Source organism: Brienomyrus brachyistius, chromosome 19, assembly GCF_023856365.1.
Source record: "Brienomyrus brachyistius isolate T26 chromosome 19, BBRACH_0.4, whole genome shotgun sequence".
Taxonomy (NCBI): Eukaryota; Metazoa; Chordata; class Actinopteri; order Osteoglossiformes; family Mormyridae; genus Brienomyrus; species Brienomyrus brachyistius.
The window spans coordinates 15,486,149-15,558,237 of record NC_064551.1 but is presented as its reverse complement, the minus strand read 5'-3'; the positions used below and the strand labels follow the sequence as shown (position 1 = coordinate 15,558,237).

The 72,089-nt window shown below is 42.0% G+C and overlaps 1 protein-coding gene across 1 annotated transcript; it reads left to right on the top strand.

The window, feature by feature from the left end:
* The first annotated feature begins 19,123 nt into the window (after positions 1–19,123).
* LOC125715240 (leucine-rich repeat and fibronectin type-III domain-containing protein 5-like) lies at positions 19,124–57,269 on the top strand. The gene is made up of 3 exons (XM_048986558.1): positions 19,124–19,965; positions 47,074–48,478; positions 54,737–57,269. Exons 2-3 carry the CDS (start codon positions 47,094–47,096, stop codon positions 55,680–55,682), a joined length of 2,331 nt encoding a protein of 776 aa, XP_048842515.1. The 5' UTR covers positions 19,124–19,965; positions 47,074–47,093; the 3' UTR covers positions 55,683–57,269.
* The last annotated feature ends 14,820 nt before the right edge of the window (positions 57,270–72,089 follow it).

Sequence of the window (72,089 nt, the reverse complement as noted above, 5' to 3'; positions counted from 1 at the left end):
AGATTTCTAGCATTTCTAAAACATTAACATGTAGCCAAATAATGTACGTCTACCTCGTCCAACAGATGAGGCCCTTGAGGTAGCTCATGGGAGTTTTACTGAGACAAAAATGTTGAAGTCGAACTCCCATGAGTATAGTTGGCCAGTTACAACAGCGAGTCCTGAAGAACATGCTCAGTTCTGGCATGTGAAAAATAAATCCTTCAGGTTAGTTTGTCAAACGCTAAAGTTCTCTAAATAGTTGCAGGAAGCCAAATGCAATTGACATCGAACCAACTGTTGGCTCTGTAGGTATCGTATACATGATGAGGTGTTGCGATTGGTGGGTGAATGGGGCGTTGCGTTAGTTAGTAGGGTTCCACTGCAGCAGTGCGAGGCTGTAAATGGTGCCTAGGAAAAAGAATTTGCGAGCTCAGGACCTTTTGTTGCATCAAAGTTGCAGATCAAGAGTTCACAAATGCACACAGGAACACAACATTATAGAAATGGATGGAGGATGAGGATGGAGAAAAACAACCCTAAGTACTTGTTTCCAGTTGGCTGGTGAAAGACAATGGAAATCAGAACGGGGGCCGGTCCTCTTTGGAGCCTGAATGCGGGGTCATGGATAAAACAGGACAAAAAACACACAGGGGACAAGTGTAAAAACATCTGATAAAAATCTATAAACCACAGATTAAAAATATTGCAAAACACAGCTGTATTGGATTACAATATTTTGTTAAGACAGAGAGATGTGGAACAGGATAACTCGTACCAGACAACATAAGAAAGCTGCCCAGAGTGTTTTTCACTTGCAGGAAAGCATCTCACAGCTGGATAACTGAGTCTTGAAGATGGCTGCAATATTAAAACTCAGAGCCCTGGCAAGGAAGGCCTCTGTTTTACTCCACATGTACAGTCTGAGGTGATATTTGCCCTGAACCTTTTTAACCCAGCATGAGACACCCTGCATCTAAGCAAAAAAAAAGAGGAAAGAAACAGAACAGAGAAATAACAAAGGACAGGGGCGGTTCTGATCTGGAAGTACGGAGTAAGTGCTTACAGAACCACGCCCTTAAGCAACACAGGATGCATCTCTCCCATCATCCGTCTTATCAGCGTTCATAGCATCTCCGGAGGTTCATGGCGTCCCAGCAGACAGGTGCCGGTGCTTACCAGCCAGCGGTAATGTTTGTGGCGGGTCCCCTGCGGCAGACGGGACAGTTCATCCTTGTTTTGTGTGAGAGTGCAGGGGCTGTTAAGAAGCCGGGAGGCTTTTGCAGCTTCCTGTCAGCACCCCGGCTGTGGGTCTGACAGTTCCCCCCTCCCCCCGATTGCAGTGCCTGCCTCATTCCAGCTCTTATTAATGTCCTTTTATTTTCCCAAGTCAGCCACCGATGGGGCCAACGTTGCGAGTCTTCCTGTGATCGCCACCCCCCTCTGGCTGAAGTTGGTTTGCTCCACTCACACCCCCAAGTGAGTACCTGATTCACAGCTATGGAAGAGTATGCCGTTTAACCTACTTAATAAATAATTCCACGACCTTCACCCAGAGTACTAGTTTTGAAAGTGGCAGCACTTTAGATGCATAAATAAAATGCAATCACTGCATTTTGGATGATTATAGTGACAAGATATCCCATGGTGCAGTGCTTCAGGTTGCCTTGTCACTCGAAGGAATCACCTCCATTTGGCGTGTCCTGTTTATACTATAGTTATATAGTCTACCCCACTCTGTGTTTCCAGAAATCCGTTTGTGTTGCACTTCGTCTGTTGATTTGAACAGTTGACTTACAGTAGGTTCTCGCTTTGTTTAGAAGATGTTCTGTAGCTCCTGCTCCTTTACTGATTACACTGGTACCTGGACCCTCAGCCCAGCTGCACTTACCGACACCTCGACAGCCATCTGTTTGTCATGTGCCATTTTCCTCACTTTTATGTCTCTTTGGACATAAGCGTCTGCTAAATTACAAAAAAGTAAATATAATCAGGTATGTAAATCAGACAAGCAGAGTGAACTGTCTTTCCTCATCAACTTCTAGCCCCAAACTGCCAGCCGTTTGGCCTTTTTGATGTCAGTGGCCATATTACAGACCAGAGGAGCAGCTTGACATGGGCAAAGGCGGCCATGTGAGAAAGAAAATATTACTGCAACAAAGCTCTGTATTCATTCTCTATGTGATGCTAATAAAGCCAGTGGTAACACTTTATATGAAGCCCATATTCATAAAGTCTAATAACTGCTCTTATAATTCATTGTAACACTCGTAAAGTATTATAAACAGGGCTATACATATTTATAAAAAGGCATAACACAGTATAGCCATGTTTCATGCATTGTGAAATCCCTATGAAGCTCTCATCTACGCACTATAAATACCTTCACAATGCAATATAATGTTTTCTGCAGCATTATGCTTGGACTTATAGTGCATTATAGATGAGACCTTCCTAAAGAATTTGCAATGCATAATACACATGACTATAATGCGTTATGCCTATTTATAAATAGTTAAAATCATGTTTATAATACTTTATGAATGCATTATAATGCATTATGAAGGCATGTGTAATGCAGTGTGATGGCTGCTTTAAGTAAAGTGTTACCTCAGGTTTTAGTTAAAATGCTGTCATTCTCTTTTGTTCATATACTATGCAGCCTTCCATTGAGTTTGGAGCTGGACTGGCCATGGTCTTTTATCAAGAATAGGTGAAGTCAGATGGCATGTGCTCTCCCAATCAATGCCTAGCCTCTCTGTCACGCCACCAATCAGCTCGCTCTCCGTTCATGCGACATGCTGCCACTTGACAGACTGACAGAGTTACTTTGCAACCAGTGGCCAAATTGATACACCCTGACTGATACATTCTCTCTGCACAAAATGAAATTACCTAGATCAGAACCACAATCAGAACCATGACGTCTGCCAATAACCTTCGGCTAATTGTACAACAGGGGGACTGAGTTTTGCTTATATCACTGTGTAAGTGAAGACCTTGACATAATGTCCTTTGCTGATAGTCGAAACTCTTGTCATAGAACTGTGTGCATACAGGACCAAATACTTGGATAAAGCCGTATTCATTAACCCAAAGAAATAGCAAAAAGTCAAACCGAAAAATCAGTACCTCCTTTACAGTATCCACACATCTCCAGAGGGATTCTGGGATATTGTGATGGATTATTCCTATCTTCTCTTAAATTATTAAATCTGCAGCTAACTCTTACTTCCAAATCCCAGAATCCCAAGTCTCAGCTCTAGATATCCTGCTACTGTAGCTGTTTCATGTGTGATTACACAGCGGCAAAGGGGTAGGTTACCTGAAACCAAAGGGAGGCACCTTAATTCTCAAGTTGTGTTGGTGCTTTACTGCATTTGTGGGAAATCCTGGCAGAACAGAACCACATAACAGTGCCGTCTTGGATAAGATTAGAGCTTTACTCAGCTGTTCTTGGTGAACAAGACAGCGAAACTCCCGACTGAATAAAAAAAAAACTCAGTTTTAGCAGGAAAAAAAAAACATTGCATACATAAGCACCTGATGAGAATGGTGTTTGGTTCCAGTAAATATTTATTGCTGATCGGGTGGCATACAGCTCAGTAGGGAACACTGTAACCTCACACATGCAGGGTTGGGCGCTGGAACCTCATCCTCTGCTCTGTGTGTGCAGGATCCATGTTTGCACAGGTATCCTCTGGATACTGGTATACACTAAAGCGACTTGCTGTCTCTGAATTGCCCTTAGTGTGTGACTGCACCCTACATTGGACCGCCGCCCTCTATATGGTATTCTCTGCCCTGGGCTTTCTGCGATAGATAGTCACCCGTACTGGATAAGCAATTATGGAAGATGGTTGAATAATAATATAACAACGTAAAACTTACATCTTATAATGAAATCAATAATACTAATATTTATCCAATTGGTAACGCTTTACATTAATTGCACCTTCACAAAGCATTCATTATGAATGTGCGGCGTTACTGAGGGAGGAAGTAGCGAGGGAATACGGAAATGGACAAGCCGACTACGCCACCCTGGGAATTTCACCCAGAGAATTAGAATACCAGAGTTCAAAACCCACTCCAATATAAAAGGACACAGATTCGTGATCACCATAGGGGAGACGCGAAGACCATAAACACTCATTCATAGAACATTTACTGCACTGACATAATACATTCATAATGCATTTATAGAACACTCATAGTCAGCATGTATCCTAAACCATCCTAAACCACCTTACCATCCTAAAATACCTTAACAGCTTTAATATACATTAATAGCAAACATTATCAGATTAAATTAGTTACGGTATTATTATTGTTCTGACTTACCTATAAAGACAGACTTAAGGAACAGATCTCATTTGTAACCTGGGGACTCCCTGTAGCTGATTCTAATGGTAATCAATGCTTGTCTTTGGAAGACACCAAAACAAACTATGACTGGCTAGCATTCTTTCATTTGCATTTTTAAATGCAATTAACATTGATACAATGTGATTACTAAGCAGAATGTCAGCTATCCCTGCTAAGGTAATCTATGATCCATGTCAAAAGTACTTCATTTCACTGGCAGTGATTAAAGTAATTTCAGGCCAAGTCAGGAGGACTTCTGTTCTGTCGCTGGTGCTCAAGTAAAAGAGCGTAATATTACAGCTGAAAGTCTAATGTCACGCCTCATGCTTGAATTACCAGTGTGTCTTTCTTTCGCCTATGGAATGCAGCCAACGTCATAAAAAGCTGCCCATGTGTAAGAAAGGAAATAAATAAATGGGTCTGTACGTTCATAGTGTAAAGATTTGATTCTGTCTCGCTGTCATTTGGATGTTAAACTTCCTGTCTGGTGTATCCCAAACTGGGACTGACCGCACCAGCCAGAGTTAAAACGTATCAACTGTATATACTGATATACTACAGTGTACTTTGGCCTCCTAAAAACCTAGAAGTTCAATAAAAAGATTTTATCTCAGCCTTAAGGTCTTCGGGATATTCCTCTCCTGAACTTGTGGTGGTGTTTACACCATCCATAAAATGCCGGTTATCGCAGGGTATCAAGCAATAAGGCTCAAATAAGTCTCCATGATGTAATCTACCTGCCTGTGTCTGGAATTTAGTAGAATCTAGTATGTCTGAGAATAGACTATACTAGAGAGCTGACACAGCAGGAGCAATTTAGAGTCAACAATTTACCTAATCACTTATTTTTAGGAAGAAACCAGAATACCTAGAGGAAACCCACTCAAACTTTGGGAGAGCATGCAAAGTCCTCCCACACAGAGCCAGGGGAGGCACTAAAACCCCAAACCTTGCTGCTGTGAGGCAATAGTGCTACCCACTGTGCCACTGTGTTGTACAAACAGACTTATTTAATCTACCTTACAGCAAAGCTTAGTATAGGATGCTTTTTAACCTTTAACTGAGATATGATGCTTCGGTTTTTGCTGTCACCCTGCTGTCCTAAGTGATCTGCTTCTTGAAATGAGCTGTCGTTCAGTGTTGATTGCCACAGATTTCTGCTTGAATATGCCATCTAAGACCCCCCTCAGGCCATCTGAGACCTCCAGATAACGGCGCTATATCTAGGTCCTTCAGGGCCACGCATTACATTTGGTTAAATTTAAATTTTTAGCACTCAAGCACATTAAAAGTTAACCATTTTTTTTTTGCTGTTGACTCCTGTTCTTGACCATCTGCTTTCGAGCTGATAGACCATGGAGGTACCTGAACATCTGTTGAGACTTAAAAAAAAAATATATATATATATATATATATATATATATTTTTATATATATATACACACAATCCCGATCCAGTCTTTTGTCTGTGGTTACCAGCTCCTAAACAGTGGGACGAACACACTTTCATATGTACTATAAACGTCAACTAGATACTGTTCTATTATTGCAAAGAATGTACAATAAATAAAATGAGCGTGTGAAGAATACTGCTTCCTTTCAATGACACGGGGTATCATGTTCAGGTTTCACATTCCGTTATTATTATTATTATTATTATTATTATTATTATTGCGATGAATGTCTGTAGGTTGCCACAATCCCATCCAGGGAACCTAAATGAAGGATGGGTGGATAGATGAATAGTGATAGGATTGATTGTAGAGCTCATTAAAAATTTGCAGAAATGGCTGTGCTTGTTTGTTTCAAGGGTAAACACAAACACATCAGCCCGATGCCAAGATCTGTGTCCCCACATCCTGCCTCTCGGGGCCCGAGAGCCTGATGGCTTCGGTTGAGTGCGCGGAGAACATACAGCATGATACATACAGAATGATACATTGGTTGACCCTGTACCGGGGCTGACTGCCCCTCTGCCATGGTTAGTCCAATGCCCCCTTCTGAGATATCACCCTGCCTTCCCCTGTTGGCACCTGTGATGCCGTCCATTTGGAATACTACTGCTGATATGCTTGACATGTCTGTCACCCGGGTAACCTGTATCCAGCATCCCTTCCTCCTCAAGAGGTCAGGTCAGGATTTCCCAGGTGTGCGTTTTAACAGGGTTTATTTTCACATTGATCTTTCTGGAGAAATCACCATTCTTTCTGGTCCCATACTGAAGGTAAATTTGCTCTCATGCCTGTTTGAGATGATGGCCTTCTTCATTCTCATGATGCTATCTGCTATAGGGGAGGTATTCCCATAAATAATCACCGGGCACTGTCATTCGCCAGCCTCAATGAGCACCAGCTGCGTAATTAAATCAAAGTGTGAGGCGACATTAGTTTTCATATGGTTACACATCATATTTGGAAATGTATCATCAAGTCATTGCAGTGGAGGCCACTGAACATTGATTAATATAATAAACCAACATTCGCCCTTTAAAGTTGCATCTGACATTATTTATTTTTGGTGGTCCATCACCTACTTCTAAAGTTGCTTAGACCTGGTCCAGCTAAATCCCTGTAGAGCTATCAGCACTTTCCCCAAGGTCTGGCCATTCAGAGGACATGCTACATAATCCATAAATAGTGGAGGTGGAGTACTTCCTGCTCCTCTTCAAACATGAGCTAGCTAATCATTTGCTTGAGATACTGCTTAGGCGGGCAGAATCAGCTAAATGTTTACGTTTCCCACCCAGTCTAATTAATTCCTAATTTATACCTAATGCTTATCAACAGAAAGTAGATAAATTATGTATCTAATCATAAATTTTGAATGTAATGTATGTTTTAGTAGTAGCAGATTCTTAAAAATAGGTTTGTGATAGTCCATATTTTTTCACGTTTTTTTCCCGATAAAACACATTTTCCTTGCCAAACAAAGCCAGTTCTATACATTGATTAAGCTCGTTAGGTAAACTTGCTGTTTTATTTGCTTTAAAATACACTGTACAGTGTGTCCCGGGATGCGGTTCTAACATAAAGCAGAAGGATTTTTTTTTCATTTTTTCAAAGGTAGCAAAATGTGCTGACTGCTTCCTTTGAGGTTATGAATTCTTGACAATTACAGATGCTTTTCCGCGCGAGCACATTAAAGGATGCATGGAACACAACAAATACCAAGCTCCGTATTTTTACATAGTCGTGCACTTTTAAATGCCAAAATCTGGCAATTATGATGCAAAGATAACAGCGATAGAGAGTTAAAGCTACCAAGGATAATATCGGAGACTGGAGTTTGCTTGTCAGGTGCAGTTTGTCCTTGAGAACAGGTGACCATCGGTATTGACTCATTAAGTATCAGACAAACAACAGGCCACTGACATCACTGCATCCCAGTCAAAACACTTAACAATATTTCCCTTCAAGATTTCATGGACTCGGTCTTGCAATTAATGGATTATTTTAGAAAACCAAGAATAACAGGCATTACAGAACTATTTTAGTTACTTATTTCTGACTTTGTAGATACCCCATGTAGTCCTAGATGTACCAGATGTCAGGAAGTCTTGTTTTGTTCAATTTGTTATTTTATTTTTGGGCACAACTACTCTGGTGAAACAATTGGGCACCTAACTAATATTTTATAAAAATAAATAAATAAATAAATAAATAAATAAAATCTTGTTTATTTTCCATGTGTCTGTAGAGAGGTACCAGACATTTTTGTTAATTCTTCATACATTGTGTCATGCCCTGCTCGTCGGCTCCTCCTGTGTGCCACGCCCCCTGCCTACCCACGTGTGATTCCCGGATTGTACCCAGCTGTGTCTGATTATTTTCAATCAGTCCTGTGTATTTCAGTCCGTGTCTTACCCGAGTCCTGGGTCCGTCATTGATGTCTCCTGATGTTTGTTTGCGTGAGATCCCCGTGTTCACTAATAAACCCCGTTCGTCCCGTATCCTGCCTGCCTGCTTCCTCCTTCCGCACAATCGCCGCTCTCCGCCGCGCTCGCGCACCACGTCCCGTGACACATTGCACATATTCTCATATTTTCCACACATAACACTGTGATGCAAATATTATTAATTTAACTGGAAACACCAATAACCTTAGAAATGTACATCCATGACCAAAAGGTTGGAGAATGACACAAATATTAATTTTCACTGCTGCCTCAGTTTTTATGATGGAAATTTGCACGAACTCCAGAATGTTATGAAGAGTGATCAGATGAATTGCAATTAACTGCAAAGTCCCTGTTTGCCATGAAAATTAACTTCATACTTTATCCCAAAAACCCATTTCCACTGCATTTTAGCCCTGCCACAAAAGGACCTGCTGACATAATTTCAGTGATTCTCTCGTTAACACAGGTGAGAATCTTGATGAGGAGAAGGCTGGAGATCACTCTGTCATGCTGATTGAGTTAGAATAGCAGATTAGATGTTTTAAAAAGAGGATGGTGCTTCAAATTATTGTTCTTCCGCTGTTATCCATGGTTACCGGCAAGGAAGCACATGCAGTCATCATTGCTTTGCACCATTTGTTGGGTCATCGAGAACTTCAAGAAGAGAGGTTAAATTGTTGTGAAGGAGGCTGCAGAGCACCCAGGAAAGTCCAGCAACCGCTGGGACCCTCTCCTAAATTTGATTCAGCCGCAGGGTCGGGGCACCACCAGTGCAGAGCTTGCTCAGGAATGGCAGCAGGCAGATGTGAATGCATCTGCAGGCACAGTGAGGCAAGGACCTTTGGAGGATGACCTGGTGTCAAGAAGGGCAGCAAAGAAGCCACTTCTCTGCAAGAAAAACACCAGGGACAGACTGATATTCTGTTAAAGGTACAGGCATTGGACTGCTGAGGATTGGGGTCATTTTCTCTGATGAATCCCCTTTCCAGTTGTTTGGGGCATCTGCAAAAAAGGAATGTCCAGAGAAGAAAAGTGAGCACTACTATCAGTCCTGTGTCATGCCAACAGTAAAGCATCCTGAGACCATTCATGTGTGGAGTTGCTTCTCAGCCAAGGACGTGGGCTCACTCACAAATTTGCCTAAGACCACAGCCATGAATAAAGAATGGTACCAAAACATTCTCTGAGACAAACTTCTCCCAACCATCCAAGAACAGTATGGTGCCATAAGGCAAAAGTGATAACTAAGTGTCTCGGGGAACAAAACATCGACATTTTGGTTCCTTGACCAGGAAACTCCTCGGACCATAATCCCATTGAGAACTTGTGATCAATCCTCAAAAGGCGGGTGGATAAACAAAAACCCACAAATTCTGACAAACTCCAACCATGGATTATTCAAGAAGGGGCTGCCATCAGTCAGGATTTGGCCCAGACGTTGATTGACAGCATGTCAGGGCCAATAGCAGAGCTCTTGAAAAAGAAGGGCCAACACTGCAAATATTGAGTCTTTGCATCAACTTAATGTAATTGTCAATAAAAGCCTTTGACACTTATGAAATATAATTACTTCAGTATACCATAGAAACATCTGAAAAAAACGATGTACAAACAGTGAAGCAGCAAATTAATGAAAACCCATACTTGTGTCATTCTCAACACTTTTGGCCATGACTGTACGAAAAATAAACCTCACATTTAATTTCCATCATAGCCATAAAAAGTACTAAAGAGTCCTCCGTCAGTATTGATTCACTTGGTGTCAGTACTGATTCACTTGGTGCCAGATTTAAAAATGGAAGCAGATGGTTAGTGGTTTGTTAATGGTGAGTTATGGATATGTAGTACCAAAAAATACATTGTTAAGAAAATCATAGAGAATGCATCAATCCAACCATCCATCCATCCATCCATCCATCCATCCACCCATCCATTTTGCCTGTTCAGTGCAGAGTTACAGGGAGCTTCAGGCCAATCATATGGATCACTGGAACGAACGATTACGTACATTATAAAGCAAACACAATCACATGCAGCCGGTATGTTTGGCTCGAAGTAGGAAACCAAAACAACACGAGGAGCAAATTCCTCACAGAGTCTGGAGGTGGGGGCCTGATTCAAACTCCAATCCCCAACGGTATCATATTGCTTCAGACACAGAGCCCAGCTTCGGCTCAGCGTGATGTTTGAGCATAATTATGAACATGCCCCAGAATTTCCAAGGTATCCAAATATCTGAATGTCAGGCCACTTGGACAAAAAATACTGCTTAGACATTTTTGAACACCTCCCCCCCCCCTTCACCCCTGCAAAAAAATAAAGATCACCTCTTAAATGTGTAATTATCCATGTTTTGAAGCAGTGCCTTCTGACTGTGAGGGTACAAAGTGCTCACTGCACTCCATCATTCCTCTGGAGAAACTCAGGTGCCTTAAATATTTGTCACATTTCTTTGATTCATAATAAATCCCTCTTTTCTTTGATGTATTATACATGCTTGCACTCCTATTTCTGGCACAAAACAGAGAATTTTTGTACTGACTTTCCTTGAGCCAACCATAAACAATGGATTTTTAAATCAAATGAATTATAATGACTTATGGCGAGGCATATGTTCTCCATGACATGCGGTGATGCATCTGGACTGAGAGCTGGTAAAAGCTCATAGTCGTGTAGTGAGAAGATGATCATCTGTGTTCTTTAGTGTGTGAATTACATATATGTATTATTCATCTAACCCTTGCTTTCATTCATAGCAACTTATATATGATCACTGATCTCACTCTGTAAGTATAGTAGCAGACAGAAATGGTAAAATGTATCAGTTTACGTAAAGAGTTAAGGTTAGGTTTGGGGTCACAGAACAAATCAGAATTTTTTTAACTGTGAATGAGCAACACAAGAATACAGTGATTCCATGAATAATGTGCAGCTTGAATCTGGCCTCAGGTCTGTTGGATCTTTGCCCTCATGATCCTTTGAGTTTCCTGATTTTTCTCCTCAAAATCCTGAAACACGAAATATGACAGACCCAGTGAATTAGTATATTGAATACAGGACTTCACTTTGACTCCGATCTGAGGAAGCGGTAGGATGGATGGATGGATGGATGGACATTAAACTGCTACTGTATGTCTATGTGTTTGCTGAGAGGGTGCTTACATTTCCTGAGTACCCCATCCAGGGCATGTGGGATTCATCTAGAGCTCATAGTCACACCAAAGTTCTGAAACAGTTCCAGCATCAAATTATAATTCTAGGCATTGGCAAAAGAAAGCAAGAGATTCATCACTGGAAGGTGTCTTCCTACTCAACTGAGAAACTAGCGTGAGAGTAGAGAATTCTTTGAAAGATGTGTCAGGTACATTCTCCTAATTACATGTTCATGCAAGTTAAACATTACAGGCTCAATTGAGACTTCCTTAATGTACCTCTGGCTGTCATGGTATTTGCCCTGTCTCTTCAGCCCTTGTTTACTAGATCCCCTCATTATATGCATTTTAATGCGCTTCACAGAGTTTGGTCCATAACAAAAGGCACACGCGGCACGTCTCAGAACCGAATGGAGCTTAACAATTCGCAATATAATTGCGAATAGGCATTAATCCATAAGAAAACAAGGCTTATGCAGTCTATTTCAGCATGTGCGTCTTTGCATCCTTGCACTTGATTTGACTCCAACCATTTAATAAGCATTTCAAGCCTTTTTAACATTTTTCTTTCATTAGTGATAACCTTGGAAGATAATTGTGGATGCACCTTAATAAAAAACAAAGCAGAAAATGGACATAATGACAGTTATGGAATCTGCAGCAGTCTGACAGCTAATCTGTTAACAATTAAACATCACTATATTTTCGGCTTTGCCGCACTGGACTCTCTAAATCAACTTGCATGTGTTGTGTGATAGAAAGGCATATGTTCTGACTTTTTATTATGTTTTATTTTTTTTAATTCCCATCTGTTTGTGCAACCCGCATTACTTCGTGATGACTTGCAATGACTCCTCCGATCTGCTGTTTGTCAGAGAAGCATCCTCACCTTTAAGGACCGACTGGAGCTCCTTCCCTTTAAGAGCCGGGGCCTGTTTGTGTATCGGGGACAGCATACATGTGTGCATGTATGTCCACGTGTTTGTGCTTGCGCATGTTCCTCTGTGTGTATCCTTCCACGTTTTTTCCTCATTTTTTGTCATGACTTAAACAGGTTAGAGATGCCTCAGCAGAAAATGTTGCTGACACGAGCACATTGTTGTAAGACACCTAAATTTGTTTAAACCTCCCCTTAGCTTGCAGTGAATTCACACAGTATCACCAAGCCATGTAGTGGGATACTGGTTCAGAATCGAGGACCATCCTTCTTACTATGAGATGTATTTCCTGCTGCTTTAAAGAAGGATTGAGTTCATCAGTCATTTCCGGTTTGCCAGGAAGTGAAATGTGGATTGGGGGGAATGTGTTTTTGTGGCTGGTGGAGCACTGGAGATTGTTGTGGGGGGGTTGAGGGAGCAGATATAAGAAGGGCTACTTCGTTTCAGAGTTTGTGTGGGCTGCAGCCAGATAGCAGTCCATAATAACCTCTCACACTGCCAGGACACTGTCTGACCATCGGCAGGTTGTTTGGATGCCAGTCGGAAAAGAAGAGTATAAAGTATATATCAAAATATTTGACATTAAGGAGGACACTGGGCAATTTTATTTCTCTACACTTATTTACTTCTCTTCCTTTCTTTTCTCCAATTAAAATTCACTACCAGACAAAAGTTTTTGCGTACACTTTCTACATTTGCATGTTACTCACTTAACGTTTACTAAAAATGCACTCGATATTCTTTGTTGTGTGTTCACCATTTGAGTACCTTTATTAGCAAGGAAATGTCATATCTTTGATTTAAAGTAACCTCCTCTAGCAGTTATACCAGCAGAGAAAATTCAAGGCATTCTTACTACAAGGGATATTAAACACTACTCAGTTTCATGGGATGAAACAGTTGACTGTTGCATTGAAAGTTAAATGACAGCCTAGAATTTGACTATGACATCACCAGACAACCCGTTAATAGGGTGTCAGACACGCACTGTTACATCCTCTATCCATGTTATAAAGGAATCTTATTTTATTTGACTTATAGTTTCATTTATAGTTGTTCACTCAACTTTCCAGTGCTTAACAAGAATAAAAAATCCGCAGCTTGTGAAATAAATGGAAAAGTGATAAAACCTGTGGTGTGTAAAAACTTTTGACTGCTATTGTATCTCTGTTGTTTACTCACGTAAGAGGCAGGAAGTAGAATTTGGGTTAGCTTCCATCACTCAACACGCATGTTTGACTAGTGGGTCCCGGTATGGCGGGGCTGCTGGATAGGGCCCTTATCAAAAAGCACACTTCCGCCAGCGGTAACAGATTATCCTGCTGGTATTTTTGGCTCCTTCTCTCCAGACGTGTGACTCCGGCTAATTCATGAATTTGTTGATTCATTCTCGCTTCATTATCACAGGTCGCTTCTGTATGTCTCTCTCTCCCTCTCTCTGCCTTTGCCTTCATCCCGCCATGCGACATCACACCTACTTCTCTGTTTATCTCGATCCCTCAAACCAACAGAATTATAACACCGTCTCTGCTTTTCCCTTCCTTCCAGAGCCCTTGAACAAACTTTCACCTGCCCTGAGCCGAGCTTGATAACTTGATCCTCCGCCTGTGACTCTCGGCTGTTTTCCATCTTGCTCCTAATGTGTTACCATATCTGCACAGGTAAACCATGCCTATGTTCCTGATTTTCTGAGCAGACTCACTGCATTCACAATGCACTCCAGGGAGCCTGTTGAAAACTAACTCCTGGTGAATTCAATGTATTCCCAATAAATGTATCTGTTTGGCCCAAACCTGCCCACATCTCTCTCTCCTGTTCTTTTCGGTTTTCCATCGCCTTGCATTCCCATAAACACGGGCATTTTTTTTGTTTGTTTCAAATGTCCCCATTTTTCTTATTAATATACAAGCTCCCAATTTCACATTCTGTCAAATGGGTTTGGTTGTCTGACGCCAAATGGATCCTGCACTTATATCTTCTGGTTCTGAAACAGCTCCATCTGCTTACTGTACCTCCGAGTGTCAGTCATGGTCCTCCTTTCCTCAGATTGACTTTGCTGGAGAAGCAGAAACCCCAACCCCTGTCACATGATGTCCGATTCATCTCTCTGTAGGAGCATTTTAGACTTGACCTTTAACCTTTCATTCCTGTGGCTCCCCTAGAGGTGACGAAAACTTTTCTCCATGCAAAAAAACAGCCAATTTATTTCACATTCAAAGACACACTAAATGCTATTTAAAATGTCTGATAATATCTCAACTATCCAGGCAGCATGTAGTCAATTTGACTGTTATCTCTAATATAATATATATGTTTCATTTCTCCATCTTGATTTTACATAATGCCCCATCCTAGGGTTGTTCCCTGCATTGTGCCTGTAGCCTCGGAAATATGCTCCAGACCCCCCACAACCTAGAATAAGACAAGTGGTTACAGAAAATGGATGGATGGATGGACATAATAAATGTCAAAAACCTGTAACACATTCAATCTAATTAGGACTGCATCTAGCTTTATGGACATCATGGACTAGCCACCTTTGGGTGATGAGACAGAAGTCTGCAGCCAATCATATAGATTTTTTTAAATATTTTTTAATATATCTTGTTTTCAGCAGTATTAGTGTGTTCTGAGGTAACCTATTTACCATTTTCACACCACCCCATGCTATTGTTTCTCAGTCAGGTCCTCTGCATCAATCTCACACGTGTTTATCTTGTTTTTGGATGTTGACCCAGCTTCCTCTTTCTGTTTGTGTTGGAATAGCTCTAATTAATCATAATATGGAAAAAAAATTCAAATAATTGCCAAGTCCTGTATCACTCATTTGCATGAAACCACTGATGTCCCTTTTAAAAAAGGTAACCCTATAGAACTTGTTATACTTTCTTAAATGATGTATGAAATGCATTTAGGAAGTAAATATTAAAAGAATTCATGAATACTTTCCTGGTAAACAAATGCACTGCATCTCACTCATTTTTAAATTGTGAATCTGGATTTGTTACTGTTCCCATCCTAATTTTGTTTGCTTGAGAGAAAATCTCGTTCAGCTACTGATTCCGTTCTCTACTTGCTACAGATGTGAACCTTGTCCAAGCGATCATGTGACTACATCACTTGAATCTTCCCCTCTGAATGTTGTGGGATGTAATCATGTGGTTGAGGCCTGAAGTCTATGAATAAAATAATAGTGCAACGTCAACTGAATACATATGCCAAAGTAAATTTATAAAAAAAAAAAATACTAAAGCACTCTGCAACAACGTACTGTACTGTATACTTTACAACAAGAGTCGGTGGTAAACTGAAAAATGTCAAACGTAATATTGCAATATGAACAGGCTGTGCTGGGAAAATGGGCCCCTACAACTCAATTGCAAAGAAATGATGAGGGAAATTCAGAGCCGAAGCATTCGCTGCCTTGGAACCTGGACATAACCTATTATCATATTATAAGATAATGTTCTTTTGATCAATTACAAATTAAGGGTTATATGGGTATTATTCTTTAGCATGTAATACATAGGACCTGGGAATTGTGGAGGTATTTAGTAGGACTAACTACTGTAAAAATATTCTTCCTTGTTGACTTTGTGTGGAGTTTGCATGTTTTCTCCGGTTTCTCTTTTGCTCTGGATTCTTCTTATTGGTGAAAAATGTGCAATGAGGTTAAGTAAATTGCCCATAGTGTATGGATACATGTGTCCCACAGCGGACTGGCATCCAGTCTCTGGCTTCTTGGGTTTCCTGGGACTAGGTAAGTGCAAGTGGCTTCCCTATAACGTTAGCATCTGCATAGCATTGTAGAACAATGGAAATGCCAGAGTTGGTCTGACTTATACTTCATTATTCCTCTATGTAGTACTTACTCCTTTAAATATTTTACCTCTGCTTTTATTATTTACTAGCACGGACTTTTCTGGATCACACACATTATCTTGCTCATCTGACTTCCCTTGCTGCCCCCTGGAGGACGGGCTCCCCCTTTGGGTCTGGTTAGGGTTAGGGCTTCCTTTGCTGCCCCTGGAGGATGGGCTCCCCCTTTGGGTCTGGTTAGGGTTAGGGCTTCCTCTGCCGCCCCCTGGAGGATGGGCTCCCCCTTTGGGTCTGGTTAGGGTTAGGGCTTCCTCTGTTGCTCCCTGGAGGATGGGCTCCCCCTTTGGGTCTGGTTAGGGTTAGGGCTTCCTCTGCCGCCCCCTGGAGGACGGGCTCCCCCTTTGGGTCTGGTTAGGTTTAGGGCTTCCTCTGCCGCCCCCTGGAGGACGGGCTCCCCCTTTGGGTCTGGTTAAGGTTATGGCTTCCTCTGCTGCCCCCTGGAGGATGGGCTCCCCCTTTGAGTCTGGTTAGGGTTAGGGCTTCTCTGCTGCCCCCTGGAGGACGGGCTCCCCCTTTGGGTCTGGTTAGGGTTAGGGCTTCCTCTGCTGCCCCCTGGAGGATGGGCTCCCCCTTTGAGTCTGGTTAGGGTTAGGGCTTCCTCTGCCGCCCCCTGGAGGACGGGCTCCCCCTTTGGGTTTGGTTAGGTTTAGGGCTTCCTTGCCACTGTCACCTCTGGCTTGCTCACTGGAGGCTTTGGGTGGGGATGCTGTAAAACACTTTGAGACAATGTAATGTTGTGAAAATGTGCTACTGTATGAAAATAAAATTGAATTGAATATTTAATACCAGTTGTAAATACATTTCCCAAAGAAATAGTTAAGATCATGCACGTTGTAAAACACTGGAGAACATTACAAGTAGCTTACCTACCTCTGTTTAATGGTAAATGCATAACTAAAACATTAACATAAAAGCAAAAACATTTTAACAGCATTAGCCAGTACAGGCATGCATATGTTTAGATATACAATATGTCTGTTCCTAACTCTGTGTCAAAGTGTACATGCGTTCATTACAGACAGAGGTGCCTTATCATGGTCGTGGGCCCCTACATGGGCTATCTGAGCTGTCAGATGCCCCTCCCCTGCTATTTCCAATGATGGTGTATCAGTGGGGGTGTGGGGTTGTGAGATTTTTTAAAAAAACTGTTAGAGGAGGATTGCATATTATTTTTCAGTAGGCTACGGGGCGATCCTGTAAAACACTGGATGGGTGACTTTTAGCGGGGGGGGGCCTGGGTTTCAGCCTGGGAAACCCCGTGTATTAAAGGGCACCTGGACACTATGCATAATTGAGCAATGAAAGGGCCACTTGCTGCCAGCGTGATGCACAGCAAGGCCCACGCTGGGTATAAGGTGCAGGGAGGGCAATTAGATCTGGGAGCATGGTGCTTGAGATGCTCGCAAACGACCTGTCCCATCCAGCGCAGCAAAAGCTGCTAATGGGTCTAAGGGTGTCCGAGCGACGCTGCATACATCGCAACAGCAGGATCCGTATTTCAGCAGATGCAGCTCACAAGAGGAACCTGAACGTCGTTATAGGGGGGCTAATTAGGGCACGGCTGAAACACTGGCAACCGGGATTTTACCAAAATATGCCATTTAACTTAGGAGTAATAGTGACCGAAAAACTCATTAAAGTTGTTGAAACTGTATGTAAAATTTAAAGCTTGGCTAGCACCTGTTACATTACCGTGTAATTTATAACAAAGCTAATGATGCTGACTTAATTGCTTAACACCCCCCCCCAACTCATCCTTTTATTTTGTTCCTATAATATGCTAATGTTCTTGAACATTAATAAACTTGTTAATATTGATAAACATTTACCAAAAAATGTTATGCTGATGCCCCGTCCTCATGTAATATATACAACGGCAGCTCCATTTAGTATTCAGTCTGCTTTAAAGACAGAAAGCTCTAGAAATAGCCAACCCTTATCGCTCTGGCCAGAGACCTTTTAATCTGATTCCAACCCAGCTTGGAAGGGCTTGCACACGCCACCTGTGATTTACACTTTTTTTTTCCACGACAATTACCATTATGCAGATAATTAAAGCAATTAGATGGTTAGAAGATAATCTTCTGGTTGTTAATTTTGTTATTAGAATTGCCGAGCTGATTGTGCGCAATTAAAATAGCAAATTAATTAATGAAAACAAGGCCACGCCATAGGAGGTATAAACACTGAGCAAAACCATTCAGCTACATATTAAGATTTTTTGTCACTATTTACTGATGTAGAAAAGTCCACGTAAATAAACCAACTATTGTGTGTCAGACAGACCGGGTGACTCGGCGACCAGCATAATACTGATGGAAGGGATGTATATGAGTTACAAATTCAACTGCGTTTAGACTAAAAAGGGTCGGTCGGTTTAAACAACCTGGCATCTGCAAGAATAATTGTTTTTTTTTAGGTAACAAGATACGCATTTAAATGATGCTTTTGTATACGTATAATGAGACTAAGTTGTAGAGGATTATATAGGCCCACTAAATACATTTTGAAAACAAGCCAAAAATGAAAATGAGTTGGCAATAGTATAGGCTAATGTGGGTTACACCTGGAAGCTCAGTTTTCCGATTTGAAACACGACGAAATGCAAAACACACGGGATGCTTGAAGTCTGACTGCTCTTTTTTATTTTTCATTTTAATTTTTATTTTCGTAAAAGGCACAACTTTCTTATAAACGACGCGCCATCGTAGATCCTAGGACGAATGAAATGATAGATTCATCCCACACGGTCCCCTCCGAACAGCACTCATTTCTTCTTTTCTCCATGGGGTACGAACAGGGTGCAACTTACACGGGGTGTCAGCAGTGAAACGGGCCGAACCGACAAATGTGTTATTTGCGCCAGTCCGCAATGACGTGTGCCGCCTCGATACCAATCGTACAGAGAGAAAATAGATCCATCCCAGATCCTATACTTTCCATGATAAACGCCTTGTGTCGGCTTGTAAAGATTTGTCGGAGGCAGCATGTAGGGGGGTATCCGCGAGGTATTTACAACACTGCATCGGGATTTTTAAATAGTGCATAATAACCAACTTAAATTAATTTTGCTTCCCATTGTACGCCCTAAAAATTAAATAATTTATGAGCTGCGATCTGCAATCAAAGTGAACAGTCGGGATAAGAAGGCGAATCAGCAGCCACGGTTTTTCCCTTTTTGCGGACTTTGATGGAAGACTGGCAGCTTCTCCGAGGATTATTCTCTAGGTGCAGCTGCGCGAGCGGCTTGGGCTCCGTTCCGATCGCACTTTCCCGGCTGAGCTGCTCCATCACTGTTACAGCGTTTTCTATGCTAAACAGCGCTGGCTTGTTTAATGCGGATCACTCCTTCCTAGTTGCTCAGCTATAGCCGGGCGGCGATAATAGTATGGATCGCGCTTCTGCGGCTCTTCGATAGGGACCTATTCGCTTTCCGTGTGGATTTTTTTAAACCAGTATCGGAAATTATTTTTAATAGTTTTTTTTGTTTGTTTTTTAATTTTTTTTTCTGGATTTTACAACGCATTTCTTCTTTTTTTGCTGGATTCAAAGGCACCCTTTTTCTAAATATACGCGCATGGCATATAAAGAATGAGAGGATCTCGACTTTGTCGAGTCGTGGGGTAAGGGAGCAGTGTTCCCTGGAAGAATTTAGCCAGAATCCGATGGAGCAATATGGGAAAAAATGAGTGAGAAGACTCCATTTCCCTGACCCTCGATAGGCTGAGCGGGGCTGCTGTTCCTCGATCCAGGTAAACTCGCGTCCTCTCCGGCTGCCTCGCATACTTCTCCCACAGCCCGACTTGCCGCTTTTGTGTTCAGTTGGTGCGTCGTCATTGATTACAGTCTAATTCCGAAAGAAGCCCGTAGCCTTGACGCTCACTTGCGTCCCACCTGAGTCCCTGCTTTCATCGGGGGTATATCAGATGTAAAAACACCGGCATTCATATGCACCCACAAGGTCATATTATCTGTTTTAAGATGTGCTGGACAAAAGAAACAGGGCAAATGTTTAGTTTGATAATTTTCATAATTTTCCCAGGTATTTTTGGGGGGTGGGCGGTGGGGGTAAGGCATCTCCTTATTTTTTCGTGTGTGGTCGATTTCTGCGAGCCTTAAACTGGGATGTCATTTCAGCGCTTCGTGCGCATCTCGTGGTTTTGCCGTCTGGTTTATTACTGAGGAGGACGCGGCACCTTCTGTGTTGTATCTCGCCGCAAGGATCAGGACATACAAGAAGGGAGGGACCCGACAAAACATTTTACAAATTTCGCTTCTTTGTATTTTTTTGTATATTAGAATCTGCGAAAAGTAAAGTTAATTTGGATTAATATGCCCACAGACAGAATCGGCTCCTATGGCCCTAAATGGCATAATTATCGCCCTTCTGCAAGTTTGCAAATACAAAAATGACCCGCAGTTACAAAAACAGTTTCACTTAGTAGATATTGACCAGCAGCATCCCCGACAAAAACAGCAACTATGGCATTGAAAAAGATCCAGCATCGATGTTCCCCCGTTTGTACGATGTAGATGCGTTTTTTTTTCTTTTACAAACCAGGCAAGTCCTCCCAGAAAGGCTGAAATTTACGAGATAACATAAAGTTGCAAGCAAATTCATTTGAGCGTACATATGTCGGACTGAAATATGTTGTGCTGTCAGACAATAGGTAATGTGAGAACACGGCACGTAGGTGGTTGAAAGCAGGTAGGTGGATTCATTAAATCCTGTTAATTATCAACAAAATGTGTGCCAATTATTGCTATAATGAAGGAATCCCTGAGATAGATTACAATAGCATCATTATGTTAATGGTCCAAAAAGTGTGCAGATGAATGTGTCACATTAACATTTTGATTTTATGCAGGGAAATTCTGTTCATCAGACACATTCAGATACAAATAGATCACACTGACAATTATTAGTTTTGGTTTTCTGCACCAGCATCATGCATGTTTCAGTGTCCATCTTAAATCCTTTAATAATGCAATCTTACGATGACTTCTTCTTACTGGGAGAAGTGGAAAAATCGAGGAGGTCAGATTCCAAATAATTGTCATCATTGTTATTAATATTTTTAGCAAGCGCCCCCACCAAAGACAAACTCTGTACTGGTGCTGTAGTCATTTTAATGCTTTCCGAGAAAATGTGTGTGTGTGTGTAATATAATATTAACTAATATATATATATTTTATCTATATATATATATATATATATATATATATATATATATATATATATATATATATATATATATCATCAAGCATAGACACAGAGAGACATTTTCCAGATGAATGCATCATAATTGGCTGTGAGTTACTGTAATGAAGCTGAGTCTCCGGAGTTTTCTCTCTGGCCGGCATCGTGGACCGGAAAAGCAGCCTTTGCAGACACACTGCTGAGGAGCGGCGCCATTACAGCCCCAAGGCGCAGGGGTTGAGGGTCTGATCTGCTCCACTTGGCCAACAGGCCAGCACCTACTTCTGACCCAGAGTAATTGGGCCGGACTGGGCCGCCCCCCAGCTTAACGGTGCCCATTAAAGAATAAGCAAGAAAAACAAGCGACTTCATATTGTGAGAGCTGCTGTGCTGTTACGTGATCTCTTTGCGGGGGGGTGGGGGGAGGGGGTCTATGCATGCTGCGTGCGGAGGGTGTTTAATTACACTCGTCTCCCTGTTGTGCAGAGTCGGGGCTGAGGAATGAAAGAGGGCATTTTGAGATTCTCACTATGAGATCAAATGGTAGCTGCCTGCAGGTCACCCCTAGACTGTCAGGAGTAGGGGCAGAATACATCTATCTATCTATCTATCTATCTATCTATCTATCTATCTATCTATCTATCTATCTATCTATCTGTCTGTCTGTCTGTCTGTCTGTCTGTCTGTCTGTCTGTCTGTCTGTCTGTCTGTCTGTCTGTCTGTCTGCTTTGAGGTACATAATGTTATCAGTGATGATCTTGCTGCTTTGTTGTTGTCCCTCTGTCCTCTAAAATTGGAATGAATATTGATAAATGGATGGATGGGTTATCTTTGTTGTTTACTGTTGCTATTATTGTTGTCTAAATCTGTTGATAGAGACAATATGTCACTCGCACTGAATGATTTTTTTTTATTTAATAATTCTAAAGACTTTCCTGAAAGGCTTATCCATATAATTAGCATTGTGAAAGAGTGTGGCCATTTGCTTTCTGCTTGATTACCTGCTGTTTCAAAAGTATAGTTGCAGTGGGGACATTAAATGATTTTCTGTGCAAAAACTGGACAGGAGGACAGAACTATTGCATTTTACTGCAGTTCATAATATCAGATTTCAGATAAATACAGACTATTTTATAGACTTAAGAAAAAATATAAATTTGCAAAGAAATTAGCCAACAGTCCTTGTGCATGCAGAACATAGGCATGGATTACAAGGCAGAGGAGTATTAGACCATTACTGCTGTAGAGAAGGTGGGTGTCAGAGATCCTCATTGGTATTATATTACATCTATCCATCTTTCATAACCCTGGGTCACAGTGCGCTTGGAGCCTGGGCTGGGAGGCATAGAACCCCCACCGAAAGATCACCTATATATCACAGCATATACACTGACATTTTGTGAGCAGTTCAAAAATACCACTGTGCCTAATTGTACACTCAGTGACAAAAAAAGTGAAGCACCCAGGCGGAGGGGTGGAGATGAAATGAATCTGCACGTGGTGAAAGGTCATGTGACTGTATCACAATGATTATAATATCAGATCAAACGGACAACAGAGTTGTCAGTGGGCACACTGCTGGTCCCATGTCAGTAGGATGTGGCACCCCCCCCTCTCCCGGGTCTGGATAGATGTGGGGATACGGTGTGGAAAGGAGTCGTACAGCCGTTGTATCCTCTCCCTCGGTGAGTTTCTCCGTCACTGTTGTAACTGGCCCTCGAGATCCTGCAGATTGGCACTGGGTCTGAGTTGATGTCCAAGCTGATCCCACACGTGATTGATTGGGGAAAGATCGGGGGACCTCAACATGACACAGGCAGTCCATAGACACACCTGCCCTGTGGACGGGCATTGTCTTGTTGAAAGACTGTACCAGGGTGCTGTCTCAGCAGGGGTAAGACATGTGGATGCAGTATGTCACTGGTGTAGCACTGTGCTGTCAGGGTCCCCCGAATCACTGCCAGAGATGGCCTGAAGTCATACCCTATGGTTCCCCATACCATGATGCCATACCCTATGGCTCCCCACACCATGATGTCATACCCTATGGCTCCACACACCATGATGTCATACCCTATGGCTCCCCACACTATGAAGTCATACCCTATGGCTCCCCACACCATGATGTCATACCCTATGGCTCCCCACACCATGATGCCAGGAGTAATGCCGGTGTGTCTCTTCACAACATTGGCAGGATTGGTCCTCTCCCCTCGGCACTTCCGTATGTGCACACAACAGTTATCTTTGGTAATGCAGAACCGAGATCCATCGCTGAACATGGTACGATGCCACTCGTCATCAGTCCATGCCTCCCGGTTGCAAATCGAATCATTTACATACTCATCGTTGGTCTGCACGTGTACCAAATTACATCCAAATTGGGCCATTTCTTCTGGGTGCTTAACTTTTTTTGTCACTGAGGTATGCTTTTTGGCCAGTGCCAGGAAACTGGAGGACCTTGAGATAACTGGGACAAGCACAGAAAGCAAAGTACGCTAACCGTGGTATTTCCCACTGAGCCTCCATGCTGAACCTCATTTATCTTACATGTACATCACAGCCATTCAGCTGTACCAGCAGTGATGCAAATGCCCATTGGGCCAAAAATACCATTCCTTAAATGCAAAGAAGTATGTGTGCTGGAAGATGCTGTATGTGGCACTGACTTTAACCTGAACTGCAATAATCAGCCATACACGTCCCTTCATCAGGAGCGAGTCGTTTAATTATGAGAGGTGAGGTACAGTTCACGTGTAATGATGCGTCGCCCATTTTACCGCTGTACCGAAGATGCATGCCTTTGCTTCTCCGTTTTAATCACGAGAGCACCGAAGCAGTGGATTTTGATTTTAATAAGGCAAAGTATTTAATGCAAATGGAGGCATCACTGAGGATCCTGCAGCGATTGTTGATCTGCAAAGATGTAGCTCTGGTCTGTGGTGTTTGGATGAAAGAGAGATTCTTTTCCAAAGGTCATCTTCCGAGAAGCGTCTCAGACTTGTCAAATGTTCTCATTGCCCCGTCATTCCGGTCTTCATTGCTTATACTACACTCACCCACCTGTCTGCTAGACATTTTCCTACTTCTTATATGATATTGTTTTGTATTCTAATATGTAATTAATGTAATTTATTACTAATATAATTTACATTTTTAAAATAGTTTTAATAGTTTTGCATTCTAATATATTCCTTGTGGTTTTTACCACTTTTAAATGCAATTGACCGGTTCTGAACCTATGATGGCAGTTCCCCCCCCCACTCCTCCTACTATGCATGAGCATAGATTGTAACTTAAATTATATTGCTTGGGGGCTCAAAGCCTTACAAAACTGCCGAATTCGAATACATGCTCTGTTGACAGAACAGTTAACACACCTGATGGATATTAAAGGTCATTTCCAGAATCTAATTAGAAATATACTCATCTGAGGCCAAGTGACTTGTTTCTGTTAACTGCGCGCTGAATTACCATTATTATTAACAACTAATAGTGATTCACTCTCCAGTGCATTGTGAAATGAGTTAAGACTATTCCTGAGATTTTTGTTCATATCACATGAGGTTAAAACATTTCATATGGAAAATATATCAAAATGCTACTTGGAATCCTTGGGAGATTTTACTTGGTTGCAAGGCTGAACCATGGATACCCTGTACATTCAAAGATATAAAAGGTTGCATTTTCAAAATGCAGTGTTAATATCACTTTCTTCGTCTAGCTACATGCAAGCAGCTACCTGGCTTAAAGCAGTGTGACTTGTGAAGCTCTGTGATGCAGTGAGAAGTTGCAGCCGTCAATGCACAGCTGTTGGCTTGCTCCGGAGTTTGAGCTACGCTAATAGCGAAATGCTAATTGTGGACGCTTTTGATGAGCCATTATATCCGAATGTCGTCTTCCATACACCTGGGAGTGAGAAAGACTGGAGAAGCAAACTCAGGTGCCGTGGCTATATAAAGGCATTTTGAACATGAGCCAGGCTGACGCACACTGCTGCGGAGCAACTTCCACGTCTGGCTCTCAGCACAGCGCAGTATGCTGCAATTACAACCAAACAGCACGTTCAGCAACTGGAGTGATTTCCGACACTGCTTTCCATACTCAATAGAGTAGTTTGTTCCACAGTTAACTTGTAATATCAGACATTAATTGGCTAGCAGTCAGATGGATCAAGTGATGCAGAGTCACTGGGCTGCAAGTGGTCACCTGGCCTTTCATAAATTAAATAACCCCTGAAGAAAGTCTCCTTTATGCTGCAGCAGCAAAAAACTCCAGACATATACAAATGATGGTGACAGACTCTGAGGTTTGTACCAGGCTGGTTGGTGTGTGACTTGTGTGAGATTTAGTTAGGTGAGGCTAGATTTTCACATGTGTTTCCTGCTTTAGAGTTGCTCTTTCCAGTCTGGTTTCAAGGTGGCTGGAGAATAATCTCTTTCAGGATTTGGTTACACTACATGCAGATGGTCCATGGGGCTCTATTACACCATGCAGCTGGGTATACATCACATACCTGTAGTTCTGTATTAGATTATGTATTTGGGTATGGATCACTGTTCATTTGTTTGGTATTAGACTCTGCATTTGGGTATAGGTTTTTGTTTATGTATTAGACTCTGCAGATGGGTATAGATTACTGTCAGTTGGTTCTATATTAGACCATGCAGCTGGAAACAGATCCCTGTTCTTGGTGCTGTTTCAGACCATGCAGAAAGTTTTGTATTGCTGTCTGCTGCTCCTGTATTTGATTGCAAAGGGGGGATTAGATCGCTGTCCGTGGTTCTGAATCCTACCAAGTAACAGGTCTTGAATGGCTCTCTGTTGTATCTGTATTAGCTTATGCAGTTGGGTATAGATCACTTCTGTGGTGATGTTTCAGGCCACACAGAAGGTCTTAAATCCATAATGTATTCATCGTCTTCTTGTTATTATTATTATTATTATTTTTATTATTATTAATACTACTACTACTACTACTGCTAATAATAATAATAATAATAATAATAATAATAACATTGAATTTATACAGTGTTTTCCAAAACCAAATGATGCTAACAATATTGAATAACGCAAAACTCAGCGACTACACTGCCAACTGTATAACCCTATCTATGGCTGTGTACTCACTGTGAATGGCATTGAGTGTTGCGTACATAGTCAGATACAGCACCTTTCTCTCATCTGCTCCTCTGAGGAGCACCTCTCATGCCAGCACCACATTCTCTTTCTGAATTCAGAATCTTAATTAGCACTAATTGCCTGTTGGTTCATTTTCATTCACCAGAAGAATAAAAGAAAGAAGCAACTAGGCATTAGAAATGAATAGAGAATGTACAGAACCTAGAGCCCAGCTTTCAGACTGAAGAATGATTTTTCGTTAGTGATTTCCATTTTTCTTTTTCCTTACATTCTTCCAAAGCTATTGCAGGGGAACATGCTATTGTACCTTGGTTATTGTAGGATAAAAACTTAAATACTTTCTTTTCCGTAGAGAGTGACTTAGAACAGTTGCTTAAAATCCAGTCATATATAGTGCTTGATGGGTGATTGAGGTAAGAATGGTTTGAGAACAGCATTGTTGTCCTTGCCTCAGGTATGTGGAATTGCATATTTTTCCTGTGTTGCGCTAATTTATTCTTGGTACTTGCAGCTGGGTACAGATCATTGTCTGCTGTTATGTATCAGGCTGTGCATTTGGGTACAGATCAGTGTCCGTTATTATGTATCAGGCTGTGCAATTGGGTACAGATCACTGTCCGTTATTATGTATCAGGCTGTGCATTTGGGTACAGATCACTGTCCGTTATTATGTATCAGGCTGTGCATTTGGGTACAGATCACTGTCCGCTGTTATGTATCAGGCTGTGCATTTGGGTACAGATCAGTGTCCGCTGTTATGTATCAGGCTGTGCATTTGGGTACAGATCAGTGTCTGTTATTATTTATCAGGCTGGGCATTTGGGTACAGATCAGTGTCTGTTATTATGTATCAGGCTGTGCATTTGGGTACAGATCACTGTCTGTTATTATGTATCAGGCTGTGCATTTGGGTACAGATCACTGTCCGTTATTATGTATCAGGCTATGCATTTGGGTACAGATCATTGTCTGTTATTATGTATCAGGCTGTGCATTTGAGTACAGATCACTGTCCGCTGTTATGTATCAGGCTGTGCATTTGGGTACAGATCAGTGTCTGTTATTATTTATCAGGCTGTGCATTTGGGTACAGATCACTGTCTGTTATTATGTATCAGGCTGTGCATTTGGGTACAGATCAGTGTCTGTTATTATTTATCAGGCTGTGCATTTGGGTACAGATCAGTGTCCGTTATTATGTATCAGGCTATGCATTTGGGTACAGATCATTGTCTGTTATTATGTATCAGGCTGTGCATTTGGGTACAGATCACTGTCCGCTGTTATGTATCAGGCTGTGCATTTGGGTACAGATCAGTGTCTGTTATTATTTATCAGGCTGTGCATTTGGGTACAGATCAGTGTCCGTTATTATGTATCAGGCTGTGCATTTGGGTACAGATCAGTGTCCGTTATTATGTATCAGGCTGTGCATTTGGGTACAGATCAGTGTCTGTTATTATTTATCAGGCTGTGCATTTGGGTACAGATCAGTGTCCGTTATTATGTATCAGGCTGTGCATTTGGGTACAGATCAATGTCTGTTCTTTATGCTTTAGACTCTCTGTAAGTTAGCATCTTCTCTCTGTCTTGTCTCCATTTTCCTCCCATAGCCCAAATACGTGCAGTTTCTTATGAACTGGGGTGTGTAATTGGCCCATACTGTTTTAGTCCGTGTTATACGTGTGCCCACAGTAATTTATTAATACATTTATGCATTTTTACGTATTCAAAAAATGTATATATCTACGTATACGATCTCATGTTGAGCTACATCTGATCGATTCACGTCCGATCATATTTATGTCTAAGGTCCATAGTAAATAGCCTAATACTGATCAAGAGACGCCTGGAAGAGAATGTAGTACGATGTTCGCAGGTGTATCGCTTAGTGCAACCAGTGCAGGAGAATGGGCAGCACTGCCAGTTGTATAATGAGCCACTCTTCATATCCTGTAATACAGTATTCATGCAGTAATGTATATGTGACGGACAGCTACGATATCGAGATTTGTCGAAAATGACTTGCATCCGGTGGTGCTATTTCCAAACGCGAATGCAAGTCGACACAAGGCTGTATATAAAATATTTAATTAGCATTACATAGAACATCCATCAGTCAGCCAACTGCTCATTCAGGTCGGGGTCACTGGGGATTTTATTAGTGTGTATATAATATACAACATAGTGTTTATATAATATTGCCCTTTCCGCAATCAGATTTTCAGCTCTGATTTTCTAATAAACCTTTTTATTTCTTACCAGGTCCTACTACACACTTGTTTCCTACAAACAGCAATGAGAGATTAGACGTCTTGCCAATTTTACTGAACTCTCCATTGTTCAATGCTTATTAAATACATGAAAACACACTATTCTGAAAACAGAGGTCTCAAAATGACACCATGAGCAGACTTTTGCTTCTAATTGGCAATCTGTGAATTATTACACCACTCCTCCAATCATAAACGAGAATAAACTAAATCACAAATTGCACCCTAATGTCAAAAAAAGAAGAAACAAACACTTTGGCTAATACAGCATTTTCACCATCAATCAATGTGCTTCACTAAGAATGTGGAAGTAATTATGATACATGGGGAGGGAGGGGTGGGAGGATAGGTTCTACAGACCATTAATCTATCTGAATGAGATTTCTTTCCTGCTCGGTGCAGTTTATGGGTGGTGGTGGGGGGGGGGGACATCAAAGGCGGAATGAGTTCTCTTTGTGGCACACTTACCAGGCACATGTACCACCTGGTGTAACCATGAGGGAAGCTTCCCACCTCCCAGCGGGAATGAGATGCCTGATGAAACCTTTTCTAGTGACAGTTTTATCTGAATCGATTCTTGCTCCCATCTCAATGTGCCTTTCGTGGGTCAATATCATGGCCACTGACCCGAGTATTAACAAACCTAATGGGCTGATGAGCAGATCCTGTCTTGGAGGTGCTTAGGTAACATCACATCTGAAACAGAACAGCAGCCCAGCACTAGACGGTATAATAAGCAGACTGTGTAACATGACTGCGATCATGGCTGAAATTGCTTCGATCTCGACAAAAACACAGCACTGCACTAAGCTTGTAACTACATCAGAATTACGTCATTCAGTGACCAGCCTTTTTTTTTGGAAAAAGTTATATTTGCTTCAGAATTTTCTAACTCTTTACTTGAAACACCCATGTATAAGCATTGTCATAGCTTATACTAACTATTATAATGTATTATGAAGGTATCCATAGTACATTATAAATGAGATCTTCAAAGAGCATTAATAATGCATAATAATGCATAATAAACATGTATGTTATGCCTTTTTCATAAATAGATGTAGCTGAATATACTTGAATACATTTTAATGCATTATGAAGATATCTATAAAACATTATGATGACTGCTTTAAGTAAAGTCTTACCCTAAATTCTTCAAAGTGTGATCTTTGAGCAGCTTCAGCTGGGGCTCCGGGTGAATTATGGGTAATTCAAAGAGAAAACTGGGCCAGCAGGCAAAGCCAAGCATCAGGGAGCAGAACCCATGCGTCTGCTGCGTGCAACCTTAGGTTACGATGCATTCCCTGCACGGCCCTGTTTTCACAGTCTGGTGGCTGGATGTCCATGCCGGGTTTAGCATTGCAGTGCAGTGGCGTTATTGACCCCCCCCCCCCCCACATATTATTATTATTTCTTCTATCGCAGATTAAACTCCTGAGGCTGTGGCAGTAACGGGATTGCGTGTCACTGGCGCCGGGCGTCGCGAGTCTGGATTAAAAACGACTCCGACTCATGTTCGGATCGCTGCTGGCTGCCAGGTGCGCATGTTCTGGACTCTTAAGGTGGAGACGGGGAGTCGATTTCGGCAGAGTCTGCAGCAACTTGCAGAGGCGGTATGCAGAGAAAATAGGTGAACAACCAAGGCTAGAAAACATTTTTTTAAAAATCAGGGCTGTTATATTCTGAAAGTGCACAGATGAAAACGCGCGTTGTACAACATTCCTGACCCAAGACCCGAAGACAGCCATAAAATCAATCATAACCTTGTCCCCTTTACAACCTTCCCTTCAGATCCTTCCAAACAGCACTCTGTTCATTAAATTAGTCAAAAGATACTTCTGAGGTCCTGTGGAAAGAAGCACTTTTCAGTTTTGAGTTTGGATTAATGTGTTGCTCTTTGTATGGTAACAGATGGTCTATCTGTGCCAGTGTCTTTGTCTATGTTAATGGTCTGTCAGCATGGTTTTCTGAGGTTGTGTGCATTTCAGTGTTTTCACACATGACTGTGCATTACACTTTATTACCTGAAGATTACATACTAAGGTAAACATAAATGAGGGTGCAGTAAAATGTCGGTAACAGTAAAACTCAATTTTAACATGACGCAAGAGGTTCGTATGAGTTGAACTCGGCAGTCACACATCATGCAATAGAGGGCAGATGTGTACTGCACAGTCTGTGCTGTATAACTGTGTTATAGCCTCACGGTAATGTACTTTTCAGAATGTAATTAAGCGATATCATGGCATCAGTCTCTCAGCATTTTCTCGGTAAATCCGTCGTGCTACATCCGTGAGTGATGGGTTACCTTGTGGTCGTTCATATTATGGATGTTTTCAGGTTTCGGTATTTGAGCAAGTTGGCTTCTGTTTTGATCATAACCCTGTTGTCTCAGCGTGTGTTTTGCAATTTAAATTATCTTCACCTTTGACATATTTCAGACATTACCCAATGCACACTGAGTACAGTTTGGTTATTCACACTGTACTTCATTAATCTGTTTTTGGAGAAAGTTTTTAATTATAAGTAACATATTATAGCAGTGTTATAATAGTCACAAGCAGAAATTTATAATCAAAATCTAGATCTGCATGCAGGCTTAATGGATCATGGGATTGATAAATCTGTAGTCAAAGCTGGATGCTGTAGTCACGTACTGTAGTCACGTACTGTAGTCACGTACTCCATTATACTTAGTTTCAGAAAACCCATTATGTTACATTCGGCATTGGAAAGAGCTTGAATTGAAGCATCCCTGACCTCATAGGAGAGGAAATCTGGTACAGTGGGATGTATGCCAGTAATTAGATCTGTATAAATGAATTATGAAATGAATTCACTCCCAGTGCATTTTTTCCCTAACGCTTGTGTTTCACGTCTTTGCCTTTCCACGATTTTGGGCACTTCCACTGCACCCACCTGCTACTGCAAATAGAGAAAGTCTGCTTGTAAGGTGGAAGGTCTCTTGGCAGAAAGGTGGATCTGCTCCTCCCTTGCCTTGGGGTTCGCTGGAGGTGCTGCTCCTCACACCATCTCTGGACAAAAATTGTTGCAGCACCTTGCATAAGTAAGTGGCATCATAGGCGCTGATTCATCATTCTGTTAGCGATTGCCCTAAATAATTGACACTCCATCCCCCGGCCCCCTCCCCCCAGAACACACACACACACACACACACACACACACACACACACACACACACACACACACACACCGGATCCTATTCATTTTAATGTATACAAATTCAACCACTAGCACCTGGAAATAAACAGTGAAAAGAATTCCAGAGATCAGACTTATAATCAACGTTACACACCACGAAACAGAACATAACCGCATAACGGAACATAACCACATAACGGAACGTAATCACATAACGGAACATAGCTGCATAACGGAACATAACCACATAACGGAACATAACCGGAGCATAATTGCAAAAAGCTGATATTTAGTGTTTTCAAAATAATGCTTTCATTCTTGTAATACCTATAACTCACTTATAATTTGATAGAAATACAGGTAAGGCACCCCTGAAGAAGAACGCGGATTGAGTTCCACCCTCCGGCACTGAGGACAGCTGGCCAATTACATTAGAGCTTTTACAGCATCGGCATTTGTTCCTTCCTGTGGGTGCTATAGCCGTCCAGCCAGCCCTCAGGCACCCACGGGATTGGTGCCTATGGGTGCCATAGTGGCACAATGGGTAGCACTGTTGCCCTAAACTGCTACGGTTGGGGGTTTGAGTTCTGCCAAGCAATCTGTGGGTATACAGTTTGCATCTAACACAGTACCTGTGTTTCCTGCTGCAGTCCAAAAAAAATCTCGGAATTGCCATAGTTTTTGAGTATGTACCTTGCGATGGTCTGGCATCCTGTTCAAGGTTTTGTCGCTCCTGTGCTTTGTGCCCCAGCGTAGGCCTGCACTGAATAGACAGCATGGAAGATGGAGGGAAGGTTTGTTTTAAGCTGGGATGTTAAGAACAACTGAAGAGGTCTGCTTCAGCTTAGGAAAAACTGGCTTAATTTGACTGAGATAAACTGAGAAAAATTAAGTGTGAAAGTTCTCAGTACGGTTTGCTTTGATTAGGAGGATGAACTGGTCTATATGGGCGGGAAGTTGGGTGAGGGGTTGGGAAGGACAGCAGTTGGGATGAGGCATTAAATTCTGTTTTTTATATTACTGTTAAGTGGACAGGGGAGGGTGAAGCAGCTCGTCGCCCACCCTAAATGTACAACCCCCCCATCCCGCGCACTCTCTCCAGATCTCTCTTTTAAATGGTCCGATTCTTTGCAGAGTACTTGAATGGCCGGAGTTTATTTGCGGTTTTGCAAAAGCTGCTCTCTTTGGGGAGAAGTGGGTGAAGAAAACAGAAGGTTCTTTGATGGCCACGTTGTACTTTTACTACGTCGTGTGCCCTAGAAATTCAAGATGGCAGCTGGCAGGATGAAGCTCCTTGCGAGTGGTGAAAGGGTCCCAGTAGCGGGTCCAGTCAATGGAGAGGAGGCCAGTTATTACGAGGCACCATTAGGCCACATTAACTCAAAAAAATTATATGTACTGTACAAAGGATATTCTAGGATAATTTACAAGTGTAGATAATAATAAAAGCAGTTTAATGACAATTTTATATATATATATATATATATATATATGTATATATATATATGTGTATATATATATATATATATATATATATATATAATTTTTTTTCTGCTGTATCGGTTGGCTTACAGTTTGAAAGTTAATTTATAGTTGGTATATTGCATTTAACATTACATAATGAGATTAACATTAATATTGTTCTCATTAAAAATAAGCAAGTGAATATCTAGGTATATACGCTTGTTTATTTAAATATGTATAATTTTACATTTCTCTGATGACTCATTTCTAATATTACTCAGGGCTCAGGTTTCGCTGACAGCACTTGTTTATGTGTCTGTTTATTCACAAAACACTCCTGAGGCAGATAATATCCGTGCGACGTTGCATATGTTGTTTGTGTTTATCATGAATTTGGGGCCAGTGTGGGTGAGCTTATGTTCGTGTGTGTCAGTGTAAGACTATGATCACGCATGGGCATGTGTGTATCCGCGTGTTTGTGCGTGTGCAGATCTGAGGGGGTCTTAGGGAGGCTGGAGACTGTTACTGTGACTACGGGCAGAAAAAGAGGGAGCCCGTCTTCCATGGAGATGACATGTGACTCAGACCGGGAGGCTTTCTGAGCAGTAGCCAACGCGTGAGCCGTGACTGTGAGGCACAGCCCTCCTGTCCAATCAGAGGAGTGCATCCTGTTTACTCCCCGCCCTCCCCGCTCATCTGCGAACTGCATCACCTCTCCCCCAGATCCTCGGCGGCACAAAAAGTTAATTTAGCTTTTAGCACGTTCCCCCAGGAACCGATGGAGTACCGGCACGTGAGAGTCTGCGGCATCCTCCTCACTGAGTCCCCGCGAAGCTGGGAAAGGCTTTCCAGGCCGCCATCTCGTCTCCCGCTGAATCATTAATGCCGCCGTTTGTTATCCCGTTTTAGGCATTAGTATCGTACGCCGTCCGCTGTCTGTTTGTTTAATACTGCATTTCATCGTCACGTGGGGAACAGGTCACTTAACGCCGCGCTGGACTTCAAAGGAACAGCCCACATGAGACTGCGTCCAGCCCAGAGCCGCATTTAATGAATATCAAACCTTAATATCCGCTTTGTGGGGGGGGGGGTCTGACCTTGGGCCCCTATCGTTAATACCATTCCCCTGGTATGCGAGTGATCAGGCCGTGCTCACCATGTAATTGGGCAGATAGTGCCTATGGTGAGAGGATTTCTGCAGTTGCGATTGAGAGCAAAAGCACAATCTACTCTGCATCTCCTGCAGATGTCAAGAACTACGCCCTCCTGGATTACCAATGTCATTCCTGCTATCTGATATTTTACTTAGCTGCTGATCTGGGATTAAGCTTTGGTGTGAGTTTGGGGGGGGGGGGGTTATGGAATTATTTGGTTTGATTTCACATAATTTATATCATTTATAGAAAATGAAGACCCAGGACTTTTACCGTATATCTAAATATATAACACTCACTAATATATCAGAATCTTTGTAACCTCGCCATTGTATGTTTCCATACTGCATTTCTGTGAATGTGCATGTACATTTACTAGACATTCAGATTGCTAATTACGCCTACGATCCTATGTGAGATTATCCCATTCAGATAATCTCTGTTGGCTGCATGTTTAGCAAAACAATGCTATGAGGTTGAATGCTGACATACTGTATGAAGAAGAAAGACAATAATAATAACAATATGGTTCCATCTGGGGGTGCCCCCTGCCTCAGCCCCGCTATGCTATTTCCTTGTAAACATTCACTACGACCCGATGATGGATAAGCAGTTATGTGAGATGGATGGAATAGAGGCTAACAACATAGCTAATGCTAATGGCAATTATAATTATTAAACTCATTATGAAATATCCATTCCAATCCACCCATAATACCTATCTTAAAGAATGATGCCCTTCTCTCAAATCAAGGCCCTTCCCCTTAGGATGGAATTAACTGTCGGTAAATGTCACGGGGGGAGTGCAAGTAACAGGAGTCGACAGACACCGCCTGGCAGTTCTGCCATATGCCATGCTGTGGCTGAGCGAGCCGGTTTGGTCACCATTCTCCAGAAGCCGCCGGGCTTGACATGCCTTAATAGGGGGACCATCACTGGGCTGGGGCTCCTTCCGCATTTTGCATCATATGGCAGCCAGACCTGCTAGGGTACTTGGCTTAGGCTGCTTATTCGTGCTGAGGCTAGTTCATCTCCTGTCTGCGCAGCCAGCTGACACACCGTCAGGATTCCCAGTTTACCGAATGCAAGAACAGTAAGTTTTCCCTCCGTGCAGGTAAAAACCAACTTAAGTCAAATCCTGCTTGCATTCCGAGTGCCGTATTTTTTTTTTCCACTTTATTCAGAGAACAAGGTCACTGGAAATCCTCAGCTCTCTATTCTATTAATAGGTGCACATTCCCTGTGATCACATTTATTCTCGTCCCCCTGCAACATTCAGAGGTGCATGCAGATGCTTCTATTTTATGAATACAAAAGCATTTATTTTTTGTTTTACCTTTGATTGCTGCCCAATGCCAGCCACAATTCCTCTGCTTTCAGTGAGTCGATTTAGGTATGCAGATATGCAGAGTGGAATTGGGTGGGGGGGGGGGGCATGTGTGTGATCTCCCACGATATATTATTTACCTTTGTGAATGTTTTGTAGCACCTGACGTTAAATAAACAGAGGAGGGGGGCAGAAGGGAAGGACAATCCAACTACAGTCAGGGACCTATGGGTCGTTCTCTGGGAGGGGCGCATGGAAAACAGACGATTCTCAAAATAGAAACTGGCGAAAGTTAATCAAGTTATGTAATATTAAAGCAAAAGGCATTGGCAGTCACAGAAAATGATGTTTACATGATCTTCACATTGGTGTAAACCTGTAATGCCTGTCAATGTGTGTTAGCTTAGTCATTTCAAAAGTTCTGCTAAAATCAGCCCAGGATTTGCAGCAGCTGTCCAATACACCCATGCATTTTTTGATTCGACCACTAGCTCACCTTGTTTGGCTAATCATCACCCTAATGAGTTATTTAACAAATCAAATGAAGATAATTAATTAATTGTGCTGGTGGAGGAATTTACTAATACATAGAATGGCTGAGGTGCCCCTAAGGAGACAGTAGGGAACCAAAGCGGAGTTTATCTAGCCCTCCAGCAAGATATCAGGAACTTAATGGAGAAGAAACAAATACATATTCATTTTTTATTTTTTTGTTTTTCAATTTGCATGGGTTGTAACGTTAAATAGTGTTTTTTTCTGACCAAATATACACTTATTACCAAAATAAATAGCCAGGAATATTTTCTTTCACAGCCTAAGACTTCTGCATAGTACCGTGGTGTGTGTGTGTGTGTGTGTGTGTGTGTGTGTGTGTGAGCGGGTATGTCTTACTTTATGGGGACACAATGTCCCCACAATGTGATCCCCATAAGGGAAAACTCAATTTCATAAAAAAATCTGTGACTGCAATGAAAAAACTAGAAATGCAAAAACTTTTGCTTGGTTACTTAAGCTTATGGTTAGGGCTGGGTGGGGGTTAGGGTTGTCATACTTAGCGTTAGCATTTTCCCCATAGAAATGAATGAGCGGTCCCCACAAAGATATGTTTACCCGGCATGTGCGTGAACACTACACACTTTCAAAAGTCCTTGTGACTTCAAGACTCTTTGTTTACATTTTTGCCAAAATCATGAAACATGTTGCTCTATAGAAAGTAAGAGCTTGTTTCTGGTGTATATCAAATACAAAGCTGGTCCTGCGTAATTGTCCATTTCTGATCATCTCAAATCAAGCCAAGAAGGGCGTATGGCTGGTGGGGACATGTTCCTACTAATATTGTGGGGGGTACCTTGTATGTTCAGGGGGGCGGGAGTTCGGGGCTGATTTGGTCCCCACCAGTACTGAAACCAAATCCCCCTGAAAATCAAAGTTTATCAAATGCACAGCAATAGAGCAAACAGCGGTAGGATAGATGCCAGCAATGAAATGACTGAGCTCAGACTGGATGGATTTCCTGATACTTCAGTAATTCCTGACTCTCCTGTCTGTTCCCGTGTAAACATAAGGATGTGCTTTGACTTACCACACTAGACAAAGATTGGTGCCCTCTTTCAGAATAAACAAAATGCAAACTGACATTTCAGGTTATTCATTGATTGATCATAATAATTCACATACAAATGCAGGGAAGTTTTTAATTAGTTTTTATGAACTTTTTTTTTTCTTGGATAAAACTGATTAATTTCAGGTTGAATGTCTCTTTAGTCTCGCAGCTGCCAGTATAATTCTGATGGGAGGCTCTTTTTTATAAATGCATTATAGCATTTAGCACTAGGCTTTTGGGTTTTAAAATGATTTCACTGTGTACAACATCGTCTACAGTGGCTGTTAGCTTTTCTAAATCTCATTAGCTTTTCCTCGCATTGATTTGCATTTACTCCCTTCGCTGTGAACGGCCACAATTATATGTTTGCCTCAAGGCTGACATGCAGTCGCGTAAAATGTTCTCTTCTGTGACACTTAACGCAGTGCTAATACTGCTTATGCTAGTTCTGATCCTCCCACAAAGGTTTAGTAAATGTACCATAGAAGGGGAACATGATGTAAACAAACCGTTTGCTCAGCTTATGAGTCATTGGTGAGCCTCTTCCAAAGTTACTCAAACCTGTTGGACAGTGTTTCCTTTCAAGAAATTTGAGAAATTATCCTGTATAGAGCTTGTGTGACAAATGAAATTGATTTAACTTAAATTGCAATAGTTGACAGGGAATGCCAGCCACACAAAGAAGTGTAACGCATGTTGTCTGTGGGCATTAGCTTGGCGGTATATCGAATTTTTATGGTATATCGATATATTTCAAAACGAGACATAAGATAATGCAATACCCATTTTATCGATACACTTTTATTGAGTGCTATTAAAATTTTTTTAACAGAAACCAGTAGTATTCCAGTATTCCCAGAATCCACAGCAAACTTTGTATTTTCATTCTGATAAAAAAATACAATGTTTTAATAAAAGTGTTCTTGCCATCTCACATGCTTCTTTGAGTTAAGATTAAACACTTAGCCCACTTCTTACATACATGCATATATACTGTATGTTGCTATACTGCCTAAAAATATCGAGATCTGGCTTTTGGTCCATATTTCCCAGCCCTAATAAGCATGAGGTTGTTTCAGATTGAACATTAAGCATGATGGGGTACGTCAGCAGCTCTGTCTCCCATGTGCTGTCCCTAAATGTATAATTCTGTGTCCTTAGATGGACTGGCATCCTATCCTGTATTTCTAGGGGTAGGATTTTGACTCCCTGGGCCCCTGAACTGAATATGTGGTTATGAAAGATGGATGGATGTTCAGTAACGGCTTTGGAGTCAAAGGCATGCGGACAGGCAATGTTATACTTTTCTGAATATAATTAAACGATAGGATGGCATCAGTCTCTTGACATTTTCTCAGGAAATTCATCGGGCCTCATCCATAAGTGGTGAGTCACTGTGTGTTTGTCCATATTATACATGCTTTGTGGTCTCAAAATTTGGGGAGACTTCATTTCAATGACCCCTTCATCTCGACGTTTTATCCAAGTTATCTTTGATTAATTTTGATTATTCACTTTATTTCATTTATCTGTCTTTGAATGGTTACGGTTAATAACAGCCGGTTTGAAGCATTTGTAATTAGTACTGTAACATATTGTAGTTATAAATTATCATAATCAAAAGGTTATAATTAAAATATAGACCTACCTTCAGTTTCCGTGTAATGTTATAATTTGAGACTGAATTTTTTTTTTGTTGCCATGGCCGTACTTTAACTTAATTTTAGCTTTGTACTGATGATCTTAAAGTTTATCTTCCAACTTATCTGGTTCAGGGTTGTCGGGGCGGCCTGGATCCTGTCCCAGAAACAAAGGGTAGGTCACCCTAGATGGAATGCCAGTAGAGAAAAAAACATTTTTTACATTTAGCTCACAAACTCTGTATTTGGTGGAAGTTCTGATAACACTTTAAAGTTGTTGCAAATTCTGCCCATGATCCTTTGCAGTTTTGTTCCAGCTCTCGTCCGCTTGCTCGGCGGTCTCATGCACAGCAACATTTCCACAGATTCTTGACAAGGTATAGCTTTTTTTTTTTTTCTCCAGCTGAGAACATTCACTGCTGATATTGCTCAGCTGTTGCAATGGGGAAATTTTCGCCAACGTTTGGCTCAAAGGTTAAAAAAATAAATAAAAAATGACCCTAGTTTCAAGGCTTTGGCAGGTCCCAAACGGACTGGCAGATTCCTGGCCTGGTTAGAAGTCTTTAACAGACTAAATCAGATTTTAGTATTTAGTTTTGGATTTAACTATCTATTTTTCATTCATCACAAAATGCTCCCCAGTCCCTGAAGATGACAAGCAGGCTCAAAATATAGTGGCCACATCACGCTTGACCGCAGAAATTGTGTTGACTGGCTTGGGTGTTTGGTCCAAGTTGTATTTAACGCCTGACATTTACAGATGCCACTATTCTGGTCTACAGCAAAATCCATGTAGAGTTTGAGACATCTTATTTTCAGGTACTTTGATTCTACTCTAGTACATTGGCTAGCTGCATCATGTGACTCGGACACAGTTAAGTAACGTATCTTATTCTGGCCACTGAAATGTAGGTTTTTAAAAGTTATGCTTCACCAGGTTCCCACCGGACTGCATAGAGGCTGGGTGGTTCTAGATGCTTCTGGCTTCTCGATGATTATGTTCACTGTCGGCATACTCAGGGGCAACTTTAGAGACTTCAGTAGGAGGTGACTTGTGCTCTTCAATGAGTTCATGCCTGACTCATTTCGAATGCTCTGCAGTATTGATGATTGAGTCTTTGTTAAAATTCAATAGCTGACCTCAGAAATGGGTGTGTATTCTTTCGGTATAATAAAAAATAGATCTGACATGTTGCAACATGAACAAGGATTATTTTTTTCCAAAATTTTCCTTGAAATTTTCCCTGTTCCACATAAACATTTTCCACATGAACTAATAAATGCATAATAGCAGTGAATGTAATGTGCAATTTGCTTATTTTCATTACCAAATGTATCCCGTCAAAGAATTCTTCATATTTGAATCATCCAGACCAGGAATCACATGCGTTGCCTAGTGCAGTCAGTACTTCAAGGTTTTTAGAACAAGTGTTATTTTCCCCCCAAATTTTGCCCTTAATTGTAAAGCTAGTATGAAGTCAGTCAGTATGGCTGCAGTTAAATACCAGTTTTAGAATTTGGCGGTATGGGTCTGAGATGACAGGCACCAAAGCATGTTCAAATACTGGGTGGTCATACATGCATGCCGTAACTGCATTGAACGGTCTATTGTCATCGTCTCTCCTAGTCTCAGAAAATAAATGGTTCTTTTTACCTCATGGAAGGGTATTGGGATCCTGAAAATGATCAAAGAGCTTATCCCATGCAAAGGTACCTTATAAAAATCTCTTGTTGCGGTTTTGAACTTGTAACAATTCTCAATGGAATGATACAGGGGTAGAATGCTATGAGCTGAGTCACTAAGCAGGATAGTAATGGAGAAGATGATCACAAAGATGTTTTATTTAAGGCTTTTCAAGGTAAGAATAATTTCCCATTCAACCCGTATTTACATATAAGGCAGTGTAGTGAGGAGAGTGTTATGTGATCGTGTATTTTGGTTCTTCTAACGAAAAATTCCAGTTTGACCTTGCAGACAGCAGATCTGAAGGGTTTATTGTAATGTTCTGCATGGAGGAGCTTTTTTATCTCATGCAGAGATAGCACTTTTTCTGTCTTTGTTCATATTGCGGAAGTGAAAGAAGGATGCTCTAGACATTCGCATCTGACAGTGCATTGTGTTCAGTTGTGCCATCAGTATATTTTAGTGCAAAATCAGTGGGATCATCAGAGTCGTCGGGGCACAGTTTAAGACTGGAGACTCTATGTTGAAGTGCCTTTTAGGCAACAAACATCCCTGTCTCTCATCAATGAATCCTGTATCTTCTTTCCATCTTCTACTAGCACGACATTAGCATTACTATCTTCTTATATAGTTATATAAATATTGTTTACCACCTATAAACTGCTTTAACACAATAATGCACTTCCCTAGCCCCTAGCGACCAAACCTTCTGTCGATCTATTTTCCACCTGCTTCTCCTGATAGACGGGATGTCATCTACTGCAGGGCACACCGTGCGCAGCTTAATTGGACGGCAGGAAGAACCGGTGTGACACACTCGGGGAAAACTCAAACCCCCTACACAAAGCACAGCAGCAAGATTCTAAACTTAAAACCAGGAAGTATGAAGCAAAAAAGCTATGCACAGAGCCACTGAACGACATCTGCTAAGATGTTCAGGCTGTAACAGCATGTTCTAATTGTATTTTACCGTTTTTCCAAAAATAAATATTGCAGTGAGACCTCAAAAGTGTGAGCAGTAATAATAGAAAAAGGAGAAGCCATCTTTGCATATCTGTCGTGTCTGAATAGACATCTTTTACGTAACTATCCTGTCCAACTACATTATTATCAACTTCATATATATGTTCATCCCTGCCAGCATGCATCTTAGACCTTGACGACTGCTTCTTGATTGTGCACCATAAAGTCAAACAGTGCAGCTTAAAAAAGGGTTAAAGAAGGAGACCGGTAGCATAGGGTCGTGCTGATTCTGCAAGATAGGTAGCCTATTCAGCAAGCCAGTAACAGTAAGGGTTTATAGGTCAGCAAGAGCTGTAGGAGTTAAAAATAGAGGAATCTGTTTTAGCAATCTGTCTGTGTGTGTATGTGTGTGTGTGTGTGTGTGTGTGTGTGTGTGTGTGCGTGGGTTTGAACATAATCATAATCTGTAACCAAGACCATGATTTAGATAACATCCAGAAGCTTATCATCATAATCAAAAACAATAATAATAATAATAATAATAATAAAAAGTTATTTGACCGTAATATGTTAATATGTCACATTGTGCAGATCATTTACCTTTTGACATTATCTCTAGCTATCATTACATCCATCCATCCATCCATCCATCCACCCACCCTTCCATAATCTTTTAAGCCGTACAGGATCAGAGGGCACAAGACAGGGGGGCCCTTACATTGACCCCAGCACAGCCAGATCTGTACCTGGAATGAAAACGAGATCTTCCATGGCGTGTCAGACCTGTAACGTCAACATGCATGCAGCTTCGCGTGAATCATCACCGACCAGTTACTGTGTGGATGTGCAAGAGAGTAGCTGGAGCAAACTGTTTGCTGAAAGGGGACACATATCATCTTGGAATTACAGAAATGGGGCTTTGGTATCATCTACAGAAGAATTCAGTCCCTTAGCCACGAGTCCACTGCTGGTCCAACACTTACAATCTTATATAAATCCTCATCTAGCCTATCTTAAAATATTGCATAACCAGACTTTTATTTTAATATTTTTGTGCATTATTTAAATTTTTCATATCAAAACCTTTTTTTTCGTGCATAATTCAATAAACTTTTAAGTTAGATTATTTGTGATAGCATCTCCAAGATAATGCCTGTCAGGTTGAAAGAAAAGCAAAGTCTCTCAGCATTTTGCCTTATCTATGCGAGTCCTGTCGCATCTATTTTAATGTAAATTCAAATAGCTTATGGAAACAAACAAATTAGCCATAAGTCATTTTCTTATACCAGAATAGACGGAAATGCAATGAAAATTATTTTGAGAAAAAAAATTCTTTCATGTGACATTGATACACAAGCGAGAAAGAAGTATCATTCCCTATTTTGTATTTATAATTTACTTATTCATTCAATTTAATTAATTAAGTTAATTAAGTGAGGTCTAATTTACCACCCACCCACCTCCGACATTTAGTAGAAAATGATCCAAGCTTCTGTAAAAAGAAATCTGTTATTATTATTATTATAATTATTATTATTATTATTAAAGGACTGTTTATTTTTCTACAAAAAAATACAACACTAAGTATTGTATCTGGCAACTTGAGTCATTTGACTGAATCTTTGCTTTTGGGTTACAGTGCCACAGATGGTCAGATGTAAATGAATTTTAAGAAAACTCAACTGGTGGTTCACTGACTGAAATGTTTTGCATGAAATGTAACATGTGCATTAGTGTGACTCATCGCTGAGATCTGGAAACAGTCCATTTAGATTGCAATAATGTTTATAGTATAGTAATAGGTTGCATGTGGCCTGCTGTCAGTCGGGAGCGTTTGGTGATGACACTATGTGACTCAGTCACAGATCATAAGGTGACCATCGTTTATCACATAGTGCATTACTCACACATTTGCTCTGACACACTGAGGACTGTTCTGCCAGATAAACTAAATTACCAGCTGCATTTACGCAATGTATTATCGTTTCCCTGGCTCAGGGTTGATAGTAGAAGATGAAAGAACAGAAAAATCGCTTTTTTTTTTTTTTTTCTGCAAGCTGCCTGTAACGAAGGCTCATCATTATTCCAGCTTTTGCAAAAATGTCACTGTCACTGTCTTAGGGTGTGTTCTTAATAGTTATGCTATTCTTTTTGGAAATCTGACATTTGAAAGGAAGGATGGTGTCTCAACCTTGATTCCGATTGAGTGTAGTAACAACTGTATCCATTACTGGCGCTTTTGTCCCCAGAAAGGTCACTGTTTTCTTATACCACATCTGCTCATACCATTGCCAGCACAGTACCATAGGATACCCTAATTCATATGTCAAAATAATGTACAAGGTCCAGTTAATATTGGCATTTTTACACATTTTGAAGTTAAAGAAGTGCATTGGTGCATGTGTAGAACATTTAATGTAAAATTTAATATCATCCTTGAGCTAAATTGTTTTACAAAGTCTTGAAACTACTGAAGTGCAAACAAATGTACTGGCTTCGCAGTGATTATATTGAAGGTTCTGAGCAAACTGTGCTGGTCAGGCAGGAATTGGAAATGAGATGCAGGCAAATAGCTCCCTAGGGACGTAGTTTATTTGGGAAGCGTGTGACTGATGGTGAGAAAATCACTGTTACCACTGGCCTGTGTGGTACCCAGTGGACCATTGCTTTGATAATTGTAATAAAATCTGATATTTTGCACTGTCCTGCTTTGTTAGTGATTATTAAAAATTTGTTTCCACGAAGGTAGCATACCTATCTACGGCATATATTACTTTCGTTAAACAATTTACTTGTGGTGTTACAGTACTTTTTGAATAAAAATTATACAAACAAGCTAATAAAAGTGTTTTTCTTAAATAAAATATCCCCGTCAATACTGCTGCAACCTGCTAATAAAAATGTTTAATTTACTTAAAAATACAAATAAAATAAAAATATTCTCTCCAGTAAATAAAAATAAAATAAATATCCATTAAGGTGCACGTTTAGAAAATTTACTCTATTTGATTTGTTCTGTATTCACATTAACAGCTTTCAGCTTCACATTAGGACACAGTTTCATCCATCTCTTTCCGATTGTTGCCTGGGAGGAAACACACAAACACACAGAAAGGTTCCACATTTGCTACATTGGTTAGTACATATACATACCGAACCGAAGGACATGTTACACTCCTAGTGTTTATATATACATATAAAGAGTTTGGCCACCCTCCGCCTTTCGAAGACCTCCGGTACATCTTGGAATGCTTTTATACACGGTGTTGGACTGTGCGCAAGGGATATTGGACCATATTTCAGAAGGAACATCTCCAGCTGTGGAGGAGGAGGAGAGATGATGGAGTTGGTAATCATTGGCCACAACAGGCCCTATGAAATAACCTCATGTTCTTTCTTTACGTGATCATGCAGAAAAATCGTTAAACTTAATGACTTTACCAACAAGACTGGCATTCTGTGTCAGTCTTTGGTTCTGTCCAAATGTAAACCATCTGGATGTGGGCAAAATGCTGAAACATGATTCATCTGATCGTATGACTTTTTGCTTAGGAATTCTGGTTTTGTGCTTTTTACTTCAAATACTTTATTGTGCATTAGCCTTGGATACAATCAGTTTCCAAATGGGAGAACTACTGTAACTTTTTGCTTTGTGAAGCTCACAGTGTCATTTCTTTGGAGACTGGCTCACAGAGGGCAGTGATTTGATTCTGTGGAAAGGCTGCACCTCTGTGGTATTCAGAAACTCTGTAAGTGTCAGTACGCTACGTCCCCGTCGGTTTGACTTGCTGCCGCTTTCCTCTTGTTTGCAATTTGCCCATGTTGGGCATATGCTGCTATGTTTTTAAAGACTAATGCCCTTGGCAGATTAAATCATTTTGCCATTTTCATACCTCATGCCCCTGCAGTTCAGGGACAGTCCATTTGGCGTCTGGACTCTGCTAGTTGCCTCACATCGCTTTAAAAACTTTTGATTGTTAGACCTGTTTCACAGCTGAAGCAAAATGCTAATCGGCATTCAACCAAAAATGACTCACTTCTGAAGTTCTATTAATAATTCTGAATGTCTTAGTTACTTAAAATGTAAAGTACTTTTCATACTGTGTCTCCATGTATTTGTCCACCCCCTGTAGTTATTCTTTGATTCAATTGTTATTTTTTTGTTCAATAGCTCTAATGTTGACTATGTGTTACCAGAATCGTATACAACACGTCATGCCAAATTATAATTTACTGAACTATCCAAGTCATTTAAATATAAATACAATTTACTTAGAGTTAGCCTTATGTTCCTTATCGTATGTTGGAAAGTTTAAATAAAACCTTCAAACCATTTAAACAATAATGATGCAAATATAATCTGAGTTGAGAAGCTAGATTGAGAAGCTATTTCAGAACTGGAACATTCATTAAGATATCTCAAATGATATTGTATGATTTTTCTATCATCTAGTTTACAAATTGTGAGAAATTCCTCAGGCGGTACTCAGACCATTTATTACTTATGACAGTACAGATTTCATATTGAAGAGTTATTAATTACGACAGGGGACCAGTCATTAGTGATGCATCCACTACCAATGTGTACCATCCATCAAAGGTATGCTTCAGCAGTTCATGTTAATTCCGAAAATAAATTTTCTATACTGTATGTTGTACTATTTTAAAGTAAAGGGTTACTTACATTGACTTAAGGAAATGCTCATTTTTGTTATTATTATCATGTTAGAATTCTGCTCTCAGCTCCCAGTTGGGCCTGGCTTATCCTATCCTTTTAGGAGTCCTCAATACAAAGCATCAATGGCGTCTCAGAGACGAGCACAAATCCCCTGCTTACCATTGTGGTCGGTAGGCTTCACTGGGTATCTCGCCCAATTCCGCCCAAAGCTTTGCAGGTGCCCCATCAGCAATAGGCGTCATGGTTGAGTGATGAGAGTAACAAGAATCTACCCAACTGATTGCAAGGCAGTTAGCTATTCCCTGGGTTTCCTTGTCACTGATGGCTTACCTGCTAGTGAGCTGCTTAAAAGATCCATCCATCCATCCATCCATCCATCCATCCATCCATCACCATGTCATACTAAATTTAGGGACAAGTGCAACATTAATTGTTATTAAAGTTATTAAATGGTGAATCAGTAGAGTTTTATCAACTTCTTATAGTTGATAAAATTATTGTTTGTCGTTTGGTCAAGTTCAATTGCCATATAAATTGGGCTAAATCTTATTCTCTCTTCCTTTCTTTCAGATTTGTGACCCTGACTTACAATGGAAAACCTGCTGGTTTACCTGCTGGTTATTGGCATGACAGTTAAGGCCCAGATTTGTCCGAAACGCTGCATCTGCCAGATGTTGTCCCCCAACCTTGCGACCCTGTGTGCCAAAAAAGGGCTACTCTTCGTCCCACCAAATATTGACAGACATACGGTCGAGCTCCGTCTGGGCGACAACTTTGTCACCAATATAAAAAGGAAGGACTTTGCTAATATGACCAGACTGGTGGATCTTACCCTGTCCAGGAATACAATAAGCTTCATCATGCCTCACGCTTTCATGGACCTGGAGAACCTGCGCGCCTTACACCTGAACAGCAACCGCCTGACGAGGATATCCAACGACACCTTCAGCGGCATGTCCAAGCTGCACCATCTGATTCTCAACAACAACCAGCTCACCTTCATCTACCTGGGAGCTTTTAATGACCTTCTGGCTTTGGAGGAGCTGGATCTGTCCTACAACAACCTTGAGACAATCCCTTGGGAGGCTATCCAGAGGATGACCAACTTGCACACACTCAGCCTGGACCACAACATGATCGAATACATCCCTGAGGGCACCTTCGCCAACCTGCAGAAGCTGAACCGCCTGGATGTGACCTCCAACAAGCTCCAGAAGCTCCCGCCTGATCCACTGTTCTTGAGGGCACAGGTTCTGGCCACATCAGGAACCATGAGCTCGACCTCCTTTGCGCTGAGCTTCGGGGGAAACCCGCTGCACTGCAACTGTGAGCTGCTCTGGTTGCGACGACTGAGTCGCGAGGATGACCTAGAGACCTGCGCCTCGCCCTCTCACCTGTCAGGCCGCTACTTCTGGTCCGTCCCCGAGGAGGAGTTCCTTTGTGAGCCTCCCCTCATCACTCGGCACACCCAGGAGCTGCGGGTGTTAGAGGGCCAGCAGGTGGCGCTACGCTGCAAGGCTCGGGGTGATCCTGAGCCTGCCATTCACTGGATCTCCCCAGAAGGCAAGCTGGTTTCCAACACTACCCGCACCGTAGTCTATGCCAACGGCACGCTGGACATCATGATAACTACGGTGAAGGACTCCGGCTCCTTCACCTGCATCTCCTCCAACCCAGCAGGTGAAGCTCATCAGATGGTGGACCTCTTCATTATCAAGCTGCCGCACTTCTCCAACAACACCAACGGCATGCAGGAGCCAGACCCCGGCTCCTCGGATATCTCCACCTCTGCCAGAGCCGGCGCTGGTGGCAACCAGACCGGCGGTGCCAAGACCAGCTTGGAGAAGCGCGTACTGGTCTCCGAGGCCACATCATCCACTGCCCTTATCAAGTTCAACTTCCAGAGGAACATACCTGGAATCCGTATGTTCCAGATCCAGTACAATGGCACTTACGATGACTCTCTCGTGTACAGGTGAGCATCAAAATATGCTGAATTCACCCCGGTATTAAGTTTGCTGAAATAAAGAGGGCAGAAGGTATGGGACTTCCTAAGCCGGATGCCAGTCTGTTACGCACAAGATGGAGAAAATATGCTAATTCCCTAAACACAGCTGAAGGCAGGATTTAGACACCTAACCTTCGCAGCTTGAGGCTATAATGCGAACCACTGAGCCAATGTGCTATAATGCATTGATTATACGAGTGCATGCAAACTGCTTAGGGATTCTTCTTTACCTCTGCCTAAACATTTGATATCAGTACTTTTAACAAACCATTTGAAGCTCCAATCCATTCCCTGTTTATTTATTTACATTTCATCGGATTATGGCTCTTATCACTTTACCAGGAAGGCAGCAATTTTATGATAATCTGTATCACAGTGAACCCTAATGAGTCAGTCTAATCTGGGAGATACGGCCTTGAAAATAAGCCATTAAGCTATTGTCTTCTTTCTTTGTAGTGTCGAGATATAATCAAGTGATTAAAATTCCCGAGGAAGTCAAAGATGCAAAACACACAGAATACTCTAATAAAATCGGAGCATCTGCTTTCGTAGCGCGTTCGAGTATCACTCGAATTTCCCGGGACTTCATGTACTTCAACACGGGGACTGCATAAATCAAGTCGAAAAAGCCTCTTCTTACATCTCAGAGTGGATGAGATTTCCAGAAAGCAAGCAAACAAGCAGGCATATAATAAATAAATAAACAAAGGGCGCTTTGTGAGGACACTGAGAAAACTCACACGTGGAGAATTGCAAGGATGTCCATTATTGAACTGCCATCCTTTCACAGCCAGAGAGTGAAAAGCTAAATGAAGTGTTTTGTTTTTTTTTTTTCGCAAAGAATCTGCCTACACAAGAAAGATTCAGCGTATTTATACCTCTCACAGCGGTACGTTAATTCCCCCTTAGACGATAATGATTAATTAAGAATTATTGTTAAATTCCACGTTTACCAAAATGGGCAGTTTTGTGCAACATTACACAGCGGACCCGAACAATAATAAGTTTTCAAGTTTGAAAAAGCCATAACCTTTCGAACCCTAAGCTTAGATTCAGATGTTAAACCCTAATTTGGGACATAAGGTATCACAATAGGCCATTGGATAGTATGAAATATCCTTTTAAATTGAGATAACCTGTGGTTTCCCATTAATGGCTTGTGGACCCCTCCCCGCTTCAGCCTCGGATTGCCTTTGACAGCATCCCAGCGATCACATTTATTACTTTATTTGTGTGACAAGTCTTTGAACGTCTTTGAAATGTGCGTGATGGTGAGCCTGGGCATCGAAGGGAGTCACATGAGACGTGGCTGCTCAGCGATTGGTTTACGTGATAACAAACAGGAGAGGCATGACGGCACAGCGGGGTAACGTTAGCAGTGAGCCTGACAGCTCAGGGATCTTCAGTTAATTCCAGCTCTCTCTGAGTTGAGTGTGTGTGTCCCCCCCGCTTCCAAGCCCCATGTGTGCACTGCCTCCGCAATGGCGGGCTATCAGCTCCACCATTCCAATATGTTTTTACTGTTCACTTGGGGGGGAGGGGAGAGGTTAGTGATAAACTTCTATCCAAGGTAGGCAGCATCCTCCCGTGTGATCTATACTCTGGAGGACAGGCTCCAGAGCACGGAAAGCCTGATTGAATGAAGCTGTTACTGAAAATGGATGGATAGATAGCAAACAGGATTCGGTCCTGGACTGACAGTGTAATAACTGTAATGAAATTTGCCGCTGTGAGCACGAGGTACAGAATATTAATCCCGAAGGGAACCAAATACAGTGGGGTTTAACTTGTGTAATAGGCCTGCATGTTTTATGATGAATGAATGAATGAATGAATGAATGAATGAATGAACGAATGAACAAATGAATAAAAGATAGATAGATAGATAGATAGATAGATAGATAGATAGATAGATAGATAGATAGATAGATAGATAGATAGATAGATAGATTAAACAGAAGCATAGGTGAACAGTATATTCCGGACGGGGCATTTTGGGCATGAATGCTTGATAAGCTATTTTTCCAAGCGCCATCGTCAGAGTAATGATGGACTCTGACTGTATATATTAAAGAGGGGGCGTTCTACAAAGGGGAGGCCTCATTTGGGATTAGCCAAAGAGTGTTGTGCATGGCTTTTGAAGGTGCTGATTTGCATTGTAATAAAGTGGCACGGTTGCAGAATCGTGAGGGCCGTTGGGGCCTGAGACCGTCTGAATACAGAATAATGACGACTGCTGGAAAAGGACGATGCTGTTTACTCTGTGTCATTTATTCAAATTAGTAGCATTGCATTATCTTTCTGAAAGTAATGTAACACAAACATTTAGATTTGTGCATATACATTCTATGTGTATGGGTAAATATCTGAATATAAAACAGTAAATAAATACACTCAAACATTGCAAAGTGCTACCAACTGCAGTATTCAATGAACATTAGAATATTTTATTTGGTATTGTTTCATCCCTGTATGCATAAATATGTATATGTGCATCTATATGAAGTATTTATTATTTTTTTCAAGGGATGTCCAGTGAATCATCAAATAGTTTGTTGTTGTGTAATTTGATAGAGAAAATGGTTGCTAACAGCTTTGTAAGTTCCTCATTTTTAAGTCCCATGGATGCTGCCAATCAATCTCAAGTTAACCTTGGGATTCTTCTGTTAACAGCTAAATTAGATAGATAGATAGATAGATAGATAGATAGATAGATAGATAGATAGATAGATAGATAGATAGATAGATGTGTGCATACATGTGTACATTTATATTTGTGTATATACATGCATAGAAACATACATGCATATTGATTAATCTGATGACTGGGTGTCAGTACAGAACACAGAGGGCTATGAAACAACATAACACTCTTTCCTGCTGTCGGGGAAATGCTGAGCATGTGCGATACTTGTTCAGCTGGGATGGCCGACAGATCCGTACTGCATGGAGACTGAAAGAAAGGATCGACTTTATTTGCGACTATGGGTTTTATGACACGAAGGGGAGGCTGAAATAAAGGCAGAGGTGAGCTGAGATGGATGTGGAGCGCGGGGCAGGTAATAGCGACTGGGTCTGAGCGGTCTGGACAAGGGCTGAGTAAGTGGTCAGGGTCCTGTGAGAGGAAGCAGGGGTCTTTTATAAAATGCGTATCAGATCGCATGTGAAAGGGGCTTGTCACCTAACCCCCCTTCCCGCCATTACGTTTCATTGTGTGAACATCTTTAATGCTCTGACTCCACATGGGCTCCCGGTGTGGCTTGCAGCGTGTCGCATTTATAACACCATGAACACCATCCATTAGTTGGCTGCAGCCTGGTCTCGCTCGTTCAGCAGTTTATTTGCCCCCCATATGCTGCCGGAGCGGGTGGCAGTGCCTCCACATCGATTAGCCCCGTCTCGCTGTCACCGGGAAGCTCTGCCTCGCCGCAGCCGTCCCGGGTGCGAGCCCCTGGGCCGCTGGGCGTGCCTGCTGTTCGCATCCGCATGTTACTGAAATGCACAGCAGCGGCGCTCGCATGAGAACGTTGGAAGCCTGCTGAGTCGGTGACTGTGTGCTGTGAGCTTCATCATGGTGGAACTTACTATCTAGCTCCTCTGCTCAACTAAGATCAGCTTTATGTTCTTATTAAGATCTATGGTCAAGCATACATATGCAGATTGTACATTCTTCACCTCAACGTACTCAAATAATTCCTTTGAGTGGCCCAATCCTTTGTGGATTTAATAAATAAACACATTCATGAATTAATTACCCAACACATAAATGAAAGCTGTAGTATTTGTAGTGAACAGACTCATTGCTGTCTTAGGTTAAGGTGTTGGGAGCTGAAATTAGTGAGACTTGTGGGTGGCTCAGTTGGCAGCCTAAATCCTCCAGGCCTGGGGGGTTAAAACGCCACCCCCGCTGTGTGTGAGTGTGTTGAGTTTGCTTGTTTTGCGGTTTCCCTCTGCAGTCCGAAGACATGCTGTCAGGTGAACTATCATATCAGTATTGTCCATAGTGTGCAGGCACGTGCCCTGTGATCCTGGTCAATGCAGCCATTTTTTTTTAGCAAAACACCATCGGCAAGCAAAGAAAATGGTACAGATGACAAGGCTGTTTGCATGGGGTGAACGCAGCCTGGCCTGCTTTGGGACGACAGGGAGGGAATGGAAGACTTCTGTCTCACCATTGAAATATTTGCATGGGGATAAAGGAATCATCAACTGCACTTGGTTGCTTTGTTTTAAATTAGGCTGCTTTTATTCAGTCAGATTCAGCAGGGACATTCCAGTAATTGTGCACATCACCTTGAAAATAAAATACACAAAATCTCACAGGGCAGGAATGATAGCATCAACACATATTTTATACAAACATTTTTTTTTATTTCATGTTAAAGAGGTTATTAACAGTGACCTTGGTCTGATTTATGTTTTTTTTTCTTTTTTTTCTGGCAAGGATGCCCTGTTTCTCTGCTCTCCCTGTCTTTGAAAGTAATGTCCCTCTCCAAAGAACGTGCATCAGCCACTCACTTGTCCTCACGTCTGAAGGGGGGTATCCTAGAAGCCGGAAGGAGGTTACTCGATGTAGTGGGACAAGAATCACACAGCTCAAAAATAAAGAACGTTTTATGAATAAATTTAGGGCTTTAGCACTTTGGGGAAAGGTTGACCTGATAAGCAGTACCAATATGAAAGCGTGTGTATGTGTCTGGTCCCCATAATAGAAAACTATTATATAAAAATCCGTGACTGCAATGAAGAATGAAAATGCAAAAACTCTTGTATTTTGTTTGGTTACTTATGGTTAGGGCTGGGTAGGGGTTAAGGTCGGCATGTTGGGATTACAGTTTTCCCCATAGGAGTGAATGGAGAGTCCCCACAAAGATATCATCACAAACGCCTCCATTAAAGCCAGAAAATACAGTATGTGCATTTCTGTGTATAATATTTAGTGTATTCAGTTACTTTTTCTTCTTACTTGTTGAGTTTTGAGGTGTATTCTGTCTCTTCATCTTCAGCCATAATATGGTGTTATAATCCTGTGGTAGCTGTGATGGTTATGATTGCTGTGGATTTGTTAATGATCACCATCTTTGCTGCCTCAAGAGTGCCTACCAGACAACACCTGTGCATGCTGCAGTCCTCACACCAGGCACCATGCATGCTTGTCTGATTTTCTGACCCTCTTTCTGTCATTCAGATTCATTACTCCATAAAACTGACATCCACTTCTGTTAATAGGCAAGTGTGCAGATATTTATGTAGTACATCTAGGGGTTGCACGAAATCTTTTGCCTAATGGTTTTGTATCTATTTTCACATGTACAGTAATGCATAATATTGTGAATGATGTGACTTTAATTTATAACTTAAAATTAAATTAAAAATTACTTTTAAATAGATTACATTTAATGCCCCCCAAGTTATATATCGGATTATAGCAGGGGTGAGCAATCTTATCCAAACAGGAACATTATTTATGCAGGTACAACTCGCTAATTAGATTATTAATTAGAGGATTGATTGGCTGAAGAGTCCTCAGATCTGGGTGTGAACAGCTGACCTGAAGGTTATCCCAAAAGGCCGCATATACACCGGCCCTTTGCGGATAAGATTAGAGTATTCCTTCCACTTTCATTGTTGAGCATCATTTGCCGCAGTTTTAAGCTTTACTAGCTAATGTTATGTCATTGTTTCCTTTCATTACATTTCAGTAATTGTCAGGAGAAGCTCGTTTAATTTAAGTACAGTTCAGGAGTTGCCAGCCCTTCACAGATGCAAATGCGAAACGGGGGAGGGGGGGTGAAATAATGGATGTGGTTATGAGAAAATAAAGTCCGGCCCATTCAATCTTCTCCTCCTTGCGGCACGATTCACCGTATCTGTCAGTGTGTCATGCATTATTTATTGCTGCAGTCATATGACCTCTGTTCTGTACTTGACTCCTTCACCCCCAAGTTCCACGTTCATCTTTGAGAGAGAATCTCTGAAGTCCTGGGGAAAAGGATTCGGAGTCACCCGACAGCTGTAGTTCTTTCTTTAATTTATTCTTTTAACGATTGCCAGTAGTCCAGCATTTCAGGCACAGCGAGGATTCTGTGCGCAGCATTTTGGGAGGATGTATCGATCTGCTTAAGACGGCTGCTGACTGCGCTGAATAGATGCGAGCAAGTCTCTTTCTCTCTCTCGTTCTCTCCCACTCTCTCAGACTGTGTTTGTCTCTGTTCCTCATTTCAGGATGATACCCCCTGCAAGCAAGCAGTTCCTGGTGAACAATCTAGCAGCGGGGACGCAGTACGACCTGTGCGTCTTGGCCATCTACGACGACGGCGTCACCTCCCTCACAGCCACGCGCGTTCTGGGCTGCGTCCAGTTCTCCACCGAGTCCGAGTATCTCCGCTGCCACTTCATGCAGTCCCAGTTCCTGGGCGGCACCATGATCATCATCATCGGCGGCATCATCGTGGCCTCGGTACTGGTCTTCATCATCATCCTTATGATCCGCTATAAGGTGTGCAATGCCGGTGACGGGAAGGGGGGCAAGTCCAGCGACGTTTATTCCCAGACGGCTGAGCTGAGGCTGCAGCGCTGCTCCGTCACCCCATCCACTTCCCAGCAAGCTCTGGGGCTGGAGGGCGACGCCCCCCTAAAGCCGACAGCCACCTCCGAAGGGGTGACGCACTCCTCAGAAAGCTCCCTCCCTGAGTGCTCCACCGCCACCTCCGTGGTGAGCCAGAGCTCCACCCCCGGCTCTTTCGGCTCCCTGAAAGCAAAACGGAGGGCCCCCCCCAAGCCCTTCCCCGAGACTAAAGGAGAGGCCCCGGTCAGCATGGAGATGCAGAACACGAACCGGAACAACTCCACCACGCCCAAGCCGTCCCCCAATCCATTCCCAACCGTCCCTGCAAAGCCGGCATGCTTCAGAAAGACGAAGCCTCCCAGGCCAGCCTCCAGGTACCTAACTGTACCAGCAGGAGGCGCCAAACAGAGCAAACAGCGCAGGTACTCACTCATCGAGGGCTCGTCCAAACTTTACGGCTCCTCCCCGCTGGGGCAGGGGAGCATGTGGTCTCAGCGCAGCCTGTCAATGAACCGGGTGCTGCCCCAGCTGGAGGTTCTGGACAGGGATGGCAGGAAGGGAACATCCTCTAGCTCCGAGTGGATCCTGGAGAGCACTGTGTGACTGGATCATGTCCTCCCAGTGCATTTGGCTCCGCCGGATCCAGCAAACGCACACGGCGACAATATCCTCGCCCTGTCGGAATCTCCAGTTCCTATCGGGCCCCTTTTGAAGACTAGCTAACCCCCCCCCCAGATAGGCATGGAGTTATTTTCCAGGGTACTCCTGTGTTGAAATGCGCCAAGCGGATGTCCAGTATGATATCGGGAACAGACGGTCACATTTCACAAAACGCCTTTCTAGATGGAAATTCCATTTCCTGCATATTCCAGAGACAACAGACAAGCTATCCCTGGATTTCCTGTTTTGAATTTTTTCAAAGGGAAATTCCAAGTATTATTTTTAATCAGTGACACTGATACATCATTGATTTATAGGCACAAAAAAAAAATGAATAAACTCTTGTACAGAAATACAACGATTTGCTGTGTTGTTATGTTGTGTAAAATAAAATACAAAACACCTATGCTCCAATTTCTCTACGGATTATTTCCCCAGAAATGCGGCTTATGTTAAAATAGAATGTCTTCTGTTTGATTCTTCATGGAAATTAATCTTGGTATTCTTGCTATCAATGGAAGTGGTTCAAAAATATACTGACACAATATATTCCAGGCATCCCATTGTTTATTTATTATTATTTACCAGCTTGCTGCTGCCAACTGAAATAAGAGCTGATTGATCTCTTGATAACGAGACAATTGTGTCACAGCATAAGAGAAAGATGAGTGAGCACCACTCTACTTATAATCTTTTAAATCTAAACTCCTCAGATTCTCAAAAAAAAAACCACATTTCTCTTACACCGCTGCTGGGATTGTCTGCTTCCAATTCCGTTTTGTGTCGAATACGGGGGGAAAAAAATCCCATTTCTCGAGAAACGATTCGTCTGCCTTGCTAGCCATGATATCAGTTTATGAGATAATTCAGAGTTTAATCGATTTAATGAGCTCACAGGTTTGCTAATAACTGGCATCATGATTGCAGCCTTAAGTTCAATCACAAGCCTTATCTCAGCTTATTGTAGGAAGTCTTATTTTATTATTGAGAAATGACATATCAGGTAACAGCGAAACAGGTTATTTTATAATTGCAAGGTCATTTTCATCAATATTAAGAGGTATCTTGATATTAAAGTGTAAAGCAGCTTTCAGTTGGCAGCAAAACAATGATACCCGTACTAAAGGCTCACATTTTATTATAAACGTTGTAGATACTAACACCATTGAGCTGAGTGGTTCCTCAAACTGGGTGTTGGGTGGGCAAATGTGTGTGTTTGTGTATGTGCGTCTTTGTCTGAAGAGGATGACCTGTAAATGCCTGTGATATAAACAATTACAAATATAAGTATGATGCATTCTGAGAGAACAAGAGAAATTGCTGCAGAATAATCTGCTTTGTAGTTCACAGAAACGTGTCGCATTTGAAAATCATCACCCATGGCAGGACAAAGCATTCTTTTGGACTGTAGATCAGAATCATTTTAGTACAAAATCCTGTGCGCTAAATTTTGATGTTGTTGTATTACTCCACATTTTGTTTACCTCATTGTGATATTTCTCCTAGTTTATTGAAGCTTTAACTGGAATGTATGACAGAGTTTTATAATGTAATATCAGGACATCCTGGTACTTGTACTCAATTGTGTACTATGTACACTACAGTATTAAAAAACACTACATAGCATATGAACATTACATCATTTGGCCTGATTTATTGCGTGTTTGGTGTAAGTAGGCAACTTAGTGGCTGAGATAATGGAAAAAATGAAAGAAATCCTGAAAAGGAAAGGAGAGCCCGGGAGCTATGAGGCCCAGGACATTCTGTTACTAGGGCAGCAGGTAGATTTGCCTGAATGGTTGAGGACTTAGGACCAAAAATTGCCTGCCCTAGTCCCTGTAGGGACCCCACTTGTGAAAGGTTGCTGAATGACACCAGTAAAAACATTTAGTTGCAAATTGTAAAACTGTAATAGTGGCAACTTTGAACAATGAGTCAACCCACGGAAATAAGCAGCGGAAATGTTATAACTGCTGGGTCTATTGTACGTGGATTCCTGTAAATCAACAGACCTGGAGAAGTTTCTAGATGCTTAACAACCTCCCGTTATGCCTCTGAAAGGTGCAGTTAGTTTAAAATGTGTTCCATACCTCTGACAGAAAAGCAGATTTAATCAGATGGTGTTAGATTGCTAGTATTTTTGCCTCATCCTAGAAAATTCTGAGAGCTGGGTCCTCATGTTAATGAAAACTATATAAACATTCTATTTGTACAATACATTCATAGACTACTGCAGAATTTTTTCATATGAAAGTAGAATTCTTCTCAATGATTTAATGCTTATAATGTCGTTTATTTTCATTTTTGGACCTGTGGGCATTTCATAGTAAAAATGGGATCTATTTCTTTAGTCAGTCAGGCTTATCATGGGACAGGGAGTCAGCAGGATTAATTCATCCTTCCTCATGCAGCTGTCCATCCTACAACCACTTACCTAGGACAGGGTCCCAGGTGGGGTCTGGAGACTATTCCTGGCAGCACCATGGATGGGATACAGCCCTTCACGGAGTAGACACACACACACACACACAGTAGACAATTTAGATACATAAATCTTTTGACCGTAGAAGTAAACCAATACAGGAGATACTATTCAACCCCCCAGCACTGAAGGTGTACGGTGGCATTATACCCCCCTGAGCCAACATACCTCCCATGTGCTGATATTATACACCCTTATATCTGGGTTATGATATATTAAATTGTAAACCTTCAGGTTACATTTACTAAAGAATCTGACTTCATGTGGTTTCGTGAACTGACTAATTGCAAAACCCTTTGCAACAATTAATCTGAAAAAGCCGGTTGAGGATGGGCATGTGTGTGATGTATAATTCATATACCTCATACACTCAGTCAATAATTATCTGGCTAAACTTTGCTTTAATACAGCCTTTTAATAGATGTTTTTCAGTTTGCTTGGATCACAATGAATTCTGGCTTATTACCACAGTGTTACACTGCAATTTGGGCACTATTCCATATAGAACACACACAAAACCAGTTTCACCCCCAAACCTTGCCATCCCATCCATCTGCCCAGTATTTTGCTCAACAGTCCCAGAATCCACAGAAAATGAATACTGTGAGATGAAGGCAACTAAAGAGATTTTGGGTTCCTGTCAGTGTAGACGGAATGGGACTCAAGTGAGGATCATTGGTAAATCAAGGGGATGAGAACCAGCTTAGAGACAGGAACAAGTCACCCATTGGGAGCATGAGAACTGGCCAGAAATTCAAACAGGAAATGAGAACCAGGAAATGGGACACAAGAACCATCCAGGAGACAAGACTCTGATGAACTAGAAGCTATGAATGTCAACAATAAAACACAACTGAAGCAGTAAGCCAAAGCATCACTGATACACTGAAGGTCAGTGTGTTCTAGTTATACATGCTAGTCAACCCTGAAGAAGGCTAAGCTTGCTGCTCTTATTATAAAACACCTAAACCCAACATTTCCAGGATGGGATGCGGTCACAAGGACCGTCATCCCCAGAGTGACCAAAGGAGTTTAATTTAATTGCTGATATAATTGCTGTTGTGTGATGCTGTTGGTGATTGCACAACATAGCATATTTGCTGCATAAATGGATATCATTGATAGAGATCCTGCAGACGGGGGACTTACTTATATCTATTGCTTCAAAGCCCCTTCAATCTCCTCAACGCCCCCCTACCTCCTCCTTGAGACTCCTTGAGACCATCTGTATTTCTGCATGCAAGTAGAAACATATAAAAGTTCCTGAGAGCCAGACCATGCCCTATGCAGTGCTGAGCACAGTCAGAAATGTCTCACTGAAATTCCAACTGCCAGAATATTTTATTTGGTCAATAAAGGACATTTCTCTTACTTCAGTTACACTTTGATAAAATCAGTTATTCAATTTTTTTTATTATTTAACTTTACATAACTTTTGTCTACATAAAAAAAAAAATTCAATGTTTTAAATTTTATTTTAGATTGCGTAGTTTGTGGTGGTGCAGTGTTTAGCAGTGTTTAGCAATGTTTAGCGGCGTTGCCTCTGGAACCTGGGATTCAGTCTCTTCATCTTTATCTTTTCAGTGTTCTTTTGAGAGCAATGACAGTTGTAAATCCAGCCATAAACACATTTTGTAATGTATATATGCAGATTAAAATCTGGTCATTTAAACAGACATTTGTATGTTTGGATAGTTAGGAAGTTAAGGTTGCCCACCTTGCATTTTCTGAAACACGCAGCTTCTTCAACTGGCCAACAAAATACCTTAACACAGTACGAAAAAATAAGCATGTCATGGAACTTTCTCGTAATTGCAAGGCACACATGTCAGTCTGATGAGACCCGATCCTTCTGAAAAGTCACTTCCATAGGGACAGAGGATAGGTTCATGTGACACAGGAACTTTAGGGATGTAACGGAGATTTTATTAGAAGCTTGGCTTTTATCAGCAGGGAAGAAAAAGAAACTCACATCCAAATCTGTCTCCAAGAGACATAGTAAAAGTCATGGCTCTGTGAGTGGGGAGTTTTAATGTTCTCCCTGTGATATCATGTCCCTCCCCCATAAGCTATGGTATGGTTAAGTGGAGATTCCAAATTGCATGTAGGTTTGCATGTGTGAGTTAATGGTGTTTGTCCTGCAATGGATTGGTGCCCCATCCTGGGTTATTCCCTGCCTTTTACCTGTAGCCTCAGGAACCGACTCCTGACCCCCTGGGAACCTGCATAGGACAAATGGGCATATAAAATTGATGGATGAACTCATTTTCATTTTCCCCACTCAGGTACACAGAAGCATGCAAATTGGTGAACTCTGAGCAGACTTCATTGCATATAAATCTACATATAAATGTATAAAACTTTCAACATAAAACACCTGAATCCGTTCGCGAGTAAGTCTTTGTATTAGCAAATCCACTAAACACATAAATCATTGCAGATGTACCCAGTCTCCTAGGTTATTCAAATGAGGATTTGTCATGCAAATTTCACAGGTATAAAAATCTTGTCCTACCTAGTTGTACACACGCAGTAAGTTAATCTTTTCGCCATTTTAAAGCACAAACGGAATGTTTCAACATGATGATGCACACGTTAGAAGGGCAATGACTCCTACATCAAGCCGTTCTTGCTACAGAACTTTCCTCAACACTTTCCAGCTTGCAAACTTATCTTTAGCAGAGACACGGAGAGGAACTAAATCCTTTGGAATGAAACCACTTTGATCATGCAATAAGCATCATCCACTGAACTGTGAAAACTGTCACTATTTGCTTTTCTTTTCGTGAGACGTCCCCCGCCTTTCTATGAGGCCCTTCGAGTCTCCAAAATTGTTTACGAAACTTCAAGAGCCAGTTATTGGATCCAATCATCATTTTTCAGAATTTAAAATTTAATTTATAGAAATGTGCATACTTTATATACCAAGCTCAGTTTTGGAAATTTAGTTCATTTCAGTCTATTTTTATTTATGTTTACTCTTAAGATCCACATCAACCGTTATTGTTAATGAATTTTTACATCCTTTAACTCCTCCTGCATCCACCTAGTTCACCCTGATTGACTGACATAAAAACACTGGCCCTGTGGCAGTTGATTGTATGTATATACTGTGTATGTTTATATGCTTCATACTAGTGAGTAACATCATGAGAATTTGCTTCTTTAACTTCAGTGCATTTAATGATATCCAGTCTTTCTTGCTGGGGGAGTAGCTCTCGGTGTTGCAGGTAGATGGACACCATGGTTAGCTGGATCACAGATTACCTAACCAACAGGCCACAGCTTGTCTGCGTCTGTAATTGTGTATCTGTGGTGACGAGAAACGCAGGAGCACCACAAGGGATGGTACCGTCACAATCCTGTCTACTCTTTACCTAGCAGACGTGACGGTGGCCCTTGCCAACGTCAGTTCTCTGAAGATTCCGTGAATATGGGATGCATCATTGAAGCAAGAGGAGAGGAGTATGGATGACTGGTGGACAGGTTTGATAGGTTGTGCAAGCAGAACCATCTGTTCTTCCTTGTGCATGTTGGAAAAAATATAGGAGCTGATGGCGGACTTCAGGCAGAGCAGGAAGGCGCTGGCCGCTGTCAACATCGAAGATGCCTTTTGGCGTTCGCAGCGATCTGCTGCATGTTTTAACAGTCCGTTGTCATGTTTGCTGCTGCTGCGTTAGTAGTGTAATATGAAGATGAAGGCTCGTACACTAAACAAACTGCGGAGGGAACCTAGATCTGTCAGAGGACTGCTGGGAGTAATAAAATTAATGCTGACCCTCTCAACAGGGAACAGGTACAGCTCTCCCTGTTCTCCCTGAGACACATAATGGAGCATTTGGATGTTCTGTTGTACCTATTTTCATTCACTTATTTAGTGCCTCCGATCTCCGATCATTTCTCTCACCAAGAAACTTAGTAAAAGAACACAGATCAATACTAATTAACCATTAACCAATTAACTCTCCTTTAGCAATTAAATGCCTATGAATGAGTAAAAGACTTACCCACAAACTTCATCCCGCCCTGGAATATCTCCACCCTGCCCATTTTTCCACACCTTCCTTCCAGGCCTGACCGCTGGCATCTTACAGTAGCTGGAGAGGTAGGTGTCATACCAGGGCTGGAATGGCACCTTCGCCAACTTGCGCACATCGGCGTTCATACGACGCTCAGGACTTTACACTGGGTCAGGCCACCAGAGGGTCACGCTGCTCCCCAAATGCACCTATAGTAAAGTAAACGAGAGTCTAAAAGAGCAAGAAGCATAAGGGAGCAAAGCTTCACGGGGGACAAACTGCCTGTGACACGCGTGTCACCCACCAGTGGTCGCAGTTATTCTCCCCTAGATGGATTAATCTGAAATTGAATCGCTGCCACAGAGAAGAGACAAATCCTCTTTCTCATTAAATGTGCTGATGATGGAGGAGCCAGAGGGAGATATTTATAGTTGCAAAAGGAAGGTAACGATTAATAAAATTCCTTTCATAGGTCCCTGTTCCATCACCAAACATAACTCAGTATTCATCTTTTTCCATTGGTGGGATATTAAGGAAAAGTCTGCTCATTTAAACAGTCTATTTACGAAGCGGAGTCACCTGGGGTTTGGTAATGAGGGTGCAGGGAGTCCCGGGTGAAGTCACTATCGGCTCATCGCCAGTAAATTAACATTTTGCATTTTTGATTCTACATATATGCCCTCAAGTCCACCTAATCAAGTTGCTTTTTTTTCTCAGACTTTCTTTGACATTCATTCTGCTGTTTAGAAGTTGGCCATTTCTGAAAAGAACTAAGACATCCAAGCTTCATTTCTCCTATCATTACAGGAAAACTCTTCGGAAGAGATAAAAATGTAAGGTTTCAGATGTCTGCACTGACACTTTGAAATCGGTGGTTTTCTTGGAAATCTGGACCAGAGCAGGAGCTTTTGAAAGAGACAGCGCTTACCCAGACAAAAAGCTATATCATAGGGTGAGTGTATTCTGCATTCTTCCCAGTTGACATAAATGAAAAAAAAATGGTGCGTATGATTTTCTTTTCAGAAATAGCCGTACTTTTGGAAAAGGTTCATACTCAGACATGAGGCGTTGCTTCTGACAAATCTGACTTGGAAAGACACCATTGTAGTTCATAGGGCTTTTCAAATTCAGACATACCACACAACCCAACAGTTCCCAAGGCACCATTTGCATTTTCTGCAGCTGCACTGTGAATGATGCTTGTACACAAACATGATCCACTCTTGCAGTGTGAGCTGAAGACAGACTCTACACCTTTGGGCTTATATGCCTTGCAAATGCATCACACATCCATCATTCTTCCAGAACTGCTTATCGGTCACAAGGCGGCAATGAGCTCGGAGGCGATACCAGGAAGCACAAGGCACGAGGCAGAGGACACCTTGGATGTGATGACAGAGCTTCACAACCCATATCAGGAAAAAAACATGGTGACATATGAAGTTTCTTATAGATTCACCAGTCACTCTTTTCCTTGTGTGATTGTGGGCGCAATCACACTAAAAAGTACCCTTGACGTATAAGGCACTCAAGGGAAAAACGCGTGAACATATGACTTTAGTAGCAAATGCATGTTTATTGTTTGTTGTATCTTAATAAAAATGATATTGCTTTTATATTAGTCTAATGAAAGACATGTTTGATCTCTCCACATTCAGTTGTTTTTATTGGACGTGAGAAAATTCATGTTATGTTCTCAGAACACAAAGTGAATACATTGACTGAAAAGGGATGTTTCCTTTTCAAAATACTCACTCTGTGTGTAATTGAGTTCAGTCAAAGAATCATGCATAAAAACCAATACTGATAAAACATTCATATGATATACATTGCATGTCAATGCAGAACTTATGTTTCATAAAACAAGAATGTAATAAGTATTCTAAATGAATAAAAGACATATACTGTATGACTAATGACACAAACATTTGATATTGATTTTACAAGGATGTAGGACTTATATGTTTGATGGTACATTCATTTTATATGTATTTTACATCAATATAGGACATGTTTAATGACAGATTAAGTTAATATTTATTGTATATTTAACTTCTCATATTAAAAACATATGATTTGGGTCAGGGCCTCTACTCTGTATGTGTGCAGAGTTTGCGTGACCTCTCTGAGCGTGTGGAGTATCCGTGGCCTCTCTGTGCGTGTGGAGTATCTGTGACCTCTCTGTGCGTGTGGAGTATCCGTGACCTCTCTGAGCGTGTGGAGTATCCGTGACCTCTCTGTGCATGTGGAGTATCCGTGACCTCTCTGTGCATGTGGAGTATCCGTGACCTCTCTGTGCGTGTGGAGTATCCGTGACCTCTCTGTGCGTGTGGAGTATCCGTGACCTCTCTGAGCGTGTGGAGTATCCGTGACCTCTCTGAGCGTGTGGAGTATCCGTGACCTCTCTGAGCGTGTGGAGTATCCGTGACCTCTCTGAGCGTGTGGAGTATCCGTGACCTCTCTGTGCGTGTGGAGTATCTGTGACCTCTGTGTGTGTGTGGAGTATCCGTGACCTCTCTGTGCGTGTGGAGTATCTGTGACCTCTCTGTGTGTGTGGAGTATCCGTGACCTCTCTGTGCGTGTGGAGTATCCGTGACCTCTCTGAGCGTGTGGAGTATCCGTGACCTCTCTGTGCGTGTGGAGTATCCGTGACCTCTCTGTGCGTGTGGAGTATCCGTGACCTCTCTGTGCGTGTGGAGTATCCGTGACCTCTCTGTGCGTGTGGAGTATCCGTGACCTCTCTGTGCGTGTGGAGTATCCGTGACCTCTCTGTGCGTGTGGAGTATCCGTGACCTCTCTGAGCGTGTGGAGTATCCGTGACCTCTCTGTGCGTGTGGAGTATCCGTGACCTCTCTGAGCGTGTGGAGTATCCGTGATCTCTCTGTGCGTGTGGAGTATCTGTGACCTCTCTGAGCGTGTGGAGTATCCGTGACCTCTCTGTGCGTGTGGAGTATCCGTGACCTCTCTGAGCGTGTGGAGTATCCGTGACCTCTCTGTGCGTGTGGAGTATCCGTGACCTCTCTGAGCGTGTGAAGTATCCGTGACCTCTCTGTGCGTGTGGAGTATCCGTGACCTCTCTGAGCGTGTGGAGTATCCGTGACCTCTCTGTGCGTGTGGAGTATCCGTGACCTCTCTGAGCGTGTGGAGTATCCGTGACCTCTCTGTGCGTGTGGAGTATCCGTGACCTCTCTGAGCGTGTGGAGTATCCGTGACCTCTCTGTGCGTGTGGAGTATCCGTGACCTCTCTGAGCGTGTGGAGTATCCGTGATCTCTCTGTGCGTGTGGAGTATCCGTGACCTCTCTGTGCGTGTGGAGTATCCGTGACCTCTCTGAGCGTGTGGAGTATCCGTGATCTCTCTGTGCATGTGGAGTATCCGTGACCTCTCTGTGCATGTGGAGTATCTGTGACCTCTCTGTCTATGTGCAGTTTGCATGACCTCTGTATATATATGTGTGGAGTTTGCATGTGCATGTGTGTTCCAGGGCATTTCTGTCAAATTTCCATCATTGTGCACTTTGAAATTCTCTTCATTTTCTATCTTCAATGTGAATGAAGTTTTTCCAAAAAAGAACAAAGCAATAAAGCTCAGCGCAGAGGACACTTTTCTTAGTCATCTACTGCCATGTTGCCTTTTAAATATTTTATTAAATTTTTTCTTTTCTTTTTTCTTTTCTTTTCTTTTCTTTTCTTTTCCTTTCTTTTCAAGGCACCCCGAGGTTGTTGGGTATGCTTTGATCTTACATTGGCACCACTCACTCCGGTGCAGAAATCACGGTGTGGCCCCCGCAGACATGGGGCCCCGTGCCCCCCCCGCATTGCTGGTAAAGCTCCTGGTATAATAATATGCTACTCTACGGCCTGCAGACACACGCTAACTGCAGCCAGCAGCAGGCCGCACGGACGCGAAACACGTTCATTAAGAGTGCGCGACCAGGGGCTACGCTACAATACAAATCTTTAATCATTGACACATAGCTAGCAAAACATTACAGTGAACCCCAAGCAATCCTCTTGTGCGTTTTATGACTATGTAATGAAAAATGCTGATAACAGAAATAATAATAATGAAATATTTAATTCACATTATTAATCTGATATTGGAATAATAAAACTACATAAAACGATATATAAGGAGCAATAAGAAATGCAGCCTTCTAACAGCACTGTCTATTGGACTCCCACAGCAGGAAGTCCGTATCCCCCAGCCAATCAAAATTACTTCACACCCAACAGAAAATAATGACAACTGCACCAAGAGACTCAGGGTCTCACTCCTGCCTCCTCCCCCAGTCTAATGACCAATTAGCATCTCTGAATGACCCTTAGTGAGTGTGAGCCTTACAGTGGATTGTAATCCTGTGTGACCCTTGTGGCAGATGATAGGCTCCATCCCTGCACCCTACACCGCCATCCAAAACATGACCTTGACCAGGTTAAATGGTTAGAAGATGGACTGACAACCTGTCCTGTTTTCAGCCTTCTCTAGAATAGGCTCTATGCTCACCCTCATCCTGTACTGATAAGCTTCTGCACAATGGACTGAATCGATATTGCTGTTACCCTTGAAACGAGAAAGCTACGGAGATCCTTGATACCCCACACAGGAGGCCTGTCTACTGCGGGAACTCTGACAGCTATTCACCATATAATGAAAGTGCCATACAAAATGCTTAAGGCAATGAAAGATATACCAGCTTCTTTATTTTATTTATTTTTTTAAAATAGAAATTCTTCTTTCATTCTCTTTGCTGCTCAAATAATCCCTAAGAATATATTTCGTATATTTTACAAAAAAATTAATATGGTATTTGACGATACCAGCTGGGGATATTGCAGTACAGTAGATAGTATTAGTGTTTGAAGACATTTCTTGTAACTGTGGAAGCCTTCGCCAGCTGCATGAATAAAACATCCTTCTAAGAAGTTTGCATGTGAGAGTTAAGGACAGTTTTTTTCCCCCGTATTCTGCAGAAACACAAGCTGTCCACAAAGTGATCTTGATGTTATGCTAAGCGAATGTCACACAAATGGCAGATGAACAGGAAATCCTCACTCACCACTGCATCATTACAGCGGGAAGCCCATCTGATTCTGCTGACAGCACCTGCGAGCATTGAGTATAACAGCCCCCCCTCCCTTCGGATACAGCGGGGGGGCTGTGATTGTAGGATAATAAGGCGCTTATTATCCTGACCAGCTTATCTGAGTAGTTACTTTGTTTTTACTTTTCTATCAAATTGATGTGCAGAATGTTTTGCTCTCTGTTTTTGGATTGTTGTGTATATTTGTAGGTTAAAGCATGTTTGGATGTCCCTCATACATCGTAACGGTGTAACATTAAACACAGCTGCCTAATATTGTGTAGGTCCCCCTCGTGCTGCCAAAACAGCTCTGACCCATTGAGCCATGGACTCCACAAGATCTCTGAAGGCATCCTGTGGTGTCTGGCACCAAGGCGTTAGCAGCAAATCTTTTAAGTCCTGTAAGTTGAGAGGTGGGGACCTCCATGGATCGGACTTGTTTATCCAGCAAATCCCACAGATCTTGGGAATTTGGAGGCCAAGTCAAAACTTAGGGTGCATCGTCCTGCTGAACGAGGCCACTTCCATCGGGGAAAACCATTTCCATGAAGGGATGTGCTTGGACTGCCACAATGTTTAAGTAGGTGTCCAAGACCCAAGGCTCCCCAGCAGAACATTGCCCAGGGCATCACTGCGTTTGCCGGCTTGCCTTATTCCCATAGTGCATTCTGGTGCCATCTCTTCCCCAGGTAAATGACATACATGCACCCAGCCATCCACATGATGTAACAAATGTGACTCATCAGATCAGTCCATCTTCTTCCATTGCCTCATAGCTCAGCTATGATGCTCACATGCCTATTGTAGGCACTGTCAGCGGTCGACAGAGGTCAGCATGGACACTCTGTCCGGTCTGCGGCTCTGCAACCCCATACGTAGCAAGCTGTGCACTGTGTGTTCTGATGCCTTTCTATCATAGCCAACATTAACTTTTGCAGAAATTTGTTCTGCAGTAGCTCTCCTATGAGATCAGATCAGATGGGCTAGTCTTCACTCTCCGTGCACATCGATGAGCCTTAGACGCCCATGGCTCCACCACTGGTTATCCCTCCTTGGACCACTAGGAACGCCCCACAAGACCTGCTGGTTTGGAGATGCTCTGACCCAATCATCTAGCTATTACATTTTGACCCTTGTCAAAATCGACGAGATCCTTAACATTGTGCATTTTTCCAGCTTCCAACACATCAACTTCAAAAACGGACTGTTTACTTGCCTACTATATAATGGCACCCTTCCTAGGTGCCATTGTAACAAGATAATCCAATGTTAATCACGTCAGCTGTCACTCGTTGAATGTTATGGCTGATCAGTGAATAAGAAGTGCAAAACGATGTTACACTTACCTGTGCAGACGTCAGTAGACACCGACTTATCTCAACATTCATTAGACTGACCAGTCTATGTCAAAACATCTCTGACCTCCTAGCTTCCCAAATCAAGCTCTCTGCTTCATTTATTTTTTCCTGCAGGGTGACTTTTGTATATTTTGTTCCCCTGTTGACAAATATCATTAACCAATGGAATCAGCACCAGGCCCAAGTTGCCTCACCATCAGTCATCCAGGTGTTGACCTGCATTCCCAGGGAGAAAGGAGATCTGGGTGGAGGCCACTAAAAGGGAGAAACTGTAAAAGAATACATGTAGTCAGCACCATCCTAATCCAGAGAGGAATCTATGGATAAAAAAGTGCCTCCTTCTGTCCAGCTGTAGGAACTGCTGCATCAACAAAATACTCTGCTTTATAAACATATATACTGTACACCTTGAGCCAATGGGATGTGAAACAATGGGGCAGAACTGTGATATCTCTTGCATTACAATGGCAATTGATCACCAGCCTTCTTTCCTTTCTTTGTAAGAGTCTTAGATCAATGGTAGTCAAGGACAATGGGTACATAAAAAATATTTAGGTATATTGTTCATTTCAAGGGCTTTTAGGTACTGTTAGTGTATGATAGGGTCAGGATAGAACAACTATGTAATACGGGTAAGGGAAGATGGAGTACGTGGTTTATTTGAAACTGGAGTTGACTGGGGAGTGATGAAAACAAAAGATATACTAAAAATAAACCAGGCCAGGTAATGGAAGGGCAATAACTGAAATCATAGCCTGCGCATGTATACTGATGTGTGTGTGTGTGTGTGTGTGTGCGTGTGTGTGTGTGTGTCTGTCTGTCTGTGTGTATAGTCATTTGGAAAATAAATTCAGACTTTTACGACATAAAATATGCATCGAAATTATTGAAATAAAACTGTCAACGCTTGTAATACGATCGTTCATGTCAATGGCAATAGCAGTTTCAGTTACGCATGCTGAGCACCCATGGGAAATGAGCAGACCTGCTATTTTAAGACGTTTCAATGTTTCCATGTGTCTCATGTTCTACGAACTCATAGGGCGCGATTGAATTCCTGAAAGTCCTGCTGTAGTATAAGAAAGACGCCTTATTCGGTTGGAGCCCTTCCTAATTTACCCCGGATCTGCAGAGGTTTCGCATTACAGGTGGACGAATGTTACAGCATGTTTCTCTGTCATTATGGTCACGTCAGCAAGGCACTCAGCACAGCAGCAGGAAGAATAAAATAAATCAGTGTTTCCCAACCCGGTCCTCAGGGACCCGCAGTCACTCCGTGTTTTCGCTCCCTCTCAGCTCTCTGCCAGGAAGTCCACATTTTTGCTCCTTTCCAGCTCCCTAAGGAGAGGGAGCAAAATCGTGGACTGTCTGTGGTTCCCCAAGGACCAGATTGGGAAATACTGCAATAAATCAATGGTGTGCATTATGGTGTGTATCATAACCCCTCTCCATGCTGTACTACAACTGACTGCAGCATTCCAGTCAATACTGGATCCTTCGACTTTAGTGGTGCATTGCAGAGAAGAACCTGCAGGACACAGGAGCAGAGCTTATGGTCTGCATCTCCTTCATACCTGCTGTACCTTCACTGCAGAGTACATATGACTCTCAGGAAGCCGTGTTCTCCCTACAGTGATTACTGAGTGGACTGCTTACTCCTGTAATATTCACGCTGGCTTTCATTCAGATTATTTTAATTAGTGTCCTTGCCCAGGTTTTACAGAAAAGACCATCTCATTAGAAACGACAGAATCCTTTCACTTGAGCTGTGACCATTCAAATAATGTAGTCTGCAGCATTTTTACTTCTCTTTAAAGTTAATGGGGACCTACTTTAGATGTTTTTTTTCTTTTTCTAAAAGCATGCTGCGAAATGTATATATGTATACATATTTAGAGAAGAGATGAGTCCTTCAGCCATGCAGGGGCTCTCTGAAGCTCATGCCAGCGACCAAGCAAAGGAAGCTGTCAGCTGGCAGCCGAGGACGCAGCTGAGTAAGTGTCCATCAGGACCTTCTGCAGGTCATTTTAGACTTCAGGTTCAGCCCCAGCACAAAATCTAAAACAATATAATAATATGTTACATACACCTATAGAAATAGGAAACCATAGAAATTATCCATCCACCTGCCATAGCCACCAGCCTTATGCAGGGTCACACAGCCTGCTTCAGAAGCTACAAACAAGGCAGGGTATAATCCAGGATGAGGCCCCAACCCATCACACAGCATACCCACAGACAGTTTAGCAGCTCTTATTAATCCTAGCATGATTTTGAACTATGGGGAGAAGCCAGAGAATGTGCTTGTTGTGTAGAACGAGACGAAGTATGTGGACACAAGAGTTGAACGAAACAGAACTGGGTTTATTAACTAAGAACTAAACAGAAACAAACTGCATTGCGGGGGATAAAAAAAAGAAACTGCAAACAGTAACCAGAGCACATGGGAGAAACAAAATTAATGTCAGGACTGGGGAACACAGAACTGGGAAGTACCTTTATACAAAGACTAACAAGGGGGCAGAATGAGAGGCAGCTGGAGTGCATTACACAGGGATAGGAACAAGAGGTAAGATTAATGCCTAGCAGGCATGGGTCATTAGGGAGACATAGGAGGGACAGACAGACAGGACGTAACAGCGCACGCAGGGAACATGCAAACTCCAGACACATCGAGCCCGGGCAGAGACCTGCACCGTGGTCTCCGGAGGTGTGAGGCGACTTTGCTAATTGCGCCATTTCTCTATAAGGGATTAATAGCTATAGCGGTTCATTGCGTAGCACTAGTGTCTCCCACTTCCAGGACTGCGTTTTTGAATTCCACTGGCATTATCGTAACAGTTATGATCCGGAAACAGCAAACGAAAAGACTACCAATATACGCCAAATTCTGTAATTTGTATTTCATTCAAATTGAACTGGAAATTTATTCTCTAGTGCCTATATTGAATTCCTTCTTCTGCTGTAACTAATTTTACACTTCACTGTCTGAACCCACCCCCAAAATAAATACATAAATGGTAACGTTTTACAATGCCTTTCATTCCAGAAAAGCGACATCAATGACTGAACTGGGGCTGAGGAGACAAACAGGTACTTACAGTAAATACAAAGACTAACCAAGGTATCAAGCACCAGGTGTGGCTCATCAGGGCCACGTTAGGGAGCAAGCAGGAGGCTCAGCACACAGAACGGGCAGAACGTAACAATATTTTTGGTTAACTTCTTGAGGTAAGCTATTATAAAGTGTTAGCAAATAGATTTATTAAGTAATGAAACACAAAACAAAGAAAATTAAATTTATTAATAAAATATGAGAATTGCACAAAATGTGAATGTACATTCTACATTCTGCATGTGTCTTGATTTAAAGACACCAGTTTGGACTAACTGGGAGGAATTCCAAAAG

Bases quoted from the DNA above. Each gene is read 5' to 3' on its own strand.
- LOC125715240 (XM_048986558.1), top strand. From the start codon at position 47,094: ATGGAAAACCTGCTGGTTTACCTGCTGGTTATTGGCATGACAGTTAAG. The intron at 48,479-54,736 runs GTGAGCATCAAA...TCCTCATTTCAG, and splicing joins GATGACTCTCTCGTGTACAG to GATGATACCCCCTGCAAGCA.